The sequence below is a fragment of the Suncus etruscus genome, chromosome 18 (assembly GCF_024139225.1).
Source record: "Suncus etruscus isolate mSunEtr1 chromosome 18, mSunEtr1.pri.cur, whole genome shotgun sequence".
In the NCBI taxonomy this organism is placed as follows: Eukaryota; Metazoa; Chordata; class Mammalia; order Eulipotyphla; family Soricidae; genus Suncus; species Suncus etruscus.
Window position 1 is genome coordinate 35,388,022 of NC_064865.1, and position 71,718 is coordinate 35,459,739.

Below are 71,718 nucleotides of genomic sequence, written 5' to 3' on the forward strand. Positions count from 1 at the left end.
ATCAGGCTGCAGTGTGTGGTGAATGCAGCTGGAGGTGGTGAGGCCTGTATTGTGCTGGTCTACTTAGGAGCCCTGTGTTTAGGACAGAAAATAAGTTGTTCATCTTGTGCTGATGGGGAAGTTGACAGTAACTCCACTGGTTCCTGAGCCCCAGCCTGCCATAGTGATTCAGGGGCTATTCACCCATGGTTTTCACCAACAACCAACCAACCGACTTACCTATCTACCTACCTACTTACCTACCTACCTACCTGTCTATCCATCTGTATATCTATCTGTTTATTTATGTATCTATGTGTCTATCGTATGTATCTATCGTATGTATGTATCTATCTATAATCTATCTATCTACTATCTATGTGTCTAACTATGTGTCTATTGTATGTCTCTGTTTCTCTCTATTTCTTTTCTTTTTTTTTTTTTTGGTTTTTGGGCCACACCCGGTGACGCTCAGGGGTTACTCCTGGCTATGCGCTCAGAAGTTGCTCCTGGCTTGGGGGACCATATGGGACGCCGGGGGATGTTTCTCTCTATTTCTATCTATTTATCAATCATCTATCTACCCACTCACCTGTCTATCCACCTGTATATCTGTATATCTACCTGTCTATTTATGTGCCTAACTATGTGTCTATTTATTGTATGTCTATGTTTCTCTCTATTTCTATCTATCTATCTATCTATCTATCTATCTATCTATCTATCTATCTATCTATCTATCTATCTATCTATCTATCTATCATCTATCTATTTATCTATCCATCTATCTATCTATCTATCTATCTATCTATCTATCTATCTATCTATCTATCTATCTATCTATCTACCTGTGTCTGTCTGTCTATCAATCAATCAATCAATATATCATTTATCTATCTGTATATCTATCTATCATCTATCTATATGTCTGCCTACCTATCAATCATCTACCTATATATTTATCTATCTACCTATCTATCCTTCCATCCATCTATCAATCTATCTATCAATTTATCATTATTTTGTTTTGTTTTGCTTTTGGGCCACACCCAGTGATGCTCAGGGGTTACTCCTGGCTATGCATTCAGAAATTGCTCCTGGCTTGGGGGACCATATGTGATGTGGGGTATCAAACTACAGTCTGTCCTGGGTCAGCTGCATGCAAGGTAAGTGCCCTACTGCTGCACTACTGCTCTGGCCTCTATCAATTTATTTTTGTTTTGAGTAACACTTGACAAAACTCAGAGGTTTCTTCTGGCTCTACAGAGAAATTACTCCTAGCACACTTGGGGGACTATATGGGATATCAGGGATCAAATCTATGTTTGCTGCATACAAGGCAAGTGTTTTACTTGCTGTGCCATCTCTTCAGCCCAAGAATTAGGAGGTTTTCATGTTTCTGTAGACCTTCATGTTAGATATCCAGTGGTGAGAAGCTATTTTGCGAGTGTTTCTCTGTCCTCTCTGTATGTATTTCTTTGCCTTTCATTCTGCTCAGTATCTTCACCAATTGCCTGCAGACCCCAAGTGTCTCTGGAGGCTCAAGGGAATACTGAACCTTTGAATCACAGCCTGTAATTCAAGTGGTCCACTGACCTCCCACACAGCTCCTCATTCTATCTCTTCCTCCCCTCTCCTCTTTGTCCTCAACTTAAAATGCAGGACTGGATCACTTGAGAAACCATAGCAAGTTCAGTCCCTGACACCATAGGTCACCTAAGCATAAACTGGAGGAGGCCTTGAGCATCTCTGGGTGTGGCCCCCAAAAAGATACAAGTGGCACCCTACAACAGGAAAGCCTAGTAGCCTCCTAGTAGCTCATTCAGCATATAACCAGTAGAATAACAACCCAGCTTCTCTATCAAACTCTTGAAGAAAATATTGGCCGGGCCTGGAGAGATAGCACAGCAGTGTTTGCCTTGCAAGCAGCCAATCCAGGACCAAAGGTGGCTGGTTTGAATCCCGGTGTCCCATATGGTCCCCCGTGCCTGCCAGGAGCTATTTCTGAGCAGACAGCCAGGAGTAACCCCTGAACACCACCGGGTGTGGCCCAAAAACCAAAAGAAAAAAAAAATTGGCCACCAACTCTTCTCAGGTAGTATGGCCCCATTGGTCCTTCTGGGGCATTCTCAGAATGAATGGGGGCAGATTTCTCTTTCTGCAGAACTACAACAGTCCAGCAACACACTGAACTACATCCCAAGATCCCAGACATATGAATTCCATTCTGATTCCCTTGAAACTAGAGCTGAGTAATGATAAAACAAGCAGAAAGCCAAATCATTGAATCCAGCCTACAGAACACAGAGGAGCCAGGAAAAGAGTCAGGGTCTGGAACTTGAACCTTTGCCTTCATTCAGACAATTTGAGAGCCTTCACCCTATACGTGATGTAGTGCCCTCTGAATCTTTATTTGAGGGAGGGTACTCTTCCCCTTCCCTGTCATGGAGATCCCACACCCACCCACAGCTTTAAGAACTCAGCCTTTCCCTGAAAGGGAGACCAGCCAAGCAGTCTACCTTGGACTTCATATCAATGTCTAACCTAAATCTCTCCCAGGGTGCCTGGTTCTTGATCTGTACTCCCTCCTCCAACACCATCTCCTCAGCGTCCTCTGGCCTAACTCAGCAACAGTTCACCCCGTGGTGGATTGGGGGCCACACAGTTCATACTCCAAGGGGACTGATTCTGCTGGTATGGGGCAGAGCCAAAGCCAGCAAGCTGCACTTCCAGCAGGTTCCAATACTGGGACTGACCACACAGTTTGATGACCACAGTTTGGGAATCAATCACTGCTGAGGTTTCTGTTGCACTGACAGACTCAGATTAACAGGCCCGACTAACAGGCTCTGGGTAGAAAGATGGGGCCTTCTCTATTTCAGAGCCAAGGCATTTTAATTTTAGAGATAGAGAACCTTTTGAAGTTTTCAAAGATATTTGTATCATTTTACTTAATATTTTTATTTTTCCCTTATAAAATGTGTTAAACATACTTCAAAGTAGACAGGAACACACAAGGAATTTAGTGACTGTCTATCCATCCATCACCAGCAGCAACATTTAACTCCACCTGCTTCCCCCTCTCCTTGAACCACTGTGAAGCAAGTCCCAGAGTTTCTATGGCCACATCTCTCAGCATGTTTGTCTCCTGCCAGTTCCTGCCCAAGAACAAGGTTGTTTGCTACCTTTGCTACCCTCTCTCAGTTACCATTGGGAGAAGAGACACAGAAGGATAAAGCAAGAGACCACAACAGAGACACAGGCAGGACCAAGGTGGAAAGGTTCTCTCTATTCCACTTGTACCCCTCTGCTAAAACTAGATATGGGGTATTTAAGGTGGGCACAAAAAAAGGTCATGGGGATTTATTTTGAAGGAAGAAAAGGCTGGGCTGGCTGGTGAGGTGGATATAATGAGAGGAAGAGAAGGGTGATTGCAGCTATCTGTCTACAAATGGTGAGTGTGATGGGAGATGATGTGAACATTTTCGTAGACCTTCAGGATGATGCTGTGATGCTGTTTTACTTACGAAACCACCTCAAACGGCCGCATAGTCCCAGAGTTTCCTGCCTAGACAACCCCTAGATTTTAGATTTAGACTCATGGTTCAAATTTCTCCCTGCCCCTCCCACTCAATAATTTTCCTCTTGCACCTCTGCAGCACTCACTGGGTTATCTCCTGGCTTTCACTGGTGTCCACATCTAGGTGTGGGGACAGCTGTCTTGTGATGCCAGGAGGGTGGTTACTGAGAAGGACCAGGTCGGGATTCTTGTTCTTGCCCCACCTGACATCCCTTTGCTCTTTGCCTTGTTTCTCTGTTGCTCTCTCTTCACCAGTCCTTGCTTTTCCCTGTCTTGCTTCGTCTCCCCAGAGCCTTGGAAGCCCTGACTGTTGTCCTCAGCTATGTAGCTCTTTCTCACTCTCAGAGGATGAACCATCTCAGCTGAATTCTGCTCCCTGCTGGAAACCTTTCCATGCTCCTTGTCAGTGAGATATCACAGCTCTGGGTAGGGCTGGTGTCCATGGGTGGGGCCCACATTGGCCTGTACTGACTCAGGGGACATAGAAGGACAGAGATTTCACGTTCCTTTTCCTTTCAACCGCTGGGATTCAAAGTCCTTCCCTCCCTTAACTTCTGAGTCTTGACTCTCTAGGGGAGTCTGCAGGAAGACTGGCCCTCAGGCAGAGGCTGAGTGCTGATATTCAGCTTTTTTTTCTGAGAAATTCAGAATTCTAGAAATTCTGGGGAGTCATCTGTGGGAATTGAGGGCAATTCAGCAGTGAAGGAGCAGCCTCGCATTGCCTTAAGCATATCTGAACATCTTTTCCTATGATTTTTCTTCATGTCACCAATGGGCAGCCAAATTGTGAGGCTACCCCAAACAAGACTTCCTTGCCATCCCCAGATGCAACATGGCTTTCAGTAAAATGCACTAGTGAACCTAATCTGTCTATTTGGGGATCCGAGGGGTGAGTGCGCTGAGAAAAGCTTTTGGCTTGTAGTGAAGGTCAGAGGTTTCGCAAAGATAAGATGCAGTTTTGCATGTGCCAGGTGCTTGTCAGAGTACATGTATGTGGGTTTGTGCATGCTTGTGCATGTCTTTGTATCTGTGTTTGTATATGTGTGTGTGTCCATGCATGGGTGTACTATGTTTGTGTACATGCCCATGCATCTATATGTCCATGTTCTTATGTATATGTGTGTCTGTGTGTGCTGTGTGTTTCATAAAGTGGGAGAATCTCGCCCTTTTTGGCCTCAGGAGCAATGAGAGTGAGGACAGACCTATGTATGGGGATTGGGTCGGGCAGATGTGCTTTGTTCCTTCACTTGCCTGCGGGAACTGAGTTTTGCTGTTGAAAGAGAATATAAATAAAGTAAACTGTTTGATAAGGGAAGAAGTACACAAATTACATGCCACTATTTCACCCTTCCTATACCATTTTCACCCTTCCTATTACCAACACAACCCTCAGCTTGCGGGGGAACTCTTCTTTCAGCCCCCACATTAGTTTTGCTTGTTCTGTAACCTCACATATGTCAGATATCACTGCTTTGGTCTTATGTGTCTGCTCCCTGCTCTCTTATTCATGTTTCCAAGTTTCTTAACCCGCAGGGGTGAAATTTCTCCATCAGGCCCTTCTGCAGGGAAGCCGTGTTTCAGTAGAATACATATTGGCCACAAGAGGGCAGCAGAACCTGATGAAAACCATTAAGATCAAACAGAGATAATGACTTCCTTCCTTCCTTCCTTCCTTCCTTCCTTCCTTCCTTCCTTCCTTCCTTCCTTCCTTCCTTCCTTCCTTCCTTCCTTCCTTCCTTCCTTCCTTCCTTCCTTCCTTCCTTCCTTCCTTCCTTCCTTCCTTCCTTCCTTCCTTCCTTCCTTCCTTCCTTCCTTCCTTCCTTCCTTCCTTCCTTTTCCTTCCATCCCTCTTCTTTTTTTTTCTTTTCTTTCCTTTCTTTTGGAATCAAAGTCCCAGCAACCTCTGCCACCTCAACCCAAAAAGCTCCTGCTTCCCTCTCTGAAAATTGCTGCTGCTTAGAAAATTTCAGTAGCAGAGATTTGCAGCACTGTTTTGCAAATGCTTTGCAAATGCACAGATTCCTTTCAATAACACATTTTGAATATATAGCTATTATTTTTGGACCTATAGATTATATACTATGCATGCTTAATCCAGTGAAAAAGACATGATGAAAATATTCGTAATAGGAGTTCTAACATGTTTAGTTTCCCCTGTCCTGTGCTAGTGTTGAATCTAATCTTTTGCAATCAAGGTCACACCCCTTCCTTCTGCCTCCTTCTTATTCTCAGATTCCTGGAATATCTCTGGGATTGGGGCCCTTAACTGGGCAGTGCCCATTAGAGCTCAGTTGAGTTTTGGGGAGGGTGCGGGAAACTGACTTTTGTTAAAGTTTGGCCACATAAACACTCACACCTGGACATTTTCCATCTGTTCCTTAATTGGAAAAATGAGGAAGGTCAGATTCTCCTCAGAGGTTTAAAGTCCAATATGGATTGAAGTCAATAAAACAAGTAAATTTCAGTTCAATTGCCCTTAATGAAGGGAGGTCCCGGATCATTAGTGAGCAGAATCCTGGCCTCTGGGCTCCTGTCTGCAGCTCTGCCTGTGGAGACAAGTTGGTACATGAAGGAATAGGGTGGACATCCAGTATCCTGGGGGAAGGTTGGAGCTGGTTCTCAAGCTGTTCGGGGTCTCCTGTCCATGTCTTTGTTGCTCTAGCTTCTTTTATTAATTTTTCCAGGGACAGAAGCACGATGCTAGATCTCTAGGCTTCCCTCCGCAAGTTGGCTTTTACACCCTTCTGCCAAGATTTTTTTTCTTCATCCTAACTACAATTAAGCCTGGGAAAGTGGATCAGTGTTTATAGATCGCTGGCTGGGGACAATGGGGGCAATATCTATGGCTCTGTGCTTTATTCTCTAAGAGGGCAGGTGTGGATAACAAGGTATAAACATTCTAAGACTAAGTCTCATCCCCAGTATCAAGGTTCAATGCAAATGGACCCTACCCCTTTCTTCCTAGTCCACCTTCCTTCCCTCTTTCCCTCCTTCCCTTTTTCTCCCTCTTCCTTATTTTCTCCACTTTTCTTCCTTCCTTTCTCCCCCTCCCTTTCTCCCCTCTTTTCTTTCTCCTTCCTTCCTTCCTTCCTTCCTTCCTTCCTTCCTTCCTTCCTTCCTTCCTTCCTTCCTTCCTTCCTTCCTTCCTTCCTTCCTTCCTTCCTTCCTTCCTCCCTTCCTTCCTTCTTCCCTCCCTCCCTCTCTCCCTCTCTCCCTCCCTCCCTCCCTCTCTCTCTCTCTCTCTCTCTCTCTTTCTTTCTTTCTTTCTTTCTTTCTTTCTTTCTTTCTTTCTTTCTTTCTTTCTTTCTTTCTTTCTTTCTTTCTTTCTTTCTTTCTTTCTTTCTTTCTTTCCTTGATTTTGGGGCACACCTGCTGTACTCTGAGTTTACTCCTTATTTTGTGCTTGGGGATCACTCCTGAGGGCAAAGCAAATTCTCTACTCTCATACTATATGTCCAGCCCCATTACTTTTCCCTTATGCCCTATTTCTCTGATTGTTTCCCTCTCTTGAGATTTTAAGTTCTTCTTTGACTTACTCTCGAGTGTACCTCTTTTTTTCTTTTTCTGTTTTCTTATTTTTTTTTTTCAGCAGACCCGGTGGCACTCAGGGATTACTCCTGTCTCTGTGCTCAGAAATCGCTCCTGGCAGGCTCAGCGGACGATATGGGATGCTGGAATTTGAACCACCATCCATCCTGGATTGGCTGCATGCAAGACAAACACCTTACCACTGTGCCATCTCTCTGGCCCCTCAAATGTACCTCTTCTAAAGAAAGTCTTTTCAGCGTTTACTCTTCTACATATTTCAGGATGTTATGGCTGATGTTACCACTCCTTCTGCCTGGAATATCAGATTAGGAAACAACCTGGAGCCTACTCCAGGGTGGTGATTTGACTGATTGCTGACCAGAAGGGTGCTTCCAGCGGACCTCTAGGTGGGCCTAGATAGATACCAGCTTCTGTGTGAGTGAGGGGCAGAGGAAGAACCTAAACTGCCTTTAGGTGGGTATTATAGTTCTGGAGATGATGAGCTCAGGTATGTTCCTCTGTGGGGAACACAGTAACATATTAGTCTGCTCCCTGACACTATTAGCCTTCAGTAAGCCTCTATGTCTGCTCATATGGCATGAGAAGGGACTGACTCTATAAATACTCTTTTGGAAGGGTTATATCCTGGAATGTTCTGGGGTTACTCCTGGGTCTGCACTTAGAAATCACTCCTGACAGTACTCGTGGTACCATATGGGATGCCATATGTGTATGAACTGGGTAAGCTGTTTGTAAGACAAGTGCCCTACATGCTGTACTATCCCTTTAGTCACTCTGTGGGCACTTTCCTATTGCCTGCTCATGTGCTTGGGAGATTAGAAGGTATGTCCTTGGGCACTGTACTGGCTTCAGCTGTCTTCTGTAAGAGAAGTTCCTAACACTGAGAGGAGTGAACAGTACAGAGCAAGAGAGACAGAGCAGGCTGTACAGAGCACCTGTATAGAGCCTGTGTAATGTGAGCACAGCTATAGTAAAGGATGCCAGGGCCTCTGCTGCCCCCAACTGATCTCTTTTATTGGGCTGCCTGACTTCTTACAAGCTGCACAGCCAGCAGAATTCTGTACACTACAATTTGAGTAGCCGGAAGGGTTCAGAACTGCCTGGTATGGAGTGTACAGTGTCTCAGAGAGAGGGGACAGGGCAGGATGGTCCATACCAGCATGTGTTTCCTGCTGGTGAGTCTCCTAGGCCCTGGACCCACCATAGGAACAGTAGGGTTGGGTGGAAGCACCTTAGTCTAGTAACCACACTGCTTTCTGGAATGAAAACTCTGGAGAAGCCTCATAGTCAAAGGACAGGTGATGATGGGTTGATTTACAGACCATGGATTATAGTGTGGAGGAAGCAGCCAAACCGTGGGAGCTTTAGGGAGGAAAGAGGTTTTGGAGCAATGGGTTCAGGAAGGCCAGAGACAGAGGAAATGAAGCAGGAACATCCTGGGCTCCCTAGAGGGCTAAGGAGGAAGTGCCTGGCAAGAGATTTTGGTGGTCTAGAGAAGCCTTATCCACTGGTTGCCTGACTTTATGTCTAAGGGCCATGGGGTGGATAGGCCAGAAGAGACTTCTAGAGTTGTGGTAGCAGCTGTTTGTTTGCCTAAAGTTAGTGGTGAAAGAGGAGATTAAGTAGGGGTTCCAGAGGTGGTAAAGCAGCCACCCTCTCCTAAGCCAAAGGATCCTATGTCTGACCTTGGGGAGGGGAAGATGCTTTTTTTTGGTATAGGCTCAAGGACCACTACGCTGATCGCTATGGAGGGCACAATATTTTGTGTGTGTGTGTGTGTGTGTGTGTGTGTGTATTTTCCACACTCAGCGGTACTTAGGTTTACTTCTATTTCTGAGCTCAGGAATCAATCCTGCTAGTGCTCAGGACCAAATGGGACTTTGGAGATAAAACTCGGGTTGGCCACATGCAAAGTAAGCTCTCTACCCACTGTACTATCACTTCAGACCCTATGGAGTGCAATGTAAGGATCAAGGCCTCACAAATGCAGCTGGAAATTCGTCGCTTGTTCCTGCATGACTATACTGTGAAGGCCTCCCAGTCCTGGTGTACATATTGGGAATGAACATCTGGGGAGGAGCACACTGGTTGTGCTCAGGGTTTATTCCTGGCTCTGCACTCAAAATTACTCCTGACAGGCTTGGGAGACCATATAGGATGCTGGGGATCAAACTCAGGTTGGCCATATACAAGGTAAAATCTCTAACTCCTGTGCTATCGCTCAGGTCCCTGAACATCTGTATTACTCAATATTTTCATTCTTGAAAATATTGAAGAGCCCAAGAACTATGGATCACACAGAAATCTGCCATCACTGTATCAAATTACTCTTCTGCCTGTGTGTGTAGGGGATAACATGAGGATAACAAGAGAGCACATGTAGATGAGCAATCAACAACAAGGTGCAGGTATCTTGCTTGGGGGCTGTTCGGTCAGTGAACCTGAAGTAATCCTAGAAGCAGTTAAAGCTACAATCTAGTCACACTCTGTGCCCATGCCAGTTAAAAACTTGCAGGTGTTCCTTGGGCTGTTGGGTTATTGGCTGACTTGTGTCCTACCCATTCCAGATACTGTGCCCCTATGTATTGATCTACAAAAAGAATCCTGGGGTTGAACTCTGGAAATAGCAGCAGCACCCACAGTTGAGGACAGTGAAAGCTGACTTTTTCTTTATTGTCTTGGAAGTTGGGATGGCAAAGTCCAGTGACAGGTTCCAGGAACAGACAGTGGAGTTCAAAAACAGGTTCTGGAAGTCAGAGTACCAAAGGAGACAATATGTACCATGTGATGTCCCAGCAGTCCCCCTGGTGAGGGTGTGGTGGTTTGAAATGGTCCCAACAGGAGGATTTGTGACAAGGCTGCCTAGTGGCGCATGCTGAATCCAGGGTCATGTGTGGATATTAAAAACTGCTCCTATTGGTGGACTACCATGTACCTTTGCCAGTGTCTGGGGCATGCTGGTGAGCCCTGGCGAGCACAGATGTACTTCTGTGTTGTTGACTGCTTACAAGCTGTGTGCTAGTCAAGCACGCCCTCTAGTGGTGAGAGCACCCTAGTGATAGCGCTAGAGAAGGTTGCTGCATCTGAGTAGGATGCCCTGGAGGATTGGCCACTCAGAAACTTGACGTGGCAGTAAATATGGGGAGCTGAGGATCCCACAATGCAACGGACTGTGAACAAACCCCGGAAACTTGCTCTTGTGAAAGTACAAGTGCAAGTAAATGTCCCGGCCTCTGGGCTATTCTATTGAGAATAGCCTGGGGTGACAGGGAGGTAAGGAGGTGGGGTTTTTAAGCTTTATTCCCCACCTCCAGGAGGGAGTGGAGATGCAGAAATTGTACACTAAGTACCAGAAACTTCTTGAGCACCATGATTGCCTGAGGGGGTGGCAGTACATTGATCTGGGCCATAACCAACCCTGGGGCAGTCAATGGATGTGTGGAAGGGGAAGATGGTCCTCTGTACAGCATGACTGAGAAGTGAGAGAGAGTCTGTGGGCACTTGCATATGTGTCTGCTCATGATTTTGGGAGCCCAGGCGATGTGTCCTTGGCACCGGGCAACTTTGCTCTGCCTTCTGTAAGAGAACCTGCTAAGGCTGTGGAGCCATGGTTACATAGTACAAGAGACAGAGCAGGCCACACAGAGTGTAATGTGAGCATGGCTGCAGCAAAGCATCCACCCTGTGGCTTGTCTCCTTTGGGTTACCAACTCCTAGAATTGAGCCCTCTAGGGAAAACCAAGTTCTGTAAGAAGAACAGCTGGCAAAAGTTTGGTACTCTACATTCTTCCAGAGGGACAGGCTCAGACAGAGATATTGCCCATCTGTTGCCTGTTGGCTCTGTCAACAACTGCCAGGATAAATCTCAGCCTGGCAGCCAGGATTGGGCTGAGTAGAGAAGGAAATAAAGTAAGGGGAAAGGAACGAAAACAGAAAAACCATTTCTGTGTTTGTATTTCTTTTTATTTTACATATTCCTCCAGAAAATAGCCAAACAGAAAACTCTGCTTTATTTTCTTGCAATAAAGTTAACACAGTGAATTTTTCACTTGAACAGTGTCAAAGAAAATTAGGGGGCAGAGAGATAGCATGGAGGTAAGGTGTTTGCCTTTCATGCAGAAGGACGGTGGTTCGAATCCCGACATCCCATATGGTCCCCTGTGCCTGCCAGGGGTGATTTCTGAGTGTGGAGCCAGGAGTAACCCCTGAGCACTGCTGGGTGTGACCCCAAAACAAAAACAAAAACAAAAAGGGATTTGGGGGCCCGAGAGCGGTAGAGTGTTTTCCTTGCATGCAGACGATCCAAGACTGATGGTGATTCTAATCCCAGCATCCAGTATGGTTGCCCCAGCCTGCTGGGAGTGATTTTCGAGAGCAGAATCAGGAGTGACCCCTGAGCAACACTGAGTGTGACCCCAAAACAAAACAAAACAAGAAGAGAAGGAATTTAGGGGGCTGGTGAGATGGTATAGTGTGTTAGAGTCCTTGCCTTGCATGTGACTGATCTGGGTATAATTTTAGCACCACACATAATTCCCTAAAACTCACCAGGAATAACCCCTGAGTGGAGATTTGGGACTAAACCCTGACTGAGCACTGAGAAAGAGGGAAAGAGAAGGAGAGTGAAAGAGAGTGAGAAAGACAGAGAGACAGATAAAGCAACAGAGAAAGAGATAGAATCATATATATATATATATACATATATATATATATATATATATATATATAGAGAGAGAGAGAGAGAGAGAGTGATAGGGATTAGGACTAGAGCAGGGTTTATATGTAGGAGGCTTGAGTTTGACTCCTGGCATCATAAGGTCTTATGATCTTTACTAAGAACTGCTCCCAAGAACAGAGACGGTAGTATTCCTGCTTCACAGAAAAGAAAAAAAAAAAAAAAAAGAAAGGTGTGTGTGTGTTAATTATTTACAGCAACTGTTGCACTTAATAATCACAGTTCAGGGACCAGAGAGATAGCCCAGTGGAATAGAACATATGCTTTGCCTATAGAAAGACCAGGTTTGATCCCTGGCTCTGCCTGGTCCCCTGAGCACCAAGAGAGACCACTAGATAGCACCAAGCTAGGAGTAGCTTCCTAGCACTGCTGGTATGACCCACAAGCAAACAATTAAAAAAACAATGAAGGGACTGGAGAGATAGCATGAAGGTAGGGCGTTTGTCTTGCATGCAGAACAATGGTGGTTAAGATCCCAGCATTCCATATGGTCCCCCGAGCCAGCCAGGGGTGATTTCTGAGTGTAGAGCCAGGAGTAACCCCTGAGTACTGGCGGGTGAGACCCAAAAATGTAAAAATAAAAAAACAAAAAACTAAAAAGCAATGAAAAACTAATCACAATTTAGTTTATATTTGCTGTTTTAAAAATAAAGTCCTAAAGGATTATATTTAGGATTGTTTCAAAAGCACTTGAAGCAATGAGAAGATTAGAACTGTATTTATTACAAGGTTATTTCTTTTTTCTTTTTCTTTTTCTTTTTTTTTTTTTTTTTGAGCAAGCAACACGAGTGAAGCCTGTAAAGCAGCAGAAACAGGAAGAATTCTGCAGAGCTGGGGAAGGACAGTGGAGGCTGCTCTTTGCTGTCATTTCTGCCAGTATCCAATCCTTCAAGCTTCCCAGGAAACCTTCCCTGTGACTGGACTTGTTCTCTCCTTTCCAGAGAAATCCTGAGTCTAAGACTCAGGGCAAGATCAACTCTCAGAGCAAGATAATTATCTTGGGGCAGTTCTTGAGTCAAAGGTTCCTTCCTACTCCCCTTTCCCTTGAGTAGAAAAGCTGGGGGTTGGCCTGTGCTGGGTGGGGAGGGTGAGTCCTTGCAGGGCAGTCCCTCCCACTCTATGAGGCTCTGGTAGAATGTTTCTGCTCTACCCAGAGGCTCAGGCCTGCTGTCATATCTGTTTTTAAAGGGGGTATCAACACAGTTATTGAAACTGCTTTCATTTCCTTCTGTATTTTCATAAAACTCCCCTGTTACCCCTCCCCAATAATTTATGCTAATTTCACCTGAATGGTGAGATCCACCTACAACTGGGAGGGGTGGGTGAATTGCATGGGAGGAGGAGAGGAGATCAGACACAAGATAGATGCAGAGCAGCAGGCAAGAAGTTGTTTAGCTTAGAAGCCATGTGAGATATGCACAGGGCAGTAAGGCCTTGTCATAAAGCTGGATTTCTCCTGAAACTTCAACTGCCTGCCTATGGATTATTTCTTCACTGTCACCCAAGGGGCTGCAGGCACCTGGCAGAGCTGAGATAAGCATCACCATCCACTACAATAGGACTCTATAATTAATAATGAATACAACATTCCCCCATGTCTCTTGCCATGTCTCCCTACTGAACAGGGAATTACAACAGAGGGGAATGAGTGGGGGTTTGCATCTGGAGGCTAACATTGGTTCTTGTAACATTAATCATCTTTGGATTAAGATGAATTTCCTAAATTTCTGAGTCTAAATGGACCTTTGGCGATGACTCAGAGGGATGTGTCTGGGAAATCCAGAAATCCTGTCTTAGCTCAGACTCTTACTACCTTCGATCTTTCTTCTGAATAGAAGATCAGCATTTCTATGCTTTGGTTAGTTTAGGGCAGTCTTTGTTTCTTCATTTTGACTCTTATACTTTCTTGTACTTTACTGACTACCTGTGCTATCATTTCTTTGAAGTTATTGATCATCCCTATCATGGTGCCTCTATAGCTACTGAGAATTGACTAGGCTGGCTGGCATTGCTTCTGTCTCCAGTGATGTGTTTTCACTCATTGAGCTTGGTAGGCTTCTATGCCCTTTTGCCATTGTTCCTCTAGTGTTCTTGCTGTGTTTTGTGTGTTTGTGTGGGGAGGTGAATCTTTGTAGTTACTCCTCCTGGAAGATGCTGAAGAATTCAGCTGAAGTTTACTTTTTTCTCTCTCTTTTCTAAGAGGATGGATACCTAGTGATGCTCAGTACTTACTTCTGGCTTTGTGTTCAGGAATCACTCCTGGTGGGACTTTGTAGACCTTAAGGGTTGAGCCCAGGTTGGTCACATGCAAAAAAAGTGTCTTTCCAGCTGTACTTGTCCCAGAAGGCTCCTCTCTATTCTCTTCCCATCCTCAAAAAATGACAGGAAGAATCAAGTATGAGCAGCATGTAATTTTTTGAGTAGATTTGTTAATCGATCTACTTCAGAAGTTGGGTGTGGGCCCTTAATATGGCAAAGGTTGGATTGGAACAGTTAGAGACTAGTTAACTAGTCACCAGTTAGAGGCTCAAATAACTGGAAGCAGTCAGTTCACTCACTTCCCTTTGCTCTCTCAAGCCTGGCCACTGCTCAGCCTTCACTTGTAAATGACTTGGCTAGTGTCCCCTCACTCCAGTCTGCTAGATTATAGTCATTCTATCAGTGAGGGAATCATATCTCTCAGTTTCAGAGCTGCATACCAGCAAACTTTCTCAGCCTGCATTCACTCTTACATGCTTAGACTAACCTGCTGAATTTGTCTTTAAGGAGCAAAGACTGAACCTGTTTGCTGCTCCACCATACCAGGTGAGTCTTGCCTCCAGTTAACACCACTGAATCTATGCCAGAACAGGAGGCAGGACCATCCTTACAGGGTGGGTCCAATGCCTTCACCTGTAAATTGTGCCTTTTTTTTTTGTGGGCAGCCCCTACACAGTGATGTTTAGTGGTTACCCTTGGCTTGGCTCACAGTGGTCACACTGGCAATACTCAGGGAAATAAATGGGATGCCAGGGATCAAGCCTGAGTCAGCTACATGCAAAGTAAGCACAACATGGAGAGAGGCACATATGCCAAGTCAGGAGAAAACACTTGGGAGATCACTTAAGTGAGGCCAGAATGGAATCACAGAGAAGGACTTGAGCAGGGAAATCCATCAGAGGAATGAGAGAGAGAGAGAGAGACAGAGAGACAGAGAGACAGAGAGACAGAGAGAGACAGAGAGACAGAGAGACAGAGAGACAGAGAGAGAGAGAGAGAGAGAGAGAGAGAGTAGATCTAAGGGCATGAGTTTGGAAATGGAATGAACTGAAGGAGAAGGGACTGAAAATGGGTTGGGAGACCCATGAGGGTCACTGCTTGAACCAGGCAAGAAATGAGGGTGACTGGGATCTTGGTGTTGGTTTGAATAAGATTTTGAATGTTGGATTGAATGTAGACAAGGAGGTGAGGTGTGGATGTGGGCTTGAGTCTCAAGAATGGCTCTCACATTTTTCCTGGAGATATAAATGGGTAAATATGAAAGGGGGATTTACAGGAAGTAAGTGACACAAGGGGGAGACCACGTATTTACAGAGTTTAACATTTCCTGGCATAAAAGTGTCAAAGTGACAATCCCCAGACGTTTGCTCTGATATTCAAACAGTAAGAAGTCACTGGGCACTGCTTATATGGTACAGACAGGGTCAGGTACTACAAGCACTTGCTGTGTTAACCCCCTTGCTTATCCAATTGTGGGGAGTTTCTGAGTCTTCTATTGGTGAGGAAAAACAGCTACTGTGCCTGTAGGCAAATATGTGAAAGAGTCACAGGATTGGTTGGGAACCTGCAGTACTGACAGCTCTGTAGAGGCAAGCACTGGTCTTGGCTGGGACATACAAGGTTCCTCTTCTGAGGTCTGGAAGAAAACTAAGCTGACAATAGTGGTTATTAAACAGGATATGTGTCTCCATTTTAATGTATCTGAACCAACCCTCCTTTGATATATTGGTTTTGCTCTTTACTCCCTGATAACCAAGTTTCTTGTCCACAGGGCAGGGCAGAGTCCCCTAGGAGAGCATGTTCAAGCTTTCACTTTCAAATGGTGGAAGGAACCAGAGAATGGTGTCAAGGAAAAATTAATTTTAGGGGTGCCTGGGCTAGGTTTGTACAGACACCCAGAGCCTAAACTCACACCAGGTTCTGCTTCTCCATGCTCCTGATTCTGCATTTCAGACATGATGAGCCCTGGGAACTCAGCATTGAATTCAGAAACAAGTTTGAGGCTCTAAGCAGCTAACTTCAGATGAAATATCTACAGGCCGATTTGGGGGTAACTGGTTCTGTGATCCTTACTAAGCAGTGGAGTTTGAAACGCTACTAAAGAGGCTTTGAAGCAGGTAAGTTGGGTTTGAAGACACTTTTTTTTTGTTTGAAGACACTTTTTTTTGTTACCTCCCTCCCCTAAAGACACTTTTATTTAAGAAGAATAATGTGCTGATCTGTGAGGTGTATGCTGAGGATGTGGGTCTGGGATCAGAGGACAGTGTGGGGCACTGGAAGTGGTGTGGCTGGAAGAAGACCCAGGAAGGTCACATTGAATGTTCTACTTTATTTGAATGATTCTACTGTAGTGCTTACTGGGACTATATGTGGTCTATTCTGTGTAGGTCTTGATCTAATTAAATGTAGTGAGTTTACAAATATAAATTCACTCTTGGAGGAAGAGGTTGTTACTTTGCAGATGACCCATTTCTTTTTTCTTTTTCTTTCTTTTATTATTTTTTTGTTTATGGGCCCCACCTGGCAGTATTCAGGGGTTACTCCTGGCTCTGCATTGAAAAATCAGTCCTGGCAGGCTCAGGGGACCCTATGGGATACCAGAATTGAACCCAGGCCTATCCTGGGTTAGAAACATGCAAGGCAAATGCCCTACTGCTGTGCTATCACTCCGGCCACAGATGAGCCATTTTATCTTCTCTGATCCTTTGTCTCACTGTTTTTTTTTTTTTTTTTTTACCCTGTACATAGCAGGAGGAAAAGGAATCATGTCAGCAAAGTGTGACCTGATGGCACCTGTTATGTACAGGATTCTGTCTGGGTTCCTCACAGCAAAGTCAGGGGTGGGACTAGAATGCAGGTGATTGAAATAGCAAACATGGTCATCACCTTGAGGAATGTGTTGTCTGTGCTGAGGCTACTGTGTGACTCCCCCGGCTCACATTAGGATATGAGAACCATCAGCTGGAACTGGTCTGTCTTTCACGCAAGGACCTGTTTGGGGTTTCTATCCTGAGTCACAGTGTGACAATAGAGATATAGAGGATGGTTTCCTCATGAAGACTAAGTGTTGAGAACAGAAGTGATAGACTCCTTTTTAGAGTAGAATGCACTGGGGTTGTCGACAGTGTGGAGTGGGAATGGAAGGGAAAGGAAAGGAAGGGAAGAAAGGGAATGGAAAGAAAGGGCAGAGAATGGAAGGAAAAAGGAAGGAATAGAAGGAAAAGGGAGGAAAGGGGAGGAAAGAGAAGAGGGAAGGGTAAGAAAGAGGGAAGGAGAGGGGAGGGAAGAGGAGGAAATGGTAAGAAAGAGGAGGGAAATGAAGGAAAGGAAGGAAGGAGAAAAAAGGTAAGGGGGGAAGAAGGAGAGAGGGGTGAAGAAGAGGGAAGGGAAGGAAAGAGTATGTTGTGTTCTCTCAAGCTGACCCTGAGTCTCTGCACTGTGTGACCTCAGAAGGGCTGAGAGGGGTCTAAACTTTCTTGGCATTATGCTATGAGGCCCCCTCCCCTTCAGTAGGAGGTAATGCCCTCTACTGTGGGGGTGTCCCAGCCCAGAACTCTGCTGTTCCCTCTGTGATCCAGAGCTCTGGTGGCCCTGCCTTGCCTGTTGTTCCTGGCAGCCTCCTACCCTCTGCTCTCTACAGGCCCAAGGAGATGGAGCATCGCTCCCCCTGCTCTGTGCCCTGCCCTCTGGCCCTCATGCTTCTCCTGCTGCCCACTGCGGGGTCATTAGGTGAGTATGTGCTGTGATTCTTCCATGTATCCCCTGGGTGGGACCTAGGCTCCTGGAGTTTTGCTGGTTCTTCCATCAGGACTCATTGACATGTGCAAAGGCTCTGACTCAGATCATGCTCCTCCAGCCAGTCCTTAGACTTGGACATGTTAAGCTGAGTCACTAAACCATAAAGTAAGGGGAAAGATCTTGAAAGTTGTCTTATGGGACATCTATGTGTAAAAGGTCCCCTACACACTGGTGAGGAGTGCGATGTCAGAGTTATGTGACTTGGAAAAAGTCATTAACAGCATTGTAAGTCACAGAATTTCAATTATAAGTTAATAGCTACTTATCTAAACTGAAATAATGTTCTCTTCTTTGTTTTTGTTTCTCAATTTTAATAGTATGTGATATACCGATCAGTCTTTGATTTTTTTTTTTTTGGTTTTTGGGCCACACCCGGTGTTGCTCAGGGGTTACTCCTGACTGTTTGCTCAGAAATAGCTCCTGGCAGGCACGGGGGACCATATGGGACACCGGGATTCGAACCAACCACCTTTGGTCCTGGATCAGCTGCTTGCAAGGCAAACGCCGCTGTGCTATCTCTCCGGGCCCCAGTCTTTGATTTTATTCCTTAATTATCTATAGGATGTTCAGGGTACTAGGTGCTAATCAAAACAGAAAACCTATACCATAGGGATAGATTCAAGAAGTGAGTGAGCAGTAAACAGAGCAGTCAGGTTTTCAGCTTGATAGCTGGACAGAGTAAATGCGGAAAGGATCAAAGCAGTGGAGCAGGTGGGCAGGTGGACTGAGGGAGGTAGGTGTCGGGGGCAGCATTGTTCACTGCAAGTCAGTATAGAAAATGAGATAGGGAAAAGAGTTGAAGGAAGAGACAGGGCATGAAACTGCTATATTATCCATTGGAACAGGGTTTCCATGGGGGAAGAGTACATGCACTGTTGTTCTGGTGCTGAATATACAGCAAAAGTGACCAGAGCACCTAAATGGTGTCTAAACTCTGGTGGTCATTGTAGTGGGGCTTGTAGGCCATATGTGGGAACTAAGGAACTATTGCAAAGTTTGGGGCAGAGAAATGGTGTAGTTATTTGAGATGAAAGGGTTTTAGACAGGCTGTAGGCACAGAATACACAGGGAGATATGAGGTTGGTGCTGCAGAAAAGCTATTCTAGTCTTAGAAGGCCTTAGAAGAGCTCAGAAGGGGTAAAAGATTGGGAGAATCTCCTTGTTTAGCAAGCAGTGATTTGGGCTCTGTGAGTGACAGAGGGTAGTTGTTGAATGAAATGATATTTAGCTCTAGATTTTGGTGAAGATGTACTGTATTTTCCGGCATATAAGATGACTTTTTAACACATGAAAAATATATATTATATTTTTTGCAAGCTCCCTTGGTGCTTCTGAAGCATGCAGAAGGCTGAGACCCACCCAATAAAAGTCTGCATAAAGACTCTGCAGGAACAGTGACTGAGGAGAGACTCTCTTTGCCATCATTTCTGGGTCACAACTACAAACAGTTTTGTAACCACTGTGCTTAAATACATCATTATTTTTTTAATCATTATTAATAAAAACAAAACAAAACAAAAACCCAAAGGGGCTGGCAGAGGATCTTCTACAACTTCAGTGTCATCACTACTCAATTTTCTAGTCTGGGGTCTTCTCATCATAGACCTGCTCCAGGTGTCCTGGGTTCCTACACACTGTGGTTGTTTCCTGTCCTTTGTGTGCAGCTTCTTAGCCTTTCACTCACATGTCTGTGTCATGTCTGTGTCTGCATTCACAGAGGAGTTCCTGGTGATCGCTCCCCCGGATCCTATCATTGCAACATTGGGAAGTGACATTACATTGCCCTGTCGTGTGTCCCCGGCCATGAATGTAGAGAACATGGAGCTGAGGTGGTTCCGCTCCAAATTCTCAGAAGCTGTGTTCATATACCAAAACCAGTGGGAAGAGACTGAGGAGCAGATGGCCCAGTACAGGGGACGAACCTCCTTGGTGAAGGACCTCCTTTTCCAGGGGGAGGCTGCCGTGCTCATCAATAAGGTGCAGACTGCCGACAATGGGCTGTACACCTGCTTCTTCAGAAAGGGGGGCTTCTATGAGGAGGCTGTCTTGGAGCTGAAAGTTGCAGGTAGGTGACTCAATCTATATTCTAAAATCATTGAATATTGAAACTGATATTGAAACTGGAATATTGAAACTGGAACCTCAGAGACCAAGTAAATTAGTCTCTTATTTTTATACTAGGGCAAAAAAAAAAAAAGATTCACTCACTCACTCACTCACTCACTCACTCACTCACTCACTCACTCACTTACTTAACACAAATATATTGAGTCCTCAGTGTGCCAGGTCCTGCTATGGACCATGGGATCTGTCAATGCACACAATAAAGATCCCTGCTGTGATATTGTATTCTAGAGCTATAAATTAATAACATGAGAAATGTTGAGATATGTTAGGCTGTGATAAATGCTTAGAAAAATGACAGGACGAACAGGAGAAGTGGATTAGGAGTGGGGTAAATGAGAGAGCATACTTTGATGGTTATGTGAGGGATATGAGAGACCCAAGTGAAAATGTGGGAGATGAGTTTTGAGTAGAGAAAACCCATTGTGAAACCCATTGTGAAACTGAAATGTGGTTGGTGTGTGTGGACACACAAGAAGACAATCATGGTCATCAAAGTGACAGCAAGGTAAAAGAAAAAACAACTGGAGAAAAGAGATGCTCCTGGCATGGGGTGTTCTAACGGGAGTTTGATATATGTTGCTCCTAGAAAAGCTTTCAGACGTACAGTTAAACAGGCACCTGAGTTCAATGAACAGGTTTGTCAAGAGCTTGAAGAAGATGGAGGGGGACATGAACAGAGGAGTAGTGAGTCAAAATAAACCTGTGGTTGATGTGGGCTTAAGGTTATAAGGGCTGGAAGTTGGGCCAAGTGGATAAAATGAATGTTTTTTTTGGTGAGGAAGAGATATGCTAGATTTTAGAAGATTGGTTGTATGTTAGGAAGTTTTTTATGCAGGACTGGCCATATTATCTTGGGCAGCTGTGAGGAGTGTGGAAAGAAGCTCAGACAGACTGGGGGTATAGAGAACAATTTTGGGGAGGAGAGGAAGCTGATTGATTTATCAGAGTAATTATACATGGAGCAGGGAGGCCTGACACCAGAGGATTTATAAAAGTAGGATCAACTGTTCTTTTAGATTTGGGTTTGCTTCTGGTAGTATTGAGGGGACTAGGAAACTTATATGCAAAACATGCACTCCAGTCATTTGAACCCTCTGTGTGATCCCTAAGATTTCTAATCTTCCTCAGCCGCCCCCCCCCCATTACAGTAATGTTGAGGTGTTGCCAGAGCAGGTGGTACTAGGGAAACCATGTAGTGCTGGGATGGATCCAGGGATCTAAGCATGATGGGGATGAATTCCAGCCCTTTGCCATATCTCCCTGTCTTTAGCCCTTGAATTTTGAGTATGAGGTGCATGTGAAGAATTCTTTGTAGTGATAATACTTAGGGGTGTGGGGGTTAGGAAGGCAGCTCTGGGGCAGCATTGTCACTTGGTGTCATTTTAAAGGGATTTAGCATGAGGTAGCTGAGTGGATGAAGATGCTCTGGGAGATGCATGATAAGGAGGGTGAGGGTAAAACCCAGATCTAAATACTCCTCCTGATTGCTTTGATATTTGGACCTTCTCCCTGTACAGCTCTCATGCTTCAGAGCCAGCCTAGTCACTTATCCCTTCCTTCTTGTCTAGTGTCAGGGAAGCTGCCTGTTCCCTGGGGGGTGGGAGGGCCTCCCACAGAGACCCGACATCACAGAGATAATGGCGCCTGGGTTTGTGTGCCCGCTCTGATCTGTTTCCCTGGTCCTCCCTCTCCCCTACAGGTGTGGGCTCTGCTCCTCAAGTGCACATCACAGGGCCTGAGGATGATGGCGTCCGCGTGGTGTGCAGCGCATCGGGGTGGTTCCCCAAGCCCCAGGTGCAGTGGCGAGACTCCAGTGGGGAGAAGTTTCTGGCCTTCTCAGAGACCCAGACCCAGGATGCTGAGGGGCTGTTCAGCGTGGAGGCGGCTCTGGTGGTGAGAGACAGCGCAGTGAGGAACGTGACCTGCTCCATCCTCAACCCCATCCTGGGCCAGGAGAAGGCCGTGGACATTTACATCCCAGGTGGGTGCTGCTGCTCTTTCCTTGGGGGTATCAATGATGAGGTTAGGCATCCCAAGTGCATGTGTTGGGCAGTCCTGACTGTGTCCTGATGGTGTCTCCTGTGGGCCACAGAGCCCTTCTTTCCCAAGGTCTCTCCATGGAAGATGGCCTTTGTGGTATTTGTGACCATCTTGATATTCCTGGCTCTTGGAGTTGCCTATTTCATTAAGAGGGAACATGCCTTCAAGGTGAAGAAGAAGCAGGAACGGGAGAGTCTGTGCCAGGCTAAGGAGGAGGATGAACAGACAATGCAAGAGTCACTGAAGGCCATAGGTAAGTCAGGACAGGCCCAGGCAGTGAGGGCACGTCAGTGCTGTCTGCAAAAGGACTGCAGATTTTAGTCTACGGCTCCATATCCAGGGGATCAGAGGAGGTGCCCCTCTTCCCAGGGGCTGCAAGGCCTGGATGTGTGTGTGTGAGAAGTAGAACTTCAGGATCAGAGATTCTTTTTTTTTATGGATTCTACAACTTCCCACTCCTTAGTTCCGGTAGTTCATTATTTGATTTTTCATTTTTTTCTCAGACGAACTGCAAGCACATTTAGGTAAGTTTTGCTTTTCCTCAACTCTCTGAGTCCCTTCTTGAGGAGGTTGTGTGGTTCTGAGTTCAATTGTATCTTGGTGCCTTTCAGACCAGAGGAAGACTGACTACTTTGCTGGTAAGTGATGCTTCAGTGCTCTGTGTCTCCTGTCCCACCTGTGCCCATGTGCTCCTCTCCCTGTGTGTGTTGAGGACAGGCAGGTGTTCATTACTTGAGTCAGATAACTAAATGGGGATACTGGGTTTCAGAGTGTGGCTTTTGCCAGTGTGTCTAAAACACCACCCAGGAAGTCTATTCCCTGCAGTTCCTGCAGTCAAATAGTGATGGGAGAGTCTGGGAGAAGGCAGAGCAAGTATGAAATATGGTGGGTGATTCCAATGCTGCAGAACCTTGACCAGTGTCTTAGAACTCACCTCACATCTCTATTTTTTTTTTTTGGGGTCACACCTGGCAGTGTTCAAGGGTTACTCATGGCTGTGTTCTCAGAAATTGCTCCTGGCAGGCACTGGGGAAATATATGGGATGCCGGGCTTTGAACCACCATCTGTCCTAGATTGGCTGTGTGCAAGGCAAATGCTCTATTGATGTGCTATCTCTCCAGCCCCACATTTCTTGTTTTAATAATTTCCCTTTTGAGTTATTTCTCTAATATCTCTGCAAGAGAAATACATGATATAAAATACAGTGCATAATAATTATAGAATAGTTAATGTTTTATTCCATCAAATAATTGAACATGTATTATGATTTAGAAAGCCCTAGTGGCAAACTGAATAGAGATAGGATAAGCATTTCTTAGAACTTTTAGATTCAGAGCAGTTAAATCACTTGCAGTAATCACACAGCCACACAGGATAGTGGTGGGACCAACCTCTCACACAGGTTTTCTAGCCTGTGACTTAACATGTCTCACAATACCCCACTGTCTGCACATGGCAGGTATTTCCCCTCTCCAGCAGCTCCTTTTTTGTCACCTGAAGATCTGGGATCCCATGACTGTCAGAACAGAGGGAAGGCTGAGCCATAGCCTAGGCTGGGCAGGGTGGTTTGACTGAACTCTCACTGGTGTATTCCCTTTCAGCCTGGAGGAAGGCCCATCTGTATGCAGGTACGTGCTTAAATCCCCTTTGGTTGCTCTCCAGCTTCACCTCTGTAGCCTGTGTACCCAAAGATGATGGCAGGAAGTGGACAGTTACCCTTGTGTCTGTCTTTTTTTTTTTTTTTTTGGTCTTTGGGTCACACCCGGCGGTGCTCAGGGGTTACTCCTGGCTGTCTGCTCAGAAATAGCTCCTGACAGGCACGGGGGACCATATGGGACACCGGGACTCAACCAACCACCTTTTGTCCTGGATCGGCTGCTTGCAAGGCAAACCCGCTGTGCTATCTCTCCGGGCCCGTGTCTGTCATTTTTGTAGCCTCCCTCTGAGGACTATAAGGACTGTCCTTGGGTCACATCTGCCTCCTATGATCCTCTTCTACTGCAGGTCAGGTTAGGGTGAGCAGCCCTCTCTGAAAACTTATTTTCTCCTCTTCATAGTTTTCATACACAAATGCAACAGCTTTCTCTAGATGATTTGTAATATCTATATACTAAATAGATTAGTTGTTTTTAGGAGTAAAGTTCATCTTTATAAAAGCATGACATGTTTTAGTTCAATTGTTTTTGCATCTATCTAAACAAAGGAGAATTGACAATTTTTCTGACTGAACACATCTCAGTGGAATTGCTCACAATTTTACAACCAAACTGCAAAATTTATTTTTTATTCCTCTTCATTTTCTTATATTCAAATCTTGGGAGACAACAACTCTTGTACAAAAGCAAATTTAGGGTTATGTGACATATGTAAATTTTGTAATGGTCAATGTTCTTTTATTCTTTCCAAAGGGGCTATGAAAGTCATCGGAGATTATGTGTTCCTGGGCCAGTGTGGAAAGTACTAACTGCTTTCCTTTAGTCCTTTTAGATCCTCACTTAGGATAACTTGATTTGGATTTTAAGATTTTTAGGATGGTGTTTTGGGAGGAAGAGAAGGTCTCATTTAAGTGTTTCTGGTCTTTCTTGGCTCTTCTACTTAATCTTCATGTGAAATTTGTAGTCTCAATCAGTTTTCTCTGTATAGTTTTTTTGTTTGTTTGTTTGTTTGTTTTTGGGGTCACACCTGGCAGCTCTCAGGGGTTACTCCTGGCTCTGGGCTCAGAAATTGCCCCTGGCAGGCACGGGGGACCATATGGGATGCCGGAATTCAAACCACCGTCCTTTTGGATGTAAGGCAAACCGCCCTACCTCCATACTATCTCTCTGGCCCAAGTTTTTTTTTTTAAATCATGTTTGATGCAGCATATTTTGGTTTATTAGTCTTCTCCATGCTGCCAATACAAATTCACTTAAATTTAGTGATCTAAAGCAATAGATTTCCTATTTTCTTACTCTTTTATAATAGTGTGGCTAGGGCTGTTTCTGGAGGCTTTCTTTTTTTTCTTTCTTTTCTTTTTTTCTCTTTTTTTTTTTTTTTTTTGGTGTTTGGAACACAACTGGCAATGCTTAGGGTTTACTCCTGCTCCTTTGCTCACAGTGCTTGAGTGATCATATGGATGCAGAGAATTAAACTAGGATTGATGACATGAAAGGAAAGACTCAGCTTCTGTACTCTCTCCTTGATCATGCACATATAATTTAAAAAATGGAGATAACATGGTTTATATTACTGTTAATATTAATGTTTTTAGCAAATAATTTTACTATGCCATATCCATCACCAAAGTGGCAACTTTTTTTCTCCACGGTCCCTAAGTCATTTTCCTTCTGGAAGCAGTTATCATTTCTTTCTTCAACATTTTCAAACCACACTAAGTGAATCTGCTTCTTAGGATACCATCTAGTTGCCTGACCAGATACATGACAGTGTTCTGTGTTTAAGGATTATGAAATTAATTTTGGTCCATCTGTATTATACAGTATGATAGCTCCATCTCAAAGTTTATAATATATATTTTTTCTTTTTAGGAGGAGGGATGTCAAGTAATTGTCAGGAAGGCTGGAGTCTCTTTCTATTCATTTCAACCACTATGCCAGTAGATCAATGCAAGGACCCAAGGATACAGTGCTTCTTAGTCTCTAGGGTTATCAGTTCTAGGGTTACCAGACCAATTGGGCTCTGTTTAGTGGTCTCAGGGTTTTGCTTGTGGGATTATATGGTGTCAGAGAGAAAACCAGTGTTTGCTACTTTCAAAACTTGTTCTTTATATTTGTTTGTCCCCATAATGTTTATAATATCTGTAAAGTTCATTTTTAAAATTGAATTAACACATAGCCCTAGAGATAGCACAGCATTTGCTGTGCATGTAGCCAATTCAGGACAGATAGTGGTTCAAATCCTGGCATCCCAATATGGTACCCAAAGTCTGCCAGGAGCAATTTTTCTTTTCTTTCTTCTTCTTCTTCTTCTTCTTCTTCTTCTTCTTCTTCTTCTTCTTCTTCTTCTTCTTCTTCTTCTTCTTCTTCTTCTTCTTCTTCTTCTTCTTCTTCTTCTTCTTCTTCTTCTTCTTCTTCTTCTTCTTCTTCTTCTTCTTCTTCTTCTTCTTCTTCTTCTTCTTTTTTTTTTGTGGTTTTTGGGTCACACCCGGCAGTGCTCAGGGGTTATTCCTGGCTCCATGCTCAGAAATTGCTCCTGGCAGGCATGGGGGACCATATGGGACGCCGGGATTCGAACCGATGACCTCCTGCATGAAAGTCAAACACCTTACCTCCATGCTATCTCTCCGGCCCCTGGGAGCAATTTCTGAGCGCAGAGCTAGAAGTAACCCCTGAGTGCAGCCAGGTGTGTACTTTGGGGTTTTTGGAGAGCAGACTATATAACAGAGATTCTTCTGAAGTTCTGTTGATGTCTATGAAAGACGTGGTGGAAGAAAATGACTAGATACAGTTTTTTTTCTTGTTTGTTTTGTTTGTTTTTATTATCTCTTGTTTCTCTGGAAGGTTTTTTTTCATAACCCTGAACTTATTTCCCTGTCAGTGTCCGCCTCACTAAAGGGGCAGATAAGTTATTAATATCTTTGCTCTCACTGAATGTGTGTGCTTTGCCTGGAACCTTTCTTCTTCCCTTGAAATCGCTCAATTAACTCCTAACTAGATAATAATTTTTTGATGATTTATCCCAAGTTTTCTTTACTTATGAATTACTGTTAGTCCTTTAAGTGAAGCTCTGTCAAGTTTAATTCTCTTCATTTATTGTTTAGAGACAAACTTGAGGTAGCACAATCATCATAAGTTCTTTTTTTCTCCTAATTTTACTTAAACACCATGGTTTATAAAGTTGTTCAAAATATAGTTGTTTTGGGTATTTGATGTTTCAGCACCAGCCCTACGGCCAATGTAAACTTCCTTTCACCATTTTCTCTAGTTTTCCATCACCTATCAAGTCTATCCCTTTAGTAAGCAGATGATAGTTAAAACAAAATGGTAAAAAGAATGATTAAGAAATAGTTCAAAGAAAGATAATTCATGAAAATTATTATATCTTATAATGGTGTTAATAAAGTTGTTGAGGATTTACTGAACTGTTTATTCTGTGTTTATTTTGCTTATTGAGGTTAGAAAGCTTCAATTCTACTTTCTTGTTTAATTGTCTACGTTCTAACTGGGTTGTTAATATTGTAAAACTTGGGGGTGTTGCTCAGCTGAATATGTGACCTTGACCTCCAGGAGCTCTAGGAGCTGTATAATGGGGACAGTTCTCTGCCCACCAAACTCCCAGTGGGGCCCCAGAGTTTTCATCCCAAAGATATTGTAATAAGAACTTTTATCAGCTTTTTATCTCTTCCAAGATTGATCATAAAATTGTGTTGTTTCTTTTTTTTTGAGTGTTGTCAAATTTTATTTTATATTTTTATATAAAGTCTTTATTTAAGAATCATGATTACAAACATGATTGTAGTTGGGTTTGGTCATAAACAGAACACCCCCCTTCACGAGTGCAACATTCCCACCACCAGTTGTCCTTGTCCTCCCCCTCCTGTTCCCAACCCCTGAATGTATTCGAGACAGGCATTCTACTTCTCTCACTCATTAAGATTGTCATGATAGTTGTTAGTGTGGTTATTAACCCAACTGCACTCACCACTTTTGGTGGTGAGTTTTTTTATTGTGAGCCAGTCCTTCTAGCCCTCATCTCTATTGTCTCTGGGCATTATTACAACAATGTCCTTAATTTTTCTTAAAACCCATAGATGAGTGAAACTATTCTGTGTCTATCCTTTTCCCTCTGACTTATTCCACTCAACATAATAGATTCCATGTATATCCATGTCTAAGAAAATTTCATGACTTCATCTCTTCTGATGGCTGCATAATATTCCATTATGTACATGTACCACAGTTTCTTTAGCCATTCATCTGTTGAAGGGCATCTTGGTTGTTTCCAGAGTCTGACTATTGTGAATAGTGCTGCAGTGAAGATAGGTGTGAGGAAGGGATTTTTGAATTGTATTTTTGTGTTCCTAGGGTATATCCCTAGAAGTGGTATAGCTGGATCACATGGAAGCTCAATTTCCATTTTTTTTTTTTTTTTTGGTTTTTGGGCCACACCCAGCGGTGCTCAGGGGTTACTCCTGGCTGTCTGCTCAGAAATAGCTCCTGGCAGGAACGGGGGACCAAATGGGACACCGGGATTCGAACCTACCACCTTTGGTCCTGGATCGGCTGCTTGCAAGGCAAACACCACTGTGCTATCTCTCCGGGCCCTCACTTTCCATTTTTTTTGTTTGTTTGTTTTTTGTTTTTGGGCCACACCCAGTGTTGCTCAGGGGTTACTCCTGGCTGTCTGCTTAGAAATAGCTCCTGGCAGGCACGGGGGACCATATGGGACACCGGGATTCGAACCAACCACCTTTCATCCTGGATTGGCTGCTTGCAAGGCAAACGCCGCTGTGCTATCTCTCCGGGCCCTCAATTTTCATTTTTTAAGGAATCTTCATATAGTTTTCCATAAAGGCTGGACTAGATGGCATTCCCACCACAGTGAATAAGAGTTTCTTTCTCTCCACATCCACACCAGTATTGATGTTCTTGTTCTTTGTGATGTGTGTCACTCTCTATGGCGTGAGATGGTACCTCATCATTGTTTTGATTTGCATCTCCCTGATGATTAGTGTTGTGGAACATTTTTTCATGTGTCTTTTGGTCATTTGTATTTCTTTGTTGAATAATTGTATATTCATTTATTCTCCCCATTTTTTTTGATGGGGTTAGATGTTTTTCAGCTTAATATATTCCTATCTATTTATCTCTGCTTCCACTTGTTTGGAGAGTGCTGTTTTCTGCTTGAAGTAGCCTTTAGTCTCAATGTCATGGAGTGTTTTTACCTATGTGTAGTTCTATATACCTTATGATTTCAGGCCTGATATTAAGGTCTTTAATTTATTTGGATTTGACCTTTGTGCATAGTGTTAGATGGGGGTCTGAGTTCACTTTTTTACAAGTGGCTCACCAGTTGTGCCAACACCACTTATCAAGAGGCTTTCTTTACTCCAATTTGCAATTGCTCATTTATCAAATATAGTTGATTGTATATCTGGGGAACATTCTCTGAATACTCAAGTCTATTCCACTGATCATGATCTTTTAATAATTATTGCTTTGTAATTCAATTTAAAATCTGAGAAAGTAATGCCTCCCATATTCCTTTTCCCAAGGATTGTTTTAGCTATTCGAGGGTGTTTATTGTTCCAAATGAATTTCAAAAGTGTTTGATCCACTTCTTTGAAGGATGTCTTGGGTATCTTTAGAGAGATTGCATTAAATCTGTAAAATGCTTTGGGGAGTATTGCCATTTTAATGATATTAATTCTGCCAATCCTTGAGCAGGGTATGTGTCTCCATTTCCTTGTGTCCTCTCTTATTTCTTGAAGCAGGCTTTTGTAGTTTTCTTTGTATAATCCCTTCACTTCTGTAGTTAAGTTGACTCTAAGATATTTGATTTTGTGTGACACTAATGTAAATGGGATTGTTTTTTTAATGTCCATTTCTTCTCTATCATTATTGGTGTATTAGGTCATTGTTTTTTGCACGTTAATTTTGCAGCCTGTCACCTTGCTATATGAATCTATTGCTTCTAGAAGCTTTTTTGGCAGAGTCTTTAGGGTTTTCTGAATTTAGTATCATGTCATCTGCAAACATTGAGAGCTTGACTTCTTCCCTTCCTATCTGGATGTCCTTGATATCTTTTACTTGCCTAATTGCTATGGCAAGTACTTCCAGTATTATGTTGAATAGGAGTGGTGAGAGAGGGCAGCCTTGTCTTGATTTTAGAGGAAAGGCTTTTAGTTTATCTCCATTGAGAATAATATTTGCCATTGGCTTGTGGTAGATGGAACTATATTGAGAAAAGTTCCTTTCATTCCCATCTTGATAAAATTTTTTTTTGGGTCACACCCAGTGACACTCAGGGGCTCTCCTGGCTATGCACTCAGAAATTGCCCCTGGCTTGGGGGACCATATGGGATGCCGGTGGATCGAAATGCAGTCCGTCCTAGGTTAATGCATGCAAGGCAGATGCCCTACTACTTGTGCCATCACTCTGGCACCATTGATGAGAGTATTTTTTAATCAAGAATGGGTGTTGGGGGCCCGGAGAGATAGCACAGTGGCGTTTGCCTTGCAAGCAGCCGATCCAGGACCAAAGGTGGTTGGTTCGAATCCCGGTGTCCCATATGGTCCCCCGTGCCTGCCGGGAGCTATTTCTGAGCAGACAGCCAGGAGTAACCCCTGAGCACTGCTGGGTGTGACCCAAAAAACCAAAAACCAAAAACCAAAAAAAAAAAAATGGTTGTTGGACCTTATTGAATGCTTTTTCTGCATCTATTGATATGATCATATGATTTTTCTTTTTCTTTTTGTTGATATGGTGTATTATGCTGATTGATTTACCTATGTTAAATCATCCTTGCTTTCCTGGGATGAAACCTACTTGGTCATGATGAATGACCTTCTTGATGATGCATTGGATCCTATTTGCTAGGATTTTGTTGAGGGTCTTTGCATTAGTGTTCATCATGGATATTGGTCTGTAATTTTCTTTTATGGCAGCAGCTCTGTTTGGTTTTGGTATCAAGGTGATATGAGCCTCATAAAAACTATTTGGAAGTGTTCCTGTTTCTTCAATTTTATGAAAGAGCCTGAAAAAGATTGGTAATAGTTCCTCTTGAAAGGTTTGAAAGAATTTATTAGTGAACCCATCTGGGCTTTTGTTTTTGGGAAGAATTATGATTACCATTTTAATTTTCTTAATGGTGATAAGGGAGTTTAGATATACTACATCATCCTTATTCAACCATGGAAGGTAATCAGAGTCGAAGAATTTGTCCATTTCTTCAAAGCTATAAAATTTCCTTTTAGTACTACTTTTGCAGTGTCCCAGATATTCTGATAATTTGTGTCTTCATTGTCATTTGTTTCCAGGATGCTTTGATTTCCTCTTTGATTTCATGTCTAACCCACTGATTGTTCAATAGTAAGATGTTTAATTTCCAGGTGTTAAAGTTTTTCTCCTGTGTCCCTTTGTAGTTTATGTCTAATTTCAGTGCAATGGTAGTCTGCATGATTTCTATTCTCTTGATTTTATTGTTGTTTATTTCTTTAAATGTTCTTTATAAGAAAACGAGTCCTAGAAAATATTGATCTCTTGATTAATTTCCCCCCCAATTTTTTTTGGTCTTCTTTTTTAATCTGCTTTTCAGGATAAAGTATGATAAGTAAAATTAAAGAACCATATATGGTTAATGAGAGATGTGAATATTTATATAATGTACATCTCATTGCTCAGAGATGTTTGTATAGCCGCTCAACCCCTGGTTATTAAGCTTTATGGGTTTATCTTTAATGAGAACTTTGCTTCATGATGACTGAGTAGGTATATATGTATGTTTGAGTGTATGTTCAGTGTGTACTATGAGAGAACTAGTTCAATTTTTTTAAATGTGTCCCTATCGTAACTTAATGTACATAAGAGCATGTGGCAACCCTGTTATGTACAGAGTCTACAAATCTTTGTTACTAATATATATGTTTTTCTTACAGATTGGCGCAAAGTCCTGTTCCAGACCTGTGAGTGACTTCATATTCTTTCTGGGAAGTCCTATTGCTGCTGCCCACACAAATCTTGTCTCCCTTTCACCTCTCTGTGGTGATACAAATGCTGTCACCATCAGTGGTAGTGGGTGAGTGGTGGTAGGTGTGGCTTATATGGAAACTAAAAAAGTTAACTTCATGGGGGTCGGAGAAATAGCACAGAAGTATGGCATTTGCCTTGCATGCAGCCGATTCAGGCCTGACAATGGTTTGAATCCCGGCATCCCGTATAGTCCCCTGAACTTGCCAGTAGCGATTTATGAGCACAGAGCCAGGAGTAACCCCTGAGCACAGCTGCTGTCGATTATGACCCAAAACAAAACAAAACAAAACAAAAAAATTAACTTCATGGGGTCTGGAGTGATAGTGCAGTGGTAGGGTGTTTGTCTTGCATGTGGCTGTCCCAGGTTGGACCTCAGTTCAATCCCCAGTGTCCCATATGATCCCTCAAGCCAGGAGTGATTTCTGAGTGCATAGCCAGGAGTAACTCCTGAGCATCACTGGGTGAGGCCCCCCCAAAACCAAACAAAACAATTAACTTCATGAAGTTTATGTTGGTCCTTAAAGGCCTTATAACATTTTTTTGTTTTTTGTTTTCTTGTTTTTGGGCCACACCCGGCGGTGCTCAGGGGTTACTCCTGGCTGTCTGCTCAGAAATAGCTCCTGGCAGGCACGGGGGACCATATGGGACACCGGGATTCGAACCAACCACCTTTGGTCCTGGATCGGCTGCTTGCAAGGCAAATGCTGCTGTGCTATCTCTCCGGGCCTGCCTTATAACATTTTTAACATTTATTCCAAATCAGTTTTGTGGATTCTTTTCTTACTGAAGGTCTTGAATGCAAGGCCCTCATCTCAGGAGACTGATTTCCCCATTACTTGTGTCAGTAGTGAGATGGTTGTTGCCGCTGTTATAACCAGGGAAGTGCATTGCAAGATTGATGCTTCTCTCCACAGGTTCTGTCACTCTGGATCCAAGATCTGCCTCTCCCGACATTGTCCTGTCTCATGAGAATAAAAGTTTGACCTTGAAGGACACTTCTGCATACTCAGATCTCCGATATAACGTCTTAGGCCATGAGGTCATCACATCAGGGCGCTGTTGCTGGGAGGTGGAAATCAAAAATGGAGACAAAAGCACTTGGGCTCTGGGGGTCTGTATGGAAGATGTGAAAAGGACAGGCTTCTACACGGAATCTCCACAAAAGGGGTTCTGGGTCATTGGAAATACTGAAGACGGATATATTGCATTTGCTGAGCAAATTCAAGTTCTGTCCCCACGACAGGTTATCCAGAGGCTGGGGGTTTTCCTGGACTATGAGGAAGGGGATGTCTCCTTCTATGACATGACTGATGGCTCCCATATTTTCTCCTTCCCTCAGGCTTCCTTTTCTGGGACCCTCTTTCCATACTTTATGATTAAGTCAGGAAAAGTATTCCTGACCATCTGCTCCATGGAGGGTGGATCTGAGCACCCTGTGCCCCATAGCAGTGATCCTTCTTGGGAGGAGCCTGTGAACCCTCTAGGAGAGGGTTTTAGCCCAGACTCTGTTGTTGCTGAAGCTCCCTCAGGGCCTGAATCTCCATTACTTTCCCACAACTCTGATAATATGCTACCTTCTTCTAGGGAGGAGCCTGTGAGCCCCCAAGGAGAGGGTTTTAGCCCAGACTCTGGTGTTGCTGAAGCTCCCTCAGGGCCTGAATCTCCATTACTTTCCCACAACTCTGATAATATGCTACCTTCTTCTAGGGAGGAGCCTGTGAGCCCCCAAGGAGAGGATTTTAGCCCAGACTCTGGTGTTGCTGAAGCTCCCTCAGGGCCTGAATCTCCATTACTTCCCCACAACTCTGATAATATGCTACCTTCTTCTAGGGAGGAGCCTGTGAGAATCCTAGAGGAGGGTTTTAGCCCAGATACTAGTGTTGATAATGCTCCCTAAAGGACCGAATCTCCATCATTTCCCCATAACCCTGAAGTTAAGTTTTCATCAGAGTCTCTCCCCTTCACAGTTACTCTTCCAGAAACCACCGACCCTATGACAAAGGCCCGTGACTGAGTCCTGGGTAATGAGTGTTGCTCTTCTGTTATGAATGAAGACTTGAATTTATTATGGAAGAAACTTGAATTTATTATGGGATATAACCTTTTCTTTTGTTAACCAAAATAATTGTAGGATATTTGTACTTTTTGTTTGTTTGTTTGTTTGTTTTTGTGCCACACCCGGTGATGCTCAGGGGTTATTCCTGGCTCTGTGTACAGAAATAGCTCGTGGCAGGCTCAGGGTACCATAGAGGATGCTGGGAATCAAACCCAGGTCCATCCTGGCTTGGTTGTGTACAAGGCAAACTCCCTACAGTGGTGCTATTGCTCCAGTCCCTGGATATTTGTACTTTTGAACAGAACACCTGAGAGCTGAATGACTGCAGAATAAAAGGCAATTGACTTGATCCAACTTGAATTTGTGCAGAGAAACTCAGTGTGAGATTCGTCTCTGAATTTGGAATGTGGAGTCTGCCTAGAAAGGTTGGTCATCCAGTTTTCCCTGAAATGGAAATTTTTCCTCAAAAAATTCATATTTTCATATTCCTCTATTTTTATTCTTGCAAGGGAGAAAAGAAATACACCTATTTTTCAACCTCAGTAAATTTTTGTTAACATGAAAAGCTTATGTTTTATTAATTTAGAAAATTCAGGAGATAGAACTGGGTTCCCTTTGTGTCAACATTAGATGGAAAGAAGAGAATTTCACCAAATTAAGATATATCTAAGAGCTATTTTTGGGTTTCTTTTGGGCCAAGTGCAAGGGAAGATCTATTTACCTACTGTCATTTACCTACTATCATTCCAGTCCCAGATAAAAGACTTTTAAGATACAGAATGAACTTCAGAAAGTCTATTGGTGAAGATAGGGAACAAAGGATTTTGAGAATTCAGTTCCTCAGCAATATTAACTGAAAGTGTGTTGAATCTGTGGTGGGGAACACTAACCTACTGTAGTTCTGGGTTCGGGTTTTGAACTTTTCCAATCTTAGGAAAAAAAGCAATGGTTTTAGAAAATAAAAATATTTGTCATGGGGCAGAGTGACAGTACATCAGGTGTGGTGCTTGCCTTGCATGCAATTGACTTGGATTCAAACCCTGGCATTCTGTATGGCTCCTCAAGCTCCTTCAGGAGTCATTCCTGAGTATAGAGCATGAATAAGCCTTGAACACTGCCAGATGTATCCCTCCTTCCTAAGAAAGAAAAAAAGGAAAAAGATTATAATAACTAAATTTTCTCCTTAAGTTTGTACTTATCTGCATTTTCTCCTCTTTTTGGATATGTCTATAATTTTGTTAAATAGCATTGTTACTATCCTATCATTATAATAAATAAAATTATTATAATAGACAATATTTATGTGTATACTAGTGATTTTTTTTTTGGGGTAAGGGTGTTGGGCCTCGCTTGATAGTGCTTAAGACTTATGCCTGCAATTGTGCTGGGGGGTTCAGCTGAGGATTTAACTAGGGTTAGTTTGCAAAGCAAGTGCCTTAATTCCTGTACTATCTCTCTGACTCTTGAATATTGCTTTAAAATGATACAATTTACCTATTAAAATAACAGGTAAAATAATTATGACTGAATTTGAGATGTAAATAGCAGTTGTGTTTGTTACATTGGGACTATCTTCTCATTGTTGAGAAATGGTGAGAATTTTAATTATACTTTGTTTTTGAGCCACACTCAGTGGTGCTCAGGGCTTCCACTCAGGGGTAACTTTTGGTGGGGTTGCAGGGACTATTCTGGTGTTAGGGCTGAAAATCAAGGTCAGGTGCTGGTGAGAATTTTTTGTATTTGTAAGAAAAATTTTGTCTTCTTGGGTGAAAATGTAGAGTTTTGGGGAGTTATCTGGGAGGTAGGTAAGAGATAGTGTGTTTGCCTTCAATGTATGAGACCCTAGCCTTGATCACCAGCACTAAAACAAAATAAAACCAAAAAATCCCCAGCAAACAAAAACAAAAAACACAAAACCATAGAAAATATAAGATTTTTATGAAATCCAATGCATGTAAATAATGTGTATAGCTACAATGTGGACAAAAATGTGCCTCCATACTGTATTCCATCACTAATATCCCTTCTACCCCCTTCCCTTGCCTGTATTCGAGACAGGCATTCTATTTCTCTCACTCACTACCATTGTCATGATAGTTGCTCGTGTAGTTATTTCTCTAACTGCATTCACCACATTTTGTGGTAAGCTTCATATTGTGGACCAGTCCTTCTAGCCCTCATCTCTATTGTCTTTTATTTTTCTTAAAATTCACAGATGAGTGAGATCATTCTTTTTTTTTTTATCTCTCTTCCTCTAACTTATTTCACTTAGTGTAGTAGTTTTCATGTATAGGAATATTTCATGACTTTATTTTTCCTGATGCTGTATAGTATTCCATTGTGTATATGTATCACAGTTTCTTTAGCCATTCATCTGTTGTCAGGTGCAAGGGTTGTTTCCAGATTCTGGCTATTGTAAATAGTACTGCAATGAATATAGGTGTAAGGAAGGGATTTTTGTATGTGTTTTTTTGTGTTCCTAGGTATATCCCTAGGAGTGGTATGGCTAGAGCATATGGGAGCTCAATTTCCATTTTTTTTTGAGGAATCACCATATTGTTTTTCATAAAGCCTGGACTAGACAGCAATCCCACCAACAGTCTATTAAGGTTCCTTTTTCCCCACAATCCCATCAGTACTCATTGTTCTTATTCTTTGTGATGTGTGCCAGTCTCTGTAGCATGAGATGGTACCTCATTGTTGTTTTAATTTGCATCTCCCTGATGATTAATAATGTGGAGCATCTTTTCATATGTCTTTTGGTCATTTGTATTTCTTTTTTGAGGAACTGTCTGTTTATTTCTTCTCCCCTTTTTCATGGGGTTAGATGCATTTTTTTTTTTTTTGGTTAAGTTCTGTCTATACCTTGTATATCTTAGATATTAGCCCCTTATCTGATGGGTACTGGGTGAATAGTTTCTCTTGTTCTGTGAGTGGCCTTTGTTTCCCACTCAAGAATTCCCTTGTCATGCAAAAGTTTTCTAGTTTAATGTAATCCCATTTATCTCTGCTTTCACTTGTTTGAACAGTGCTATTTCCTCCTTGAAGATGACTTTGGTCTCAATGTCATGGGGTGTTTAACCTATGCTTTTCTCTATATCTTATGGTTCAGGGTCTAATATCAAGATTTTTAGTCCACTTGGATTAGACCTTTATGGTGATCTATGGAGATCCACATTCTCTTTTTTACATGTGACTGACCAGTTTTCCCAACACCACTTGTTGAAGAGGCTTTCCTTGCTCCATTTTGCATTTCTTGTGACTTTATCAAAAATTAATTGATCATATGGCTGGGGAAAATTCTCTAAATTCTCAAATCTATTTCATTGATTTGAGGGCCTATCTTTATTTTGGTACCATGCTGTTTTAATTACTATTGCTTTCTAATACAATTTAAAATTGGAGAAAGTGATGCCTCTCATCTGCTTTTTCATATGGGTTGCTTTAGCAACCTTTAGTTGTGGGTGTATCTTGTTCCAAATTTATTACAGGAATGTCTGATCCACTTCTTTGAAAAATGCCATGGGTATATTAGAGGGATTGCATTAAATCTGTACAATGCTTTTGGGAATATTGCCATTTTAATGATGTTCATCCTCCCAATCTATGAGCAGGGTATGTGTCTCCATTTCCTTGTGTTCTTTTATTTTTTGAAGCAGGGTTTTGTAGTTTTCTTTGTATAGGTCCTTCACCTCTTTTTTTTTTTTTTTTTTTTTTGGTCATTCACCTCTTTAGTTAAGTTGACTTCCAGATATTTGAGTTTGTGTGAGACATGTGACATGTGAATGGGATATTTTTAATTGTCCATTTCTTCTCTATCATTATTGGTGTACAAGAAGGCCATTGACTTTTGCGCTTTATTTTTGTAGCCTGCCACTTTGCTATATGAATCTATTGTTTCTAGAAGCTTTTTTGGTAGAGCCTTTAGCATTTTCTAAATATAATATCATGTCATTTGTAAAAAATGGGAGCTTGATTTCTTCCTTTCCTATTTGCATACCCTTGATATTTTTTCTTGCCAATCACTATGGCTAGAACATCCAGTAGTATATTGAATTTTAGATTTTAGTCTTTTAATTTATCTACATTGAGAATAATATTTGCCATTGTCTTTGGTAGATGGCCTTGACTATATTGAGAAAAGTTCCTTCCATTCTCATCTTGGTGAGAGTTTTTATTAAGAATGGATGTTGGCAATACCCATCATATAAGGGGCTAATATCCAAAATATACAAGGCACTGACAGAACTTTACAAGAAAAAAAATATCTAATCCCATTAAAAAGTGGGGAGAAGAATTGGACAGAGACTTTGATAAAGAAGAAATACAAATGGCCAAAAGGCACATGAAAAAATGCTCCACATCCCTAATCATCAGGGACATACAAATCAAAACAACAATGAGATACCATCTCATGTCACACAGATTGGTGTACATCACAAAGAATGAGAACAAGTAGTATTGGCGGGGATGTGGAGAGAAAGGAACTCTTACCCACTGCTGGTGGGAATGCCATCTAGTCCAACCTTTATGGAAAGCAATATGGAGATTCCTCCAAAAACTGGAAATTGAGCTACCATACAATCCAGCTGTACTACTCCTAGGATATACCTTAGGAACACAAAAATACAATACAAAAATCCCTTCCTCACACCTATATTCACTGCTGCTCTATTTATAATAGCTAGACTCTGGAAACAACCAAGATGACCTTCAACAGATGAATCGCTAAAGAAACTGTGGTACATATACTCGATGGAATATTATGCAGCCATCAGGAGAGATGAAGTCATGAAATTTTCCTATACATGAATGGACATGGAATCTATTATGCTGAGTGAAATAAGTCAGAGGGAGAGAGATAGACACAGAACAGTCTCACTCATCTATGGATTTTTAAGAAAAATAAAAGACATTTTTGCAATAATCCTTAGAGATAAAGAAAGGAGGGCTGGAAGGTCTAGCTCACGACATGAAGCTCACCACAAAGAGTGGTGAGTGCAGTTAGAGAAATAACTACACTGAGAACTATCATAGCAATGTGAATGAATGAGGAAAGTGGAAAGCCTGCATAGAGTACAGGTTGGGGTGGGGTGGGAAGGAGGGAGATTTGGGACATTGGTGGTTGCACAGGTGAAGAGGCGTTTTCTTTACATGACTGAAACCCAACTACAATCATATTTGTTATCAAGGTGTTTAAATAAAGATATTAATTTTAAAAAAGGAAGTAACCAATCGAGGCAAAGAAATGTTTGAAAAATAAAGACAAACTTTGGTTTCTGACTTCTTACCATTTAATTTTGTAGAAGAAAACAGTTTTGCTAAAGGTACTGGGAAGTGACAAAATTGTCACTTTTAGGTTTGTATGTATAAGACTTAATATTTTCTTTACAACTACTGTCACACAATTAGGGTACCTGTCACCAAGTGAAAATGTTACCCACACTGTGGACTTAATTTTAAGTGGAAAGGTTTACCAATAGATTGAGTATTCTAAAAAACAAAAACCTGGAACTTGAGCTCCCATATGGTTCATTTAGACCACTCCTAGGGATATACCCTGGGAACACAACACAACACACACACACACACACACACACACACACAATGGGTGTTGGACCTTATCGAATGCTTTCTCTACATTTATTGATATGATCATCTGGTTTTTATTTTTCTTTATTTGACATGGTGCATTACGTTGATTGATTTATATATGTTAAACCTTCATTCCAAAGAATGAAGTAGGAATGAAACCTACTTGGTCATGGTGTGTGACTTTCTTGATGAGGCTTTTGATCCTATTTGCTAGAATTTTGTTGATATTTGTATTTGTGTCCATAAGGGATACTGGTCTCTAGTTTCCTTTTTTTAATAGTATCTCTGTTATGTTTTGGTATAAGGCAATGGTAGCTTCATAAAAACTATTTGGGAGTATTCCTGACTTTTCAATTTAATGAAAGAGCCTGAAAGGGATTGGTAGTAGTTCCTCTTGAAATGTTTGAAAGAATTCGTTAGTGAATTCATCTGGGCCTGGGCTTTAGTTTTTGGGAAACCTTTTGATTACCATTTTAATTTCCTCAGTAGTCATGGGTTTGTTTAGATATGGTAGATCATCCTGGTTTAACTATGGAAGATTATAAGAGTCCAAGAATTTATTCATTTCTTCCAGATTCTCATATTTTGTGGCTTAGAGTTTCTCAAAGTAGTCTCTGATTACCCTTTAAATCTCTGCAGTATTTATAGTGATCTCACTTTTTCATTTCTAATCTATTTTATTAAATTTCTCTCTCTTTGTTTCTTTGTGAGTTTTGCTAGTGGTGTATCAATTTTTTTGTTTTGTTTTTGGGCCACACCGTTTTATGCTCAGGGGTTACTCTTGGCTATGCTTTCGGAAATCACTCCTGGCTTGGGAGTACCATATGGGACCTGGGGGGATCGAACTGCCATCTGTCCTAGGCTAGTGCTTTCAAGGCAAATGCCTTTCCTCTAGTGCCACCGCTCCAGCCCTCTTTTTTATTTTTTCAAATAACCAACTTTTGCTTTTGTTGACCTTATTTATGGTTTAATTGATTTTCACTTAATTTCTGTTCTAAGCTTTGTTATTTCCTTCTGCTACCTATTTTTGGTTCCTTTTTTTGATCATTTTCTTTTTTGGGGGGTTTGGGTCACACTGGCAGTGCTCAGGGGTTACTCCTGGCTTTACCTGCAGAAATCACTCCTGGCAAGCTCAGGGACCATATGGGATGCCAGGATTTGAACCAATAGCATTCTGCATGCAAGGCAAATGCCCTACCTCCATGCTATCTCTTCTGCCCCAATCATTTTCTAATTTTTTTTTTTTTTTTGGTTTTTGGGCCACACCCTGTGACGCTCAGGGGTTACTCCTGGCTATGCGCTCAGAAGTTGCTCCTGGCTTCTTGGGGGACCATATGGGACGCCGGGGGATCGAACCGTGGTCCGTCCTAGGCTAGCGCAGGCAAGGCAGGCACCTTACCTCCAGCGTCACCGCCCGGCCCCTCATTTTCTAATTTTATAAGCTGTGTTATTAAGCTTTTTATATTGACCCTTTCTTCCTTTCTGATGTGTGCTTGCAAAGCAATATATTTTCCTCTTAGTACCTCTTTTGCTGTGTCACATAAATTCTGGTAATTTGTGTCTTCATTGTCATTTGCTTCCAGGAATCTTTTGATTTCTTCTTTGATTTCATCTCTGATCCTCTGCTTGTTCAGAAGTAGGCTGTTTAATTTCCAGGTGTTAACGTTTTTCTTCTGTGTCCCTTTGTAGTTCACATCTAATTTCAGAGCTTTGTGATCAGCGAAGATAATCTGCACAATTTCTATCCTCTTGATTTAATGGAGGTATGTTTTATGTGCCAGCATGTGGTCTATCCTGGGGAATGACCCATGTACATTGGAGAAGTATACCCATGTTTCTGGGGGTGGAGTGTCATATATATGATATATATATATATATATATATACATCTATGTAGATATCTATATCTATATCTATATCTGTGAGGTTTCTTTTTTTTTCCTGGCCATTTTTTGGGCCTTTTTGGTTTCCTTTGCTGTGGAATGACTTAGTTTTTGTCTTGAAGACTAGTTTGAGGCAGTAATCATCTGAGAAAATCCAAGTCTTCTGAGTGTCCCTTAGCACCTCTTACTGTGTCTCCCTGATGTCCCATTTCTGTTTATTTCACACAGACTCAGTGATATCAGGAACCTTTTTCTTTGTTTTGCTTTTCTTTTTTTTTTTTTTTTTTGGTTTTTGGGCCACACCCGGCAGTGCTCAGGGGTTACTCCTGGCTGTCTGCTCAGAAATGGCTCCTGGCAGGCACGGGGGACCATATGGGACACCGGGATTTGAACCAACCACCTTTGGTCCTGGATAGGCTGCTTGCAAGGCAAACGCCGCTGTGCTATCTCTCCGGGCCCTTGCATCTTTTTTTTTTTTTTTTGGTGTTTTGCTTTTCATTTGTTTATGGACTACCCAGTGGTGGTGAAGACTTACTTTTCGTTCTGTGCTCAGAGATGACTCCTTGTTACCATGTATTTACCAGGGTTGGCTGCATGCAAGGGAAGCACTCTAACCACACTTAATCCAGAACAGGAAATCGATATATTTTTAATTTTATATTTTATTGAATTTACATGTTTTGTTTATTAAAATAAAGACAACCTTTTGGATATTACTTGTAGGTTAGTTGTCTGGCTAACTAGCTTATTTAAAAAGTCTTTTTATTAACACCATAAGAAACAGTCACAAAATTGTTCATAACTGTCTTTTAGTCAGACAATGTCCAACACTCATCCTGTCACCAGTGCATATATCCCAAGTTTGCTCCTCCTCCCAAACGTGTCCTCTTCCCTGACTGTTCTATGGCAGACTTTCTTCTTTCTTTCTCTCTTGCTCTCCCCTTTTCAGAAAGTTCTAAAATGCTCTGGAGTTGTCTCAATGATCTGAGCCAGTGATCTGACCCAGGCTGAAGTCCTGGGTTTGACCCCTGAATATTGCACAGGTAGCTCCTGAGCATTGTGTATGTGATTTCTCAAACAGAATTTAGGGGAGAAACAAAACAAAACAAAACAAAATTCCCAATGAGAAAAGAACAAAAACACTCTCATGTACACACACCACTGTTACATCTACTGAGTGGGGAGGCTTCTCAAGACCTAAGGAAAAAGAAGAGATATTTTATTTTTTGGTGTTTAGGTCACACCTGCTGGCATTCAGGAGTCACTCCTTGCTCTTTACTCAGAAATTACACCCGGAAGCTTCAGGAGACCATATGGGATGCTAAGAATTGAAACTGCGTCTGCCACATTGACCCAGCAAATGCCCTACCTGTTGTACTATTTTCTGATCCCAAGAAAAGTATATTTAAATGAGGAAATTAAGACAGAGGAAAGTGACCCTAATTTTACTGAATATCCATCAGCTGTAGTACAGCCACTGTGTTAATAATGCCCCTTTGCTACTCCAAGGGTGGAAAAACCCCATAGCACTTAGGCCAAGTGAATTCCTTTTCAAATGACCCCAATATTTACTGTGCCAGTGCAGGAGGGAAAAAAAAGGCAAAAAAGCACAAAACATTTTTTATTTTTTATATGTTATTTTTTTATCTTCATTTATTATTATTATTATTATTTTTATTTTTATTTACTTATCTACTTTTTGTCAATTTCTTTGTTTTGGTGTGGTTATTGAAGTTGTTGTCCTCATTTATATTTATATTTTCTATTTTTTTTCTTCTTTTCTTTCTTTATGTGCTCTGCCATGTTTTTTAACTTAAGACCATGGCTTTTTTTGTGGTGCCTATCGTTATCACTGGAGTGCTTACTGGATATTTGACACTTCTTTTTGTACTGTTGGGGTGTTTCACCTTCTTTTTCTCCTTTGTCTCTCAAACCGACGATGAGAGTCTCTAGAAGGATTCCGCCCATTTTTGACGTATTAGACTTTTACCCCAGTTTATTACTTTTCTCTTCTTCAAATAAAACCACATAACTTGAACTATCTAGTCCTGCCTCCCAGTTAGAGGGGGAAATAAGGGAGGCACCAAGATCAAGACTACTAAGTAGTAAGCTAGGTACAGAAGGGACCACATATTCTCACAGCCCTGGTGGTGAGGGAGGAGGATATGGGAGGTAGGACGAACACAGAGGTATAGGGAGGTCAAATTGGTGATGGGAACCCCCCTGATTTTATGTAAATATGTACCTATAATATTATTGTCAACAATATGTAAGCCACTACGATCAAAATAAAAATTATATTAAAAAATTATGCCCCTTTGCTTTCACAATGCCAATAGAGATGATGGCCTACCTAGGCTCTTTAGGTAGAGCAGGAACTTTCAACCAGAGCAATATAAAGTGGGAGAGCCGCCCTGCAAAATCCCACTCGCCTCACCCAGCACAGCCTAACCCCCAGCTCTTCAACTCAGGTGAAAGGGAAGGGATCTCAGGGGAAGGGAACCCTGGACTCAGTACTGCCCCAGGATCTCATCCTGAAAACTGACTTAGCCCTGGGTCCCAGACCCTATATTCCTTCTGGGAAGAAGAGGTAGGAGAAGAGCCGAGGCACAGGGCAAGTTTCATGGAAGACTCTGGATACTGGCAGTAACGATGGCAAAGAACAGCCTCCATGTTCTCCTCCAGATTGACCAACTCCTGCTCCTGCTGCTTTACACACTTGAGTCATATTTCTTGCTCAAACCAAACCAAGCCAAAACAAACTGAACCATTCCTTTCTCTCCACATCCCTGCCAGCACTGCTTGTTCTCATTCTCTGTGATGTGCACCAATCTCTGTGGCGTGAGATAGTATCTCATAGTAAAACACTATCCTTGTAATAAATGGGTTTGATATTTTACTTTTTCCTTTGACAAATATTTTAGCTCTAATGTTTTCATTACTTCAAGTACTTTTGAAACAATTTCAGATAAAGACCTAAGATACAAAGAATGAAAGTTGGATGCCATCTTTAATATGACAATGGAAGCCAGAATTTAGACCTTTTGTCTTAAAATGTGCATTCTGTAAAGCAATTTACTTTGACACTGTTTAGGTGGAAATTACACCAAGTTCTCTTAACTGTAGGATAGATATTCCCACATGAATACTCATACACATATAGTTATACGTGAGGTGATGATTTTAAACTCAACTTTAAAATTTCCTGCCTTTGTAACCAGAACAAGCCCAGCTAATATACTGAGTTCTTCTACAGAAGCTGCAATTTGAAGGTCCAGTGGCATAGACAGGGTACATGTCTGTGCCTGCACCTCTCCTGAGAACACCTCCTATCTTAAGCTAACATCTGCAAACTGAATCCCCAGCCAAAGGTGGCTCATGACTTTCCTAAGGCTTCTCTATCTACCAGGAGTAACATCTGCCTCGCACAATTGACATTGCTAGTAGAGCCCACCTTCCCTCAGCACTTGTCCCACTACCTTCTGAGTGGGCATTGTATTCTGCCTCCTGGGATTCCAGGCAAGGTGAGGAGACATCAATCCATCCAAGCCCTGACTTCAACTATACAAGGAAAGGAAAGAGATCTGGGCAAAATGCAGTTTTAAATGTTTCAAGATTTTGGGCCAGAGATATAGCACCATAGTTAAGTCACTTTCCTTCCTTGTGGGGAAGCCCAGTTTACTCTCCAGCACTGCTTGAGTAACCAGGATGATTCAGGTAATTCCCAGTTCAAAGTGTTTGAGTAGCCCTACCAATTCAGATTGTAACTGTGAACTGCCTTCCTAATTGGTCAAAAATATCTCCAAGTTCCACACTGTCACTTGAGCTGTGTCTGGAATGTCTCCAAATTTTCCAAATTTTCTTTTCTTTCTTTTTCTCTTTTTTCATGTGGGTCACACCTGGCAGCGCTCAGGGTCTACTCCTTGCTCTGAGCTCAGAAATTGCTCCTGGCAGGCACAGGGAACCATATGGAGTACAATCCGTTCTGGATCTGCTGCATGCAAGGCAAATGCCCTACCGCTGTGCTATCTCTCTGGCCCATATTTTTCTTAATTAGAGAGAAATAATAAAAAAAGAAGAAGAGAAAGGGCCAAAATGAAGGAATAGTGGAGAGAAAAGAGGGGTGAGGAAAACAATAAAAATCCTAAATTTAAGCATAGGCTCCCTTTGGTATCAGTCATACTGTATATAGGAGAGGATGACAAATGCACACACAGCTGCCCAGAGTCTGTTAGGTAGGTTCCTTGGTAACCAAAAAAAGTGAATGAAGACATAGCTAGTGCAAGCACTGACTATGAGGGTGAGCAAGTCAATGATCTGGGAAAATGTTCTCTTTTAAACCCATGTAGACCAGCCTGATAACAAGGCCCAGGAATCCCTAGAGGGATTGGTGTCATCTAATAACTTTGAAACAGCAAATACCATTTCACTCTGAGTACTTCATAATTTGACTAGACTCTTAGGGGACAATCTTAATTTCTAACATCACAGCTGAGAAACAAGTTCATTAGGAGGAGGCCTGCCTGAGGTCTTGTGGCTGTGTGAACGACATACACTAGGAGCTGCATACCCTAGCTCATTTGAGTGTAATGGCAGGCACTAGATTATGTTAGATTAGAGCCCTCTCAGGGAATTCCAGTAATTAAAGAACAAATAGGAGTGAGGTCAGAAAATGTACTATAAATTATGTTATAAAAGCTTTAGTCTGATCTCTTTTCATGTACTTGTAGTTGTATTATCATGTGTATAGCATTTGTTGGTATTTTCTAGTGTATATTAAAAGTGTACTGTTTGGTGTTAGGTGTGTGGCTCTCTGTAAGCCCTACCTTGTTTACCTGGGATTATGGACATAATCCTGGTACTAACCCATATCTCTGAGTATGATTCTCAGATAAGTGAGACCTCCAGAAAACTACAGAAAAGAGCAAAAAATATTTTTTTTTAATCATAAGGAAAATGTGATCACTTGGGAGATTCAGCTGTCATCTCCCCACACCTGAAGTACTCCTCAAAGTGGCAGGTCTAAGAGAGTTTGGCAGCGCCACCCTGCAGCAACCGTGAGGAGTCCCAAGATGGGTAGAATGGCAGCCAGACTGATCTTTCCAGGTTACGTGGCTCTGCTTCCTCCATGTGGCCAGGATGTGTATAAAGCTCTCTGATGAACTGGCTAATGGTTGAGGTAAAAAGCAAAAGAGAGAAGATGGTCATAGTTGTGTTCCCGTAGGGCCCAGCTTATTTATGTTCAAGGTAAGAATTTGATTCTTTTTTTTTTTTTTTTTTTTTTTTTTTTTTTTTTTTTTTTTGTGGTTTTTGGGTCACACCCGGCAGTGCTCAGGGGTTATTCCTGGCTCCAGGCTCAGAAATTGCTCCTGGCAGGCACGGGAGGACCATATATGGGACGCCGGGATTCGAACCGATGACCTCCTGCATGAGAGGCAAACGCCTTACCTCCATGCTATCTCTCCGGCCCCAGAATTTGATTCTTGACAATGTTGTTTCCTGATTTTGGACAAGCAGCCAATGTGAGATGACCCCAGGAGCAACTGGTCTGTAGAATTCCGTGAACCAGACTCATAGTTTCTTCTCAAGTGGATTCCATAGACACTGTTAGCTCATCTGAACCCACCTAAGGATGTAGTGCAGACCCCAAATCTGCCAAGCATGTGTTGTGGACATAATGGGGCAGGCTGTGGCTTAGTAAGAAGGAACAGTGGGGAGTCAGTTGAAGTGGGTGAAGAGATAACAGAACTTTTTGTGGTTTGTTTCACATGAGGTGAGACCTAAGATTTGTCACAGAAAAGAAATTTAGTAGAGGATTGAAGCAAGAAATGAATGAGAGTTTCGATCGAAGCTTCCTAGAAAAGCTATGGTTTAAAATGAGAAAAACCCAAGGAGGAGAGGTTGGAAATAGTGTTAGGAGACCTAGGAGAGGGCATCTTGGATCAGGTGAGAAATGAGGTGCTTTGGAACCATTTGAAATATAGGGTTAGCAACTTCCTTGTATGCTGTGTGGAACTCCTGAATATCTTTTTCTGGTGAGGAAAAGAAAAGCTTATGCATTGACAGGTCCTATGCTAAATGTTAGTCACAGGAAGCCATTATGGTTAGATGTCTGCAGTACATTTGGCTAGGCCACACTCAGTCCTTCACTCTGATATCAGGAATTAGAGAGTTTTTTTTTTTTTTAAACTCAGTTGATTAGACTCAGTGGTTGTTCTACAAGTGGCATCTGAGTGCCTGGCCTTGGGGCATTGTTTAAGTGTACCTGGACCAATCCTCTCTTGATTCCTTAGTCCTCCTATCTCCTCCTTGATAACCTGGTACACAGTTCATTGGGCAGGGCAGAGTCCCCTGGGAAAGCATTTGAACAACTTTCATTCTCAAATGGAGGAAGGGATCAGCAAACAGTAAGTTCGACTATCTGTGAATAATTTTTAGGGATTCTAGATTTGAGTCTCACGAAACACTCAGAAACCTGCACCAAGTTCTGCTTCTCTATACTCCTGGGAGCTGGAAGCTACCTGCCTTTCAATGCAAAGGGTCTGAGCACTCATCATTGGACTTAGATGTAGTTTTGGGACTCTGAGCAGCTGACTGCATGTGAAAGTTCTGCAGGAAGATTAAGGGGCTGGTGGTCCCCTGAGCCTTCTCAAGCTGCTGCACTTAGAAATAGTCCTGAAGAGATCTTGAAGCAGGTATGTTGGCTTTGAAGACATATTTGTCAGAGAAGAGTAAGCAAGTGAGCATCTGATTATGAGGTGGAGGCATAGATGTGGGTCTGTGGGGACTTGTTATGTGACTCTAGAAGTGGTGTAACTGGAACAACACCTTTGACAACCATATCAAAAATTTTTTTATTTAAATGATTCCACTGTAGCACCTACTAGGACTATAAGTAACCTGGCCTGTGTAAGACTTTGATCTAACTAAATGTAGTGAGTCTACAAATGTCAATTTGTATGAAGTAGGAGATTCTGTTATTATTCCCATTTTGCAGATGAAGAAACTGAGGCAGGTAATTCGTTATATGGACAGAGAATGGAAAATTCCAGAGCACTCAGATTCTGTCCTTGAGACTTTTACCTGCTTGACCACCTTAAACAGAAAGTGGTATGTGGGTATTTTATCTGACTAGGACCCATTTTATTTTTTCTGATCTCCTGTTTCACTGGGGGCTTTGCCTAGAGGCACATATATTTCACCAGGGCAGGAGGAAAAGCAACCATATGTCAGTAGGGTGTGACTTGGTGACACATGTTGCATACAGGATTATGTCCAGGGTCCGTCACAGCAGAGTCAGGCATGGAACTGATATCCAAGTGACAGAACAAAAACCAGGAACATCAACTTGAGGAAAGTTTTGTCTGTGTTGAGGCTCCTGGGGATCCTCTGCTCACTTTATGGGTTTGAGGTAAATAAGTTGGAGCTGTTTGTTATTCATGGCAAAGACCTGACTACGTTTATGACCTGAGTCACAGGTGTAGTGTGATCATGGATAGATGAAGGATGCTTCCCCATGGGGTTCAATTGCTGGGTAGAATGGGGTGTACTGGTATTCTGACAGTGTGGAATAGGAAGGGAAAAAAAGGAAAGGTAAGGGGAGGGAAAGAAAGAAGCTGGAAGGAAAAGAGAGGGAAGGGTGAGAAGGTTTTGATTTTTCAAACTGACTGTCAGTTTGGTAATCTCAGAATGGGTGGGAGGACTCTGATCTATTTTAGCCTAGGCTATGTGAGCCTCTTTCTTCCTCAGTAAGAAAAATTCCCTCTCTTGTAGGGGTTTTCCAGTCCTGAGCCCTTCTGAGGCCCAGAGCTCTGGTGGCCCTGCCTTGCCTGTTGATCCTGGCTGCCTCTTGCCCTCTGTCTCTCCCCAGCCCAAGGAGATGGAGCATCACTCTTCCTGCCCTGTGCCCTGCTCTCTGATCTTCGTGCTTCTCCTCCTGCAGCTGACCACTGCGGGGTCTGTAGGTGAGTATGTGCTATGTTTCTTCCACATCTCCCCTGGGTGGGATTAAGCTTATTACCCGAGTCACAGGTGTAGTGTGATAATGGAAAGTTGAAGGATGCTTCTTAATAGGGTTCAATTGCTGGGCAGAGTGGGGTGTATTGGGATGCTGAGTAGGGTGGGAAATGGGGTAAGCCTGGGGTCCCCTTTAAACTCCTCACCAGCAACCACCTCACTGGCACCCTGGGTGTGCAACCCAGGGGTAGCCTTGGAGTTCCAGAGGAAGGACGTGGAAGGGTGCTGGGGTGACCCAAGCCCCGCACCCCTCCTAGACCTAGTTAAAAAGGCCTTTGGCATGGCAGAGGCCTGCCATTCCCCATGCTGTCAAAAACTCCCTGCTAGGAACTATTTTTGTGTGCTCACTTGGTCAGACCCTTTTTGAATGAATCCATCTGTGGTTGGAACCAAGTGATTTGTTTGCAAGCCCTTCTGGTGCTTCTCAGGCACCAGCAATCAGAATCCTGCACAAATGCTCTTCAGGAGCACTGGCAAATGTGGGACTTTCTTTTCCATCATTTCAGAGTTACAAAGGAGTGATCAGAAGATCTTATCCAGATTCAGTCACTATTCAATCTTGCAGCCTGGGGCCTTCTCATTAGAAAGCTGTTCCAACTGTCCTTGGTTCCTACTCATTTGGGGTGTTTCGTTTCTTGGGGTACAGGTACTCAGACTTTCACTTCCATGTCTGTGTTTGTGTCCACAGAGGAGTTCCTGGTGATTGGTCCCTCAAACCCTATTACTGCTGTGGTGGGAGGTAACATCACACTGCCCTGTCATGTGTCTCCAGCCATGAATGCAGAGAACATGGAACTGAGATGGTTTCGTTCCAAGTTCTCAAAAGCTGTATTTATCTACCGAAACCAGCAGGAAGAGATGGAGGAGCAGATGACCCAGTACAGGGGCCGGACCTCCATGGAGAAAGACCTCCTTTCCCAGGGGGTAGGTGTTGTGAGCATCCACAAGATCCAAGTGTCTGATGCTGGACAGTATACTTGCTTCTTCAGAAAGGAAGGCTTCTCTAAACAAGCTGTTTTGGAGTTGAAGGTGGAAGGTAGGTGACTTTAACTACCTTTTAGAATCCGGGGATGTGCGAGTTAAGAGGATCCTCAAAGATAAAGGAAATATCTTATTTTATAGACAAGGAAAGAGATGCATTGATATTTACTTTGTGGGTCACACTCTGCACTGTTCAGGGTTATTCCTGGTTCTGCATTCAGGAATCTGTGGTACTTAGGAAATTATTTAGAGGGCTGAGGATCAAAATCATCCTAGCCTTCATGTATTAATTTAATTGACACAGAAATTTCATAGTGAGACCCTGCTGTGAACACTTGATTTAGGCAATTTTTTTCGGGCCACATCCGTTTGATGCTCAGGGGTTACTCCTGGCTAAGCGCTCAGAAATTGCCGGGGGATTGAACCACGGTCCTTCCTTGGCTAGTGCTTGCAAGGCAGACATCTTACCTCTAGCGCCACCTCGCTGATCCTGATTTAGGTAATTTTTAGAGCAATTACCCCCCCCCTTTTTTTTTTGTATTCTAGAGGCAATAAATAAATAAGATGATAAATCATTTGAGATAATAATATTAGGAGGTAGTAAGGTTTTAGAAAAAGGACTTGTTGAGGGCTGGAGTGATAGCACAGTGGGTAGTTCTCTGCATTGCATGCAATTAAACTGGATTTAATCCCTGGCCTCCCATATCATTCTCTGGGCACCAGCAGAATGATCCCTGAACGCAGAGACAGGAGTAATCCCTGAGCACTGCCAGGTGTGGCCCCAAAACAAAGAAACAAAAAGCGCAAAACAAACAAGGAATGACATGTTGAATAGGGCAAGGGATGAGTTGGGGTAGATGGGGTAGAGGGTAAGATTCAGTATTGCTCACTTAGAGCTTTATGATACAATGAACAAAATATAAAGAAACAGGGGTTTAATGATGTGAATTTAGGGGTATGTGTGTGAGAGCAGGAGGAACACCCAGAATGTCTGGCAAGTAAGGAGGCCCACAGGGTAGGCAAGATGATAGCAAAGGGTATTGTAAGGATTTAAAGTGACGTTGCCAGTATGTGGGGCTCGAGAAGAGCGTGACTTTCGATATTATGTAATTTAGAAAAGTTTAAATGTTTGCTTGTGAAGACATCTGAGTCTTAAAGATTAAGTTTCCCTTGAGCTTTTGAGAAGGATGTAATGGACATGAGCAGGCAGAGACATGTAAATTCTGGGCACTGACATTACTAGCAGTGAGTAAACAAACTTGGTATTGGTATTGACCCATGGACATAACTGGTGGAAGTTGGGGTTAAATAGAATGTTGGGGTTAGAGAATGTTTTTTGTGGGGAAGAGAGATGCTAAGTTTTTATAGCTTGGCTGATGTGGTTAGAGTTTGGCTACAGAGGTGAATGTATTCTCTTGGAAACTGTGAGGATGATAAAAGGAAGGTCAGATTAAGAAGGTTGGGGCATGAAGAGTGCAGTTATGGGGTGAGAAGATGTTGACTGATCTCACAGAGTGATACTAGGGACCAGTGGGGTTGACAGGATTGAGTTAATCAGGGCCCAGAAAGATAGCACAATGGCGTTTGCCTTGCAAGCAGCAGATCCAGAACCAAAGGTGGTTGGTTTGAATCCCGGTGTCCCATATGGTCCCCCGTGCCTGCTAGGAGCTATTTCTGAGCAGACAGCCAGGAGTAACCCCTGAGCATTGCTCGGTATGGCCCAAAAAACAAACAAACAAAAAACAACAAAAAAAGAGTTAATTAATAAATGAGTATCTTTGAGAATTCAGGAGTCTGAGGAGCATAGAATGGAGGACTGCAAAGACTCCTGAGATTTTCCTTGGCTTTTCTTCTTTAAAGAATATAAATGATCATGAGTTATATATATATATATATATATTTATATATATGTTACTGTACTAATGTATATAATGTATGGCCAAAATTTCCTTGAGCTGAGAAATAGTCATTTATTTTTTCAGACATTTAAAGGAATTCAGCCAGTCTGGGTGGTACATGATTAATATTAATGATTATGATATGATATGATATGATATGTGCCTGATAATTAATATGCGCCCTCTGTAAGAGTTTGAAAAAATCATTATACATAGAGCTCACCTGTAATTGGGAGAGTATTTATGTTAGGTATTTGGATTTATAAAAAGCAAAAACATTTTCTTTTTTTTTTTTTTAATGGGGTGAGGGCAGTGAAAGCAATTCTCAGGGGCTACTTCAAGATTTGTTTCAGAAATTATTCTTGGAGATGCTCAGGGGACCACATGGCATGTTTGAGATCAATCTTGGCTGGGCCTTCTGCAAGACAACTTTCCTACCTGCTGTACTATCTCTCTAGCTACAAATAAAATAATTTCTTCTTTCTGACAGGAAGTAGTTTTGAATCAAGAGCTAGTAGAGTTAGATTTCTACCTTCCCACAATGTGGGAACTGGTGATTTGCTTTCATGTGAGTACTTCCAGAAGATGGCACCCAAGTCCAGAGAAAAACACTTCTGCCTCACAAAGTTGAAATATGGTTTAGCTAGTAGTCAGAAAGTGAAAGTACTTTTTTAAGAGTAAAATTACCCACAATACACTTTTAATGAAATATAAATACTTAACAAATGGTGTATGGGAGACTGGGTCAAATGGAAGCTCATCTCTTAGATATTTTGAGAAATGACCATATTGTTTTCCATAAAAGCTGGACCAGTTGACAATCCCACCTGCAGTGAACAAGAGTCCTTTTCTTCCCACATTTTCACCTGTACTTGTTGGTTTTATTCTATTGCATGTGTGTGGTATGAGATGATATCTTATTAAGGTTTGTTTTGCAGCTCTCTGATGTGATACAGAGAAAATATTTTTACAGGTGCCTTTTTGCTAATTGTATTTTATTGAGGAAATTTTTGTTCATCTCTTCTCTCCATGTTTTGGATGGGGCAGGATGATTTTATTTTTTGTAAATTTTCACTGGTGTCTTATATATAATTTTGATAATAATACCTTATTAGATGAATTTGGGTAAACAGTTTCTCCCATATCATGCAGATTATTAAAAGAAGACTTATCATAGAAGTAGATAGGTTGGTGGGAGACCAATGGGGGTGGAGAAATTTGTGGAGAGAAGTGGACATGGTGAAGGGATTGGTGTTGAAATATGGTACTTCTGAAAGCCAATCATGAATAACTGTAATTTTATGGTGATTAAATTAAAACAATGAAAAAGGAAGAAAGGATAGAAGTGGTGGTATTAGGGAGGTCGAGGGGCAATAATGGCGATAATCCTTAGCACTGCTAGGTGTGACCCCCAAATACACCTTCTCTAAGCTCAAAAGCAAAGGAAAATTAAAAAAAGCTTCAAAAGGAAAAGGGCACTCCTTTTCTGTTTTCAGTAAGAAAATTAAGTTCCTTCTTGTGATTTTCATTGTCCTTCCAGACAGCTGAAGAGGCCACGAAGTAAATCTGGACTGGGTTTGTCAATCTGCCTGATCTAGGGGAGCTGGGTCAGTCCCAGACTGTTCTTGACATAGCAGAGTCCAGGGGAAATGCATAGGCACTCAGCCAATAAATAAATGCAGGTTTTATTTAGAAATTCTGAGAAAGGAGAGAAAGCTAGATAGAGGTAGATAGAGATAGAGAGAATGTAAGTTACTCAAGAGAGAAAGTGAGCTTCTTCAAGGGCAGAGAAAGCAGCCAAAGATAGAAGTATATATAGATGCAGTTGACATGTGCTTAGGCAACACATGTGCATAAAACGACACATGGACATAGGTAGTACATGTGTGCAGATGTGTGCAGGAAGTTCATATGCTTGGGTAACACATGTGCTCAGGCAGCAATACGTGAGCATCTCCTTTGTTTCAAGTTGTCTTTTAGAGGGTTTCTCTCAACCTTTTAGTCTTCCTACCTAAGTGAGAATCTGTTGTTAGGGTAGCCAAGTGGAAGAATTGGAAGTAGTTGATGGTCTCTTTGATACTACCTTCCTGGCCTTTGTTCCTCTTGGGGCTTCTCTCTCTTAGTAGAATATCCAGGCTTCTTTGAGCCTTCAGAGTTGCTAAGTAAAGATCTTATCATGGGTCCTGGTAGAATGCTTTTATCAGTTAAAGGCCAGAGGCACAATAACTCCTTCAAATCCAATCTCTTGGTTTTATTACATCCTACGGATTTTTATTATTCCCAGATTTTTTTTTTTTTTGCCTTGGAGGTTTCTTTCCTATTGACCTGACTGCCTGCTTCAATAACAAACACGTATGTGGTGATTAGTGCGGAGTTCAGGAATAAAGACACTTATAGACCTTAAAGGGATTTAGATTAAATTAAATTAAATTAAAGAAGATTCCTTGGGAGATGTGTGAGATGGAGAGAGTTGAGGATGAAGATGGAATCTGGGACTAAATTCCTCCTCTTGTTCTCTTTGGTCCTTGGACCTTCCTTCCTCCTTTGCACCTGGGAGAAGTGCTTCTATCTCTGTGTCACCTTAGCCCCAAGAAAGATCAGCTTCTTGTCCCCTGTGGTGGCTTCTAAAGAGCCCAACCCCCTCAGGAAGACAGAGTGACTGTCTCCAGGACTTGTTTGTACCCTCAGACCCTGTCTTCATGACTCTCTACACATGTGTAAACTTTGCCCCTCAGGTGCACATCACAGGACCTGAGGAGGATGGGATCCGAGTAGTGTGCAGAGCATCAGGATGGTTCCCCAGGCCGCAGGTGCAGTGGCGAGACTCCAGTGGGGAGAAGTTTCTGGCCTTCTCAGAGACCCAGACCCAGGATGCTGAGGGGCTGTTCAGCGTGGAGGCGGCTCTGGTGGTGAGAGACAGCGCAGTGGGGAACGTGACCTGCTCCATCCTCAACCCCATCCTGGGCCAGGAGAAGGCCGTGGACATTTATATCCCAGGTGCTCTTTCTGTTGGGCCTGGACAGAGGGTCAGGCATTCTTGAGTTAGCCAGGTTCAATGTCCTGGTTGTGCCCTCAATGTGTCTCCTGTGGGCCACAGAGCCCTTCTTCCCCAAGGTCTTTCCATGGAAGCAGCTCTTCACGGTGTGTGTGACTTTGCTGACATTCCTGGCCCTTGTAGTTGCCTATTACTCCAGGAGGGAACATGCCATAAAGGTGCAGGTGAAGCGGGTACAGGAGAATCTGTGCCAGGAGAAGGAGGAGGACGAACAGAAAAAGCAGGAGGCACTGAAAGACATAGGTAAGTCGAAATAGGCCCCGGAAGAACTGTGTGGACGTGAGAGAGAACTGCGGGTGAGAATTCATGGCTCTAGACAAGGGATCAGAGCAGGTGCCCCTGGAGTCCTCTTCCCAGTTGACTGCAAGGCCTGGATGTGTGTCGAGTTGAACTTCAGGATCCAGAGGTCCTTTTTCATAGATTCTGAAAGCCCAGGGTCTTCCAACTCCTTAAGTCTGGGAGTTCACACTTTGATTTTTCATTTTCTTTCAGATGAGCTACAGGCACATTTAGGTAAGTTTTGCTTTTCCTCAACTCCCCGAGTCCCTCCCTAGGATGCCTTTTGATTCTGAGCTCACTTGTCTCCTGTTGCCTTTCAGACCAGAAGAAGGCTGATTACTTGGCTGGTGAGTGATGCTCCAATGCTCTATCTATCTCCTATCCCACTTATGCCTAGGTGTTTATTCTGTGTGTGTTGGGGACAGGCATATGGTCATTACACAAATATTATGGTCAAATAGTGATGGGAGATTTCGGGATTGGCTGAGCAGGTTCGGGAATGTGGTGGGAGTATTGCTGCAGAATAGTGATTTCTCTGAGAAACACTGATCACGTTTTTAGTACTCACTTTGTCTTAACCATTTATCTTTTTGAGTTATTTCTTTAATATCGTTGAAAAAGAAATACATAATAAATAATAATACTTATTATTAATAAAATATAAATAATAAAACATTATTGAATAGTTAATATTTTTTCTGTCAAGTATTTGAACATGTAATATAATTTATAAAGCATTCATGGCAAACTGAATGGAGATAGGATAAGCATGTCTTAGAATTATTTTTTTTGGTATTTGGGTCATACCTGGTGACACTCAGGGGATATCCTCATTATGTGCTCAGAAATTGCCCCTGGCTTGGTGGACCATATGGACACTGGGGAATTTAACTGAGGTCTGTCCTAAGTTAGCGTGTGCAAGACAAATGCCCTACTGCCTGCACCACCACTCATGCCCTATGTCTTAGAATTTTTAGCTCAGAGAATCTAATTCTCTTGCACAGTTATGCAGTCACACAGGGCAGCAGTTAGGACAAGCCTGTCATGCAAGTTTCCGGACCTGTGTCCTGACATGTGTCACAAAACACCTTTCTGTCTGGACATGATAGGTGTTTTCACTCTCCATCAGCAACTTTCTGTCACTTGAAGATCTGGGATCTTTTGACTGTTTGAGCAAAGGGGAGGCTGAGCCTGGGCTGAGCAGACTGGTTTGATTAAGCTCTCACTGTTGTTTTCCCTTTCAGCATGGAGGAAAGCCCATCTGTATGCAGGTATGTACCTGAGTTCCCTGTGTCTGCTCTTCAGCCTCACCACTGCCCTTTCTGTACCCAAAGACTCCATGGCAGACGTGGGTGGTTACCCCCCTTGCGTCTGTCATCTTTGTAGCCTCCATTTGAGAACTGCAGGGACTTTCCTTGGGGATACACATCTGCCTCCTCTGACTCTTCTCTGCTGCAGGCCTGGTTAGGGTGAGCAATAAATCCTGTCTGAAAACTCCTTATTGTTTTATTCCTTCTTATTATAATTTTCCTACACAAATGCAATAGGTTTCTTTAGATGATTTGTAGTATCTCAATATTAAATAGATGAGTTGTTTCTAGGGGTAAAGTCCATCTTTGATAAAGAACAACGTGTATTAGTCCAAATTTTTTGCATCTATCTAAACAGAAATAGAAATGACAATTTAGCAGCTGAATTTCTCATGCATTTACACCCAAACTTCCATTTATTGCTGACTAAGCAAATGGTGGCTATTGAAAATAGCAACAATTATTATTTCCTCTATTTTCTTATATTCTAAGACATTTTAAGGTTTTGTGACATATATAAGCATTTCAATGGTGAGTGATCTTTTATTCTCTGCAAAAGGGTTATGAAAATCAAAGGATATTATATATCTCTAGTCAGTGTGGCACAGAGATAACTGTGCTTGTCTTTACTTCTTTTGGTCCTTACCTGGAAAGATAACTTGATCTGAGTTTTAAGATATTTGTGATGATGTTTTGGAAGGAGGGAAGATCTCATGTTTTTGTGGTCTTTTTTGGTTCCTCTACTTGTTCTCTATGTGAAATTCATGATCTTTAATGTTGTTTCTAGTTGTATACAGCCTGTAGCTTCCCCTCATGTTTGATGTATCATATATATATATATATATATATATATATATATATGTAGCATATGTAGTCTACTCTATTCTGCCATTACAAATTCACACTAACATAGCAACATAATTTTTCTATTTTCTTGCTCTGTAAGTCATATTTCATTAAAATTGTGACTAGGGCTTTTTTTAAGAGGTGATTTTTTTTCCTTTTTTTTTTGGGGGGGGTGTTTGGAACACAACTGGCAGTGCTTAAAGCTTGTTCCTGGCTCTCTAGTCACAGATCACTCCTAGCAGTGTTTGAGAGATCATATGGGGTACATATCATGATTAATGAAATGCTAGGAAAACACCTTAACCCCTGTTCTCCTTTTTTGACCATACATATATAATTTTTAAAATTGAAGTAACATGGTTTACAGTAGTGTTAAGATTAATGTTTAGAATGCTTAGAATGCAAACAATTTTACTGTGCCAATATACTTACTCCAGTATTCCTTAGTCATTTTCTTTCTGGAGGCAGTTGTTATTTATTTCTTCTAGAGGGCATCTTCACCTTCATTTTAAACCACAACTAGTGGTTTGACTCTGCTTCTAGCATCCCATCTAATTGCTAGATCAGATCCATGACAGGGTTCTGATTTTGAGGATACATAAGACTAGTTTTGGTCCATTTGTACTATACAAATGATGTCTCCATCTCATTGTTTTTTTTTTTTTTGTTGTTTGTTTTTGGGTCACACCCGGCAGCACTCTGGGGCCACTCCTGGCTCCACACTCAGAAAACTTCCCTGGCAGGCTCAGGGGACCATATGGGATGCGGGATTCGACCACCGCCCTTCTGCACCCAAGGCAAATGCCCCACCTCCATGCTATCTCTCCGGCTCCACTCCATCTCATTGTTAATAATATTGTCTTGTTGTGGGACATCTCCCAAGCAATGAACAAAGAGCTTTGGATTTATTCCTATTCGGTTTCAACCAATAGAGCCAGCAGATCAATGCAAGGATTCAAGGATACAATATTGCTTAAACTCTGCTCTTCCAGGGATTACAAGACTAGCTGGGCTCTGCTTGGGGGCCTCAAGGGCTATGCTTGGAGGATTTTGATAGTTTCAAAGAAGGAACAAATGTTTGCACTTGCAAGACTTGTTCTTTATATCTGTTTGACCAGATAATCTTAATCACATCTGTAAAGATTTTTTTTTCCCCATAGAATTAACAATTTCACATATTTTGGTATTCTTGTGGAATATACTTTAACAGAGATCTCCTGGTGGTATGCAGATCTTTGAGAAAGTCTTGGTAGAAATAATGACTGATCTGGAGAGATAGCACAGCAGCATTTGCCTTGCAAGCAGCCGACCCAGGATCTAAGGTGGTTGGTTCGAATCCCAGTGTCCCATATGGTCCCGCGTGCCTGCCAGGAGCTATTTCTGAGCAGATAGCCAGGAGTGACCCCTGAGTGTTGCCGGGTGTGGCCCAAAAACCAAAAAAGAAAAAAAATAATGACTGGATCCAGTTATTTTGTTTTGTTTTAGTTCTCTTGTCTCTCTAAAAGGATTTGTTTCTTCCCCAGTCCTGAAATTATGTTTCCATCATTGTTCAACCTCACTTAAGGGTAGATGCTTTTCCTCTCACAGAATGTGTGTGTTCTTATTCCCTTGGACGCTCTCAGGTTTCCCCTAATTGAATAAGAATTGTTTGATGATTTATCCCAAATTTTTCTCACTTATGGATTATTACTGTTCTTACTGATTATTATGATTATTAGCCATAGTTGTATTTCTCTTAGTCAAGTTGTAGTTCTCTTTATCTATTGTTTAGAGACAACCTAGAGATCCAGCACAATCATCACAAGTCCTTTAATTAAACAACATGTTCTACAAAGTTGTTCAAAATAGACTTGTTTTGGGTTTTCAATGTTCTAGCATTAATCCTTCCACAGTGTGACCTTCCTTCCACTATTGTCCACAGTTTCCCATTCACCCGATAAGCTTGTCATCTTGACTGTCAGAAAATAATTTATTTTATAGTGCTTGTTTCAACAAAATGGTAAATGGAATTATTTTTTTTTTTGGTTTTTGGGCCACACCCGTTTGACGCTCAGGGGTTACTCCTGGCTATGTGCTCAGAAATCGCCCCTGGCTTGGGGGGACCATATGGGACGCGGGGGGATCGAACCGCAGTCCTTCCTTGGCTAGCGCTTGCAAGGCAGACACCTTACCTCCAGCGCCACCTACTCGGCCCCTGTAAATGGAATTATTAAGGAATAGTTTAGTGAAAGACAATTTGTAAAAATTGTTCTATCTCACAATAGTTTTCTGAAAGTCATTGTTGATATAAGACACATAGAGGAAAATGTCAGCAACACTCCATGACATTGAAGCTAAAATCATCTTCAAGATTGAAACATAGCCGACCAAAAAAGTGGAAGCAAAGATAAAAAAAATGGGACTCTATTAAACTTAGGAGCTGCTGAATGGACAGCTAACAACAAAGCTTACTATATGTTCTACCATTGTATTAATGATATTGATCAACTGTTATTGAATGGCAGTAATTAATGCATTAATTGACTTCATTGGAGACACAATGATTTTTATAAATGTGCTTGTTACTGTACTTTTTACTTTCTTTTATTTCTTTTCTTCTCTTCCACATTTTTTTAAAATGTTGCTTTTACATATCTGCAAACAAATGTATTATTATCACCTATGTCAGCTATGTGTGATAAACTTTCTTTATAACAAAAAATCTAAAGACTATCTAAGTGCCCAAGAACAGATGTATGGATAAGAAACAGTGGATAAAGGAAAGTATATTTACACAGTGGAATACTATGCAGCTGTTAGGAAAATAAAGTCATAAAATTTGCTTATACGTGGGTGTATATTGAGAGTATTATGTAGAGTGAAATGAGTCAGAGAGAAATAGGCATAAAATGATGATATATATAATATAGTATGGTATTAAAATCCAGAGACAATAGAGATGAGGGCTAGAAGGAGCAGACCACGGTATGAAGCTTTTCACAAATAGTGGGCAAGTACAGGTAGGGCAGAGAAGGGCCACTATAAAAATCATAGTTGAAAAATCATTACTCTGTACAGGAATTGGATGCTGAAAAGATATAATGTAATAAGTATGATACACCTCAGTAACAATATTGCAATCCATAGTATTTATAAAGGGTAAAAGAAGAGAGAAAGAGAGAATACATCATCATCATCATAATAATAATAACAATAATTATAGTAAGGAAGACGAGGGAAAAAATAGGAGAAGGAGAATAAGAAGAAAAGGGGCTGGGCGGTGGCACTAGAGGTAAGGTGCCTGCCTTGCCTGCGCTAGCCTTGGACGGACCGCGGTTCGATTCCCCCGGTGTCCCTTATGGTCCCCCAAGCCAGGAGCGACTTCTGAACTTATAGCCAGGAGTAACCCCTGAGTGTCACCGGGTGTGGCCCAAAAACCAAAAAAAAAAAAAAAAAAAAAAAAAAGAAGAAGAAGAAAAAGAATAATAATAAGAAGGAGGAGGAGAAAATAAAGGAAAAGGAAAAGGAGATAAAGAGGAAGAAGGATAATAATAATAATAATAATAATAATAATAATAATATCTGCTCCACAGACAGACTAGGGATAGGGTGGAAAGGAAACTGGGGACACTTGCCATGGGAAATATTCACTGGTGAAGGGTTTGGTTAAAGGTTTTATACATTGCAGGACTTATGTCCAATCATAAATAACTTGGTATCTGTGAAAAAAACCCAAAGGTATTATGAACAAACATGCAACATTTAAGAAAGTAGTTACAAAAAGTTACAAAAAATAAAGTTATTGTTGAGGATTCACCTAACTGCTTGTTGCTAGTTGAACCTTCTGAGCTTCTTGAGATTAGAAAGCTTCCATGCTACTTTCCTATCCTATTTTCTGTGCATTTACTGGCTTTCATTATTGCAAAATTTGGAGTTGTTATGTAACCTAGAACTATCAAAACTCTAGAAACTATAGAACTGGGACAATTTTGTGCCCACGCACCTCCCAATGGGACCCCAGTGTTTTCAGCCCAGAGATATGGTATCTAGAGTTTCACTAGCTTTTCAAGATTAGTCATGAAGTTGTAAAACAGGGTTATTTATGTCTTTATTAGATTTTTGTAAATAAAGTGAGCCCTAGAAAATGTTGATCTCTTGAGACTTTTCCAAGAAAATCTGCTTTTTAGAATAAATATGTGATAAGCAAAACTGGAGAATAATATCTGGGTAATGAGAGACATGAAATTTCTGTAATGAGACACAAACATCTCATTGCTCAGAGATTTTTGTACAGCCTCTAAATCCACGGGTATTAAGTTTTGTGGGCTTACCGATAGTGAGAACATTGCTGCATGATGGCTGTGTGTGTGTGTACATAAGTATGTTTAAGTGTGTGTTCAATGTGTGTATGAAAGAACTAGTTCAAATGTTTTTAAAACATGTTTCTATAATTACTTAATGTTTATAAGAGTATGTGGCAACCCTGTTGTGTACAGGCTACAAATCCCTGATATTAATATGTATGTGTTTCTTACAGATTGGCGCAAAGACCAGTTCCAGACCTGTGAGTGACTTCATACTCTTTCTGAAGGGTCCTATTGCTGATGCCCACACAATTTTCATTTCCCATTATCTCTCTGTGGTGATACAAATGCTGCTACCATCAGTAGTAGTGGGTGGGTGGTGGTAGGTAGGTATGGCTTATATGGAAGCTAAAGAAATGAATTTCATGGGAGTTTATGTTGGTCCTTAAGGGCCTTGTAACATCTATCCCAAATCAGTCTTCTTTTCTTGATTAGAGGACTTGAGTGCAAGGCCCTCATCTCAGGAGATTAGCTTCCCATTACTTGTGTCTTGTGTCAGTGGTGAGATGGTTGTTGCTGCTGTTATGACCAGGGGAGGGCATTGCATAATTGGTGCTTCTCTCTGCAGGTTCTGTCACTCTGGATCCAGCATCTGCCTCTCCCGACATTGTCCTTTCTCATGAGAACAAAAGTTTGACCTTGAAAGATACTTCTGCATACTCAGATCTCCGATATAACATCTTAGGCCATGAGGGCATCACTTCAGGGCGCTGTTGCTGGGAGGTGGAAATCAAAAATGGAGACAAAAGCATTTGGGCTCTGGGGGTCTGTATGGAAGATGTGAAAAGGACAGGCTTCTACACGGAGTCTCCACAAAAGGGGTTCTGGGTCATTGGACATAATGAAGACGGATATGTTGCATTTGCTGACCAAGGTCAATTTCTGTTCCCACGGCAGGTTATCCAGAGGCTGGGGGTTTTCCTGGACTATGAGGAAGGGGATGTCTCCTTCTATGACATGACTGATGGCTCCCACATTTTCTCCTTCCCTCAGGCTTCCTTCTCTGGGACCCTCTTTCCATACTTTATGATTAAGTCAGGAAATGTATTCCTGACCATCTGCTCCGTGGATGGTGGATCTGAGCACCCTGTGCCCCATAACAGTGATCCTTCTTGGGAGGAGCCTGTGAACCCCCTAGGAGAGGGTTTTAGCCCAGACTCTGTTGTTGCTGAAGCTCCCTCAGGGCCTGAATCTCCATTACTTTCCCACAACTCTGATAATATGCTACCTTCTTCTAGGGAGGAGCCTATGAGAATCCTAGAGGAGGGTTTTAGCCCAGATACTAGTGTTGATAATGCTCCCTAAAGCACTAATTCTCCATTTTTTCCCCATAACCCTGAAGTTATGTTTCCATCACTATGACAAAGGCCTGTGATTGAGTTCTGGGTAATGAGTGTTGCTCTTCTGCTATGGATGAAGACTTGAATTATGGGAGAAGACTTGAATTTATTATGGGAGATAACATTTTTTGTTAACCAAAAATAATTGTAGGATATTTGTATTTTTCATTTTGTGCCACTCCCTGGTGGTGCTCAGGGTTTACTCCTGACTGTGTTCAGAAATAGCTCTTGGTAGGCTCTGTGGACCATATAGGAAGCTAGGAATCAAACCCGGATCCATCCCAAATCGATTGTGTGCAAGGCAAAATCCCTACTGATGTGTTATTGTGCCAGTTCCTGAATATTTGTACTTTGGAACAGAACATCTGAGGGTTGAATGACTGCATAATAAAAAGCAATTGACTTGATCCAACTTGAATTTGTGCAGAGAAATTAAGTGTGAGGTTTATCTCTGAATTTGGAATGTGGGGTCTGCCTAGAAAGGTTGGTCATTCAGTTTTCCCTGGAAATGGATCATATTTCTCCATTTTTTATTCCTCTCCTTTTTTTTTTTTTTTTGATTTTGGGTCACACCCGGCAGTGCTCAGGGGTTACTCCTGGCTTCATGCTCAGAAATTGCTCCTGGCAGGCACAGGGGACCATATGGGACGCCGGGATTTGAACCGATGACCTTCTGCATGAAAGGCAAACGCCTTACCTCCTTGCTATCTCTTCGACTCCATTTTTTATTCTTGCAAGGGAGAAGAAGATAAATACACCTATTTTTCAACCTCAATAAAAGTTTATTTTATTTATTTATTTTATTGAAAAGTTTATGCTTTATTAATTTAGAAAATTCAGGAGATAGAACTGGGTTCCTTTTGTGCCAATATTTAATTTGAAAGAAGAGAATTTTACAAAATTAAGATATATCTAAGAGATTTTTTGGTTTCTTTTGGGCCATGTGCAAGTTAAGATCCTTTTACCTGCTATACTATCTTTCCAGTCCCAGATAAAAGATTTTTAAGACACAGAATGTATATCAGAAAGCTTTGTAATTCCAAGTTTATAGATGAAGGATAGGGAACAAAGGATTTTGAGAATTCAGTTTTTCAGCAACATTAACTGAAAGTGTGTTGAATCTGTGGTGGGGAACACTGACCTACTGTAGTTTCTGGATTCGGGTTATGAATTTTTCCAATCTTAGAAAATAAAAGCAATGGTTTTGAAAATAAAAAATATTTGACAGGGGGGCCCGGAGAGATAGCACAGCGGTGTTTGCCTTGCAAGCAGCCGATCCAGCACCTAAGGTGGTTGGTTCGAATCCCGGTGTCCCATATGGTCCGCCGTGCCTGCCAGGAACTATTTCTGAGCAGACAGCCAGGAGTAGCCCCTGAGCACCGCCGGGTGTGGCCCAAAAACCAAAAACCAAAAAAAAAAAAAAAATTTGACAGGGGACAGAGTGACAGTACTTTGGGTGTGGTGTTTACATTGCTGCAACTGATCTGAATTGAAACCCTGGCATTCTGTATGGTCCCTCAAGCTCCTCCAGGAGTCATTCCTGAGTGTAGAGCAAGAGTAAGCCTTGACACTGCCAGATGTATCCCTCCTTCCGAAAAAAGAAAAAAAGAAAAAAAATATAATAACTGAATTTTCTTTTCAAGTTTGTGCTTACCTGTATATATTTACTGCATTTCCCTTATTTTTGGATAATATGTTTATAATTTTGTTAAATAACATTGTTACTATCATTATAATAAATAACAATTATTATAATAAACAGTATTTATGTGTATTCCATTGATTTTTTTGGGGGGGTAATGGCATTGGGCTTCACTTGGTAATGTTTGAGGCTTATGCCTGCAATTGTGCTGGAGGGGGTCACTTCTCCTGGTGCTCAGTTGAGGATCTAACTAGGATTAGTTTGCAAGGCAAGTGCCTTAATTCCTGTACTACCTCTCTGACTCTACAATATTGATTTAAAATTATACAATTTATCTATTAAAATAACAGGTAAAATAATTATGACTGAATTTGAGATGTAAATAGCAATTGTGTTGGTTACATTGGGACTATCTTCTCATTCTTGAGAAATGGTGAAAATTTTTGTTATTAATTGTTTTTGAGTCACACCTGGTGGTACTCAGGGCTTCCACTCAGGGGTAACTCCTGGTGGGGCTCCAGGGACTATTCTAGTGTTAGGGATGAAAATCAAGGTCAGGTGCTGGTGAGAATTTTTTGTACTTGTAAGAGAGTTTTTGTCTTCTTGGGTGAAAATGAAGAGTTTTGGGGGGTTATCTGGGAGGCAAGTAAGAGGTAGTGTTCTTGCCTAGAATGTATGAAACTCTAGTCTTGATCATCAGCACTAAAACAAAATAAAACCAAAAAAAAAATCCCCAGCAAACAAAAACAAAAAACACAAAACCATAGAAAATATAAGATTTATATAAAATTTAATGCATGTAAATAATGTGTATAGCTACAATGTGGACAAAAATGTGCCTATGTACTATTATTCCATCACCAATTTTCCTCCTACCCCCTTCCCCTGTCTGTATTCGAGACAGGCTTTCTATTTCTCTCACTCACTACCATTGTCATGATAGTTGTTGGTGTAGTTATTTCTCTAACTGCACTCATCACATTTTTTAATATGTCATTTTTATTTTGGCCATATTGGTTTACATAACTTTCACAATAATACTTTAGGTACATATTAACATTGAACCAGGGGAATTCCCATCACCAAGTTTGTCCTCCTCCTACCTCCCCACCCCCATTCTAATCCTGCCTCCCATATCCCCCACCCTCACCTCCCGGGCTGCCAGAATAGTGGTCCCCTCTGTGTCCAGTTTACTACTTGTTGATCATATATCTGTTTGGTCCTGGTATCCTCCTTTATTTCCCCCTCTATTTGAGAGGCAGAACTAGATAGTTCAAGTTATATGGTTTTGTTTAAAGAAAAGAACAACAAAAAAGTGTGTGGGGGGGTAAAAATCAGATAAGCCAAAAATGGGTGTAGTCCTTATAGAGACTCTTAAGTTTGGTTTGAGAGAGGACAGGAAAAAAAAAAGGAATTGAAGTACCACAACAATACAACATTTTGTGGTAAGCTTCATATTGTGGGCCGGTCTTTCCAGCCCTCATCTCTATTGCCTCTAGGTCTTATTACCATACCTAGTCTTTTATTTTTCTTTTTTTTTTTTTTTCCACATTAATTCCCTAACACTGTGTGTATGTGTGTGTTGTGTAAGAGAAAGATAATTTTGGTAATTATCAAATATTAGCAATGTAATGAACAATATTAGTAAATAATATTCAGTTTATTATATATACTTTTGACATACAAAAGTGGTTGACAGTATCTTACTGTCAACAGTAATAATGGGAGGTAGATGAAAATAACTTCTGGATTTTCCCATATAAACTACCTTGCTGATGATCAAGTACCATGAAGGAAATTTTTTTTTCTTGTGTTAATGACACATTCCCCATACCATATAGTAGTGTTTTGTAATCAATTGGCTCTAGGAAACCTATACTTCACTTGAATGATGCATTAGGACTGTTGAGCTATTTAAAATTGAAAATTTGGTTTTCAGAGTCCAGGACTGATATTATCTCTTGGTTTCTCTCTGAGTCAGTTGTGGTAGGTTTTCTAATTGAGTCTATTGAGTTAGTCCCAGAATTGAGATTGCAGTCAAGGTGGGTGGAAGGAAAAAAGTTTACTCAACTTTCTTACACAAACTAAATTACAGTCAAAGCTGGATATGGCCTTGAACAAGACACTCTTACACAAATTAAGTTGTAGTTACACAAACTTAGTTTGCAGCCACAAACTAAGCTGATGTGGCTGGCCTTATGGAACACAGTATTCTGCACTAATCTACCTAGCTGCAGCTGCTATGATCAGGTGATTCAGCCATTTGCATGTCCGTAAATCCTGGTCAGCTCCCCAGTTTTCTTTTTTTTTTTTTTTAATTTTTTTTTATTTAAACACCTTGATTACATACATGATTGTGTTTGGGTTTCAGTCATAAAAGGAACACCACCCATCACCAGTGCAACATTCCCATCACCCAAGTCCCAAATCTCCCTCCTCCCCACCCAACCCCCGCCTGTACCCTAAACAGGCTCAACATTTCCCTCATACATTCTCCATATTAGGACAGTTCAAAATGTAGTTATTTCTCTAACTAAACTCATCACTCTTTGTGGTGAGCTTCCTGAGGTGAGCTGGAACTTCCAGCTCTTTTCTCTTTTGTGTCTGAAAATTATTATTACAAGGGTGTCTTTCATTTTTCTTAAAACCCATAGATGAGTGAGACCATTCTGCGTTTTTCTCTTAAAATCCACAGATGAGTGAGATTGCTCTTTGCTTATCTGTGTCCCTCTAACTTATTTCACTCAGTGTTGTAGTTTTCATTGTAGTTTTGGCTGGAGGCACAAATATTTCACTAGGGCAAGAGAAAAAGCAATCATGTGTCACCAGGGTGTGACCTGGTGACACCTGTTTCATACAAGATTATGTCCTGGGTCCCCAACAGCAGGATCAGGCACAGGACTGAAATCCAAGTGACAGAACAAGACACAGGAGTATCAACTTGAGAAATGTGTTGTCTGTATTGAGGCTCCTGAGTGACCCTCTTGTCACATTATGGGTATGAGGTAAATAAATTGGAGCTGCTCTATTCTTCATGGCAAAGACCTGACTGGGCGTCTGTCCTGAATCACAGGTTTAGTGTGATAATGGAAAGATGAAGGATGGTTCACCCATGGGGCCTAATTGCTGAGATCATAAATGCCAGACTCTTGAGTAGAGTGTGGTATACTGGGGATGCTGACAGTTTGGAACAGGAAGAGAAGATACGGGTCAAATAATGATGGGAGAGTCTGGGATGCAGCTGAGCAGGTGTAGGAATGTGGTGGGAGTATTGCTGCAGAATAGTGATTTCTCTGAAAAAACACTGATCATTGTACATCTCTTGTCTTAACCATTTCTCCTTTTGAGTTATTTCTTTTTTTGGGCCACACCCAGTGGTGCTCACGGGTTACTCCTGGCTGTCTGCTCAGAAATAGCTCCTGGCAGGCACGGGGGACCATATGGGACACCGGGATTCCAACCAACCACCTTTGGTCCTGGATCGGCTGCTTGCAAGGCAAACGCCGCTGTGCTATCTCTCCGGGCCCTTGAGTTATTATTATTTTTTTTTTTTTTTGGTTTTTGGACCACACCCGGTAACGCTCAGGGGTTACTCCTGGCTATGTGCTCAGAAGTTGCTCCTGGCTTGGGGGACCATATGGGACACCGGGGGATCGAACCGCGGTCCATCCAAGGCTAGCGCTGGCAAGGCAGGCACCTTACCTTTAGCGCCACGTTATTTCTTAAGCCAAGGGAATTCCCTTTCTAATTTCCCCAACACTTACTGTGCCTATGCAACAACAACAACAACAACAACAACAACAACAACAACAACAAAGACCTCCCGCCCCCCCCAAAAAAAAACTTTGCCACCAGTCTTCCTTCCTTTTCTTTTTTTCTGTTCTTCTTGGTGTTGTTTTGTTGCTGTTTTTTTTAGTTGGGTTTTTTGTCTTTGCTTGTATTTTTTTTTTGTTTGTTTGTTTTTGGGCCACACCCGGTGACGCTCAGGGGTTACTCCTGGCTATGCGCTCAGAAGTCGCTCCTGGCTTGGGGGACCATATGGGACGCCGGGGGATCGAACCGCGGTTCGTCCAAGGCTAGCGCAGGCAAGGCAGGCACCTTACCTCTAGCGCCACCGCCCGGCCCCTGTTTTTTTTTTTTTTTTTTAAATCTATATTTATAACCTCTAGAAGGGTTCCTCCTAGCCTTTTCTTTTTCTCCAACAGAACTACAGAACTTGAATGATCTTGTTCTGCATCAAAAATTGAGGGGAAAAAAGTGTTATGGTAACAGGAGCAACAATAGCATGAACGTTGAGTGATCTCTGCCGCTCCAGGAGAACTGCTGCCAGGACCCCTGCCACGGGCCTTTCGAAAGAGATTTTCCCTCCTTCTCATCAGTCCTTTTTTCCCTAAACCACGAGGGAGCTAGTGCGCCCATGCGACAACTGTTTTTAGCCTACCATGATACCATAATGCTCATAATTGTGCCTCTAGGAAAGGAATCGGGATGTGCATGACCCACATACTTTCTAGAATGCTCTATATACAATCTGTTCCAGGTAGTCTTTCCCCAGTAAAGTTTACCCTCACCAAAAAAGGATTGGACCAGAAAATGGAAACCCTTTTCTGGCTTTAGCCAGTTCTTTCTCTCTCCCTTTTTTTTTGTTTTATGTCTCAATTTCACCTAGGTCTGCTTTTTAGCTGTAACCCCTAGATCGATCGCATGAGTATATATGTTTACCATACGAATGGCTGTCTAATGTTTGTCTGTAATAGATATATCAATTTCATGGTATAGTCTCCCCAGAGAGTTCTCATTACCATGTCACTTGGTTATTTAGACTTGAAATCTATGATTGCTCTTAAGAATGCTCCACACACAACCCAAGCTAAGCCTTTCTTCAATCTAATTTACCCTTACTGAACATGATTGGCCTAAAAGGAACAAAAAGGGGGGGGGGAGGAAACCTTATACAGTAGACTTGCCAGCTTTATATATATATTTTTTGTTCCTCCTTTTCCCTTCTTCTCTTCAAGTGTTCTGTTCCATATCACCTGGGAAAGTTTTTCAAATGTAATCCACAAATCTATCCCCTGGATGCTGATGTAGGCATATGAGTGTCTGTGTACATCATATCATTATCAGTCTAATTTCTGCCTGTAACAGATATATCTTCATAGTATGTTGTCCCTTCTATCATAGATAACACTTCCTCACCTCCCTCTTATTTTGCTTAACACCTTACAAAACCTCTTTGAGCCCTTCATGTTCTTTCTCCACATTTAACATTTTTTTTTTACTCCCAGTTCTTAACTCCTCACCAAGCAGAACATTCTCCCCAGCCCAGCCAGATGCCAACCAGCTTCCAAAGGAAAAGACAGATTCTCATCAAGAGAAAAAACTGACAGTCTGATGCTACTGATTTGCTCTTGGTGACCCCTCTGCCTTCACCTCCTTTACTGTGGACTTTTGCTTGCTACCAGATTTGGTTCCTGAGAAATCACCCCCTTGAGAACACTTCCTGTTATGAGACTGTTGAAAGCCATCTTCCCTAGACTGCACAGCTTGAAGTTGTGCCCTGGATCTTACTTCTTCCCTGCCTCTTTGAGTTAAAGCGGACATATAAATTTTCTTTGAATATTTCTTTTAGATACACCCCTTTAATAAGCATAACCATTATTGAATATCTTCTCATGTAGTGGCAATTTCCTTTACGTTCGGGTTCCATTCAATACAGTATACTAGTAGACAAATTTCTGTTCAGAGTTTATGTAAACATAATGCTCTGGGGAATATTGGTCTTGACACCTTGGCCCACTCCATATGCACTAGTAATTCCCTTGATACTGTCCCTTTTCGCATAGGCACATCAAAATGGGAAAAGTTAACAGATGCAAATAAGTTCTTATCTAATAGAGATGGGAACACAAATTTTTTTATACTGCAGAGGGACGTTATACCCTAAACATTGGTATACTGACTTGGCTTAGACTCCAGTTGATTCAACATTGACTATTCACCCTTGAACCAAGGATACAACCTCCATAAACAAACATGGTTTCCCACATTAGCGCCAGGAACATAAATTCTACCAAAGAAAGCCCTACTACTTCCATGGCACTGACTTACTTCAAAAACAGTTCTTATATCACTCTGAAAACCGGGCAACAGCAAACTCTGTTTTTAGGGCAGTATTCTCTATAATGCTAACTGCTAGTGAGATGGAACCAGAAGACACTACACACCAACGGTCTTCAACACAGGACCTGTACAGAAACCGGGATCTATAACTACAGAAACTTGACAGCAACAACTACAAGGCTGAAGAGTTGACCACCAAGAATGACTAGGGGGTTGGACAATCAAGTATGCCTGGAGTCTTGCGTTGGTCTTATGCCAAAGTGCTTCGGTGGTAAGATCTCCCTGTGTTTTAGGCCAAAAATGTTTATTTCCAATTTCTTCTATATTTTGCTGTGCCTTCGCAAATGACAGTTGCCACACACACATCTTTTTTTTTTCAGTTTATTTCCCATCTCTGGAGAAAAAAAAGGGAGCATACTAAATCATTAGTTATTGTATTAATAACTTTATTGGTGATACAATAATTTTCATAACTATAACTAACTGCTAATTAACTCTCCCCTTCTTTTTCCATTTTTTAATTCTCTTTTCTCTTTCTATTTCTTAATAACTTTGCTTTCTGTCATCCTGAAAGAAATTTATTATGATCAGTTA

The 71,718-nt window shown here is 41.8% G+C and overlaps 2 protein-coding genes across 2 annotated transcripts; both read left to right on the top strand.

The window, feature by feature from the left end:
- The first annotated feature begins 10,268 nt into the window (after positions 1-10,268).
- On the top strand, positions 10,269-33,655 carry LOC125995793 (butyrophilin-like protein 1). Its single transcript, XM_049764779.1, has 11 exons — positions 10,269-10,325; positions 14,610-14,648; positions 17,743-17,831; positions 19,565-19,965; positions 21,727-22,008; positions 22,120-22,320; positions 22,571-22,591; positions 22,679-22,705; positions 23,670-23,696; positions 31,665-31,691; positions 32,673-33,655. The coding sequence occupies exons 1-11, from the start codon at positions 10,269-10,271 to the stop codon at positions 33,653-33,655; spliced, it is 2,154 nt and encodes a 717-aa protein (XP_049620736.1).
- Positions 33,656-47,988: 14,333 nt separating this feature from the next.
- On the top strand, positions 47,989-63,324 carry LOC125995794 (butyrophilin subfamily 1 member A1-like). Its single transcript, XM_049764780.1, has 8 exons — positions 47,989-48,030; positions 48,289-48,401; positions 49,065-49,255; positions 49,954-50,340; positions 54,899-55,183; positions 56,765-56,791; positions 62,193-62,219; positions 62,588-63,324. Exons 1-8 carry the CDS (start codon positions 47,989-47,991, stop codon positions 63,322-63,324), a joined length of 1,809 nt encoding a protein of 602 aa, XP_049620737.1.
- The last annotated feature ends 8,394 nt before the right edge of the window (positions 63,325-71,718 follow it).

What these genes read in the sequence shown, in the direction of transcription:
- LOC125995793 (XM_049764779.1), top strand. Translation starts at nt 10,269, where the DNA reads ATGCAACGGACTGTGAACAAACCCCGGAAACTTGCTCTTGTGAAAGTA. An exon ending in GCCCACTGCGGGGTCATTAG is followed by an intron (nt 17,832 to 19,564) that starts GTGAGTATGTGC and finishes CTTTGTGTGCAG; the next exon opens with CTTCTTAGCCTTTCACTCAC. An exon ending in CTTGGAGCTGAAAGTTGCAG is followed by an intron (nt 19,966 to 21,726) that starts GTAGGTGACTCA and finishes TCTCCCCTACAG; the next exon opens with GTGTGGGCTCTGCTCCTCAA.
- LOC125995794 (XM_049764780.1), top strand. Translation starts at nt 47,989, where the DNA reads ATGTTGGCTTTGAAGACATATTTGTCAGAGAAGAGTAAGCAA. An exon ending in TGTCAGAGAAGAGTAAGCAA is followed by an intron (nt 48,031 to 48,288) that starts GTGAGCATCTGA and finishes CCCATTTTGCAG; the next exon opens with ATGAAGAAACTGAGGCAGGT. An exon ending in CGTGGACATTTATATCCCAG is followed by an intron (nt 55,184 to 56,764) that starts GTGCTCTTTCTG and finishes TTTCCCTTTCAG; the next exon opens with CATGGAGGAAAGCCCATCTG.